At 35.7% G+C, this 72,089-nt stretch overlaps 2 protein-coding genes and 1 pseudogene across 2 annotated transcripts; 1 reads left to right on the top strand and 2 right to left on the bottom strand.

Moving 5' to 3' along the window:
- Nucleotides 1-19,940: 19,940 nt before the first annotated feature.
- On the bottom strand, nucleotides 19,941-20,600 carry LOC113278914. The gene has a single exon (XM_026527638.1). It carries the CDS (start codon nucleotides 20,598-20,600, stop codon nucleotides 19,941-19,943), a length of 660 nt encoding a protein of 219 aa, XP_026383423.1.
- A 33,880-nt stretch (nucleotides 20,601-54,480) lies between these two features.
- Nucleotides 54,481-55,624, top strand: LOC113281307 (ethylene-responsive transcription factor LEP-like). The gene has a single exon (XM_026530018.1). The coding sequence runs from the start codon at nucleotides 54,643-54,645 to the stop codon at nucleotides 55,537-55,539; it is 897 nt and encodes a 298-aa protein (XP_026385803.1). The 5' UTR covers nucleotides 54,481-54,642; the 3' UTR covers nucleotides 55,540-55,624.
- Nucleotides 55,520-61,400, bottom strand: LOC113281306 (annotated as a pseudogene).
- Nucleotides 61,401-72,089: the final 10,689 nt, after the last annotated feature.

Genomic DNA, 72,089 nt, shown 5'->3' with positions numbered 1-72,089 from the left:
ATTCAGGTCCGGAATTGTTGTTTGCTTACCTAGCATGCGAACGGATTTACCTGAGAAGGTCTGAAACTCTTGTTTGCGTACGTAGTATTCGAACGCGTTTACCTGAGTTAGGTCCGCAACAGTTGTTCGCGAACCGGGTTTGCGAACGACTTGTCTAGGCCAAGGTCCGGAGCTGCTGTTCGCGTACCTAGTTTGCGAACACAGTGGTGGAGTTCTAAAATAGGTTATGTATGATTCTCATAATCATGAACCAAAACATTTATGATTTAAGGAATGTAAATTAACTTTGCAAACTGTGTCCTAATGTTCATGAATTGATTCTTGTATAAGTACTTTGTACGATTACGAATCAAACCGATTTCGTTTCAATTTGTTCATATATATTTCTATGAGATAGTGAACAATTGAACAACTCCATTTGAAGCAAAATTAGATTCATTTGATTATCTATCATGATTTATTGATCTTCATTTTCATCTAGAAGTGTTAGATGAATACGGCTAAGACAAAAGGGTTCATATGGCTAACTTTGGTATCCATACCACAAAAGTCTGTGAACTCGTGAACCTGGAATGGTACGCATACCTAGTATAAATACCGAAAAAGAACTGTTGGTTTTGAAACCGGTGTGGTATCCATACCCGGTACGCAAACCGAAAAAGTTATATATGTTTCTGAACTTATATTTGTCTTAAGGGTACATGTACCATGAAAAATATAGTCACAAACAAGGTTGAGTACACGTACTTACCCTGTCAAATATTTTCAGATGCGCATAAAATTATTTCTGTGAGATAATTAGCATTTGAATAAATATCTAAGGACACTATACAAACATGATTAATGACATTATAACTTATGTTTGAGACTCAAACTTAAAGTCTTAAGTGTTTATGAAAATAATTAAGCTTATAGTTCAATTGGCTAGTTTCGGCTAACCGTTTATGAACAATGTCTTTGTACACGGTTCAGTTATGGTTCATCCTAACCAGAGTGTATTTATTGATATGTAAATCACATTTCAAAGATTAATCTAACGATTGATATTGTTTGCTTGGTTCCAAAACTATCTTAGCTTAAACCTAAAGCAACCTATACTCTGAAAGTCTATATAAGGAGAACCTCAAGCAACTTGGATCTTTGAATCCTGAAATTATCTTTATGTGTCCTAGTTGTAAACTAGATTCGTCCTATTCCTAAAATCCTTTTTAGGGTTTAGCGACTAAAAAGACTTCATAGGGATTCGTGAAGCCAGATCCAACTATCTTTTATCTTGATAATTCGTGTATCCTGATCTTGTTTGATTGTTGAGCTACTCACTCAAACAAGATATATAGAAATTGCAAAGTTCTCTTCGTTCCATACTTTGTGATTTCACAGGTTTAATATTTGTAAGGGGAATAATAATCAAGGATGCTTTTTGGAAAGCATAAGTCCGGATTTTGACGTTAGCTAAACTTTGTCTATTGCTATGAATTTCCAGTCTCACCTTAATCCACGATCAAAAAGGAATTACCATATAGAATAATATGTGGGAGACTGATTGGTTCAAAGTCTTCAATTGAGTAGAAGCAACTCTTAGGTTGTAAAGGACGTCAGCTAAGGGAATCAATTGTGCGGAGTCCTGCTGGATTCAAGAGGCGTAAGGAACGCGACTGTAACTGAATTGATGTGAGGTTTTAATTTGGTCCCAACTACATTCCAGTCTAAATTTAATTGGTAGTAGGCTAGTGTCTGTAGAGGCTTAACACAGTTTGGTGTTTAATCTGGATTAGGTCCAGGGGTTTTGTTAGAGCATGGCTCGGTTGAACCCACCAAGCGTTGGTATGTCAAGTTTGGTTGTCATATTTTAGCGAATCAAAACTCATGTTAATAGTCGTTTGATTATGTACTAGAGTCAACTTCGTACAGGTTAGCTTGAAAGTATTAGGATATGAGACACTACAAGTATTGCGAAGACCTGAAGATGTGAAGAAGCTAGGAGCTACAACGATAACAATCATCCTTCCACTTGAGGTTAGTGATATTTGACTTGAAATGTTTCATTCCCTAACATATATTTCAAGTCGTGCATATTGAAAACATAACTGCGAAGCATGTTTGAACTCTAGATAGACATAGTATTAAGGAATACAATACGAGGTTTATTGCTTAACCATTAAACTTTGTAGATAATACATCGCCATAATCATTTGAATGCTATCGTGATTATGTATGGGTATGAGGAGAGGATTTCATCCTAGGGAACAATGTTTACATGTGTTCTAAGGAAGTAAGTTCATAAACTTGTTTGTGGACCGAAAAGGAAATTGCCAGGTGTTATTGGTTTTGTTATTCATTACATATCTTATGAACAACCAATATGTGTGATAGAGTATAACCGCTCACAACTTGTTGTGTTCTTGGTAGAAGTATTCACAAAGGCCTAACTTATGTATTGGTATAACTTTTATTAGTAAAACCGATCTTAAGTAATCACATGTGATATGATCGGGTTTGTATGTCTGACAACTTTTGGGAAAGGGGAACCAATCCTAGTAAGGGGTGCAGTACATCAAGGGAAACCGATCCTTGTATGGGGTGCAGCAAGGTTGTTAGCAGAAAGGGGAACCGATCCTACGGACATGTGCAACACGTTTTTAGGAAAAGGGGAACCGATCCTATGGACATGTGCAACACATATAAGTTAGATACCATATACATGTGGGGAACCGATCCTAGTACCTAGTCAACTGAATTTTTGGTAAGCTAGTGTGACTATGCACAGTACTCACATGGAGGTAGAACCGAAACTTGTTTTGGTAGAACCGTTAAACCCATGATTGTGATTGAATGTTGGTTTGATCAATCACATAGTTCTTGAAAGTCAGATGAACCAATTCTAAACTTTTTTGGAAGTGTGTAAAATCGGTTTCAAGGTTGTAACTGTGAAAGAGAACTTACAAAGTAAAGATGTCGACAAACTTTGAACACGTGATATGAATGTTTCTTTCTATAATTGTTCAAAGATATTCCTTAATGGCTAAAAGAAGAGAATCCCAGGATCGAAACATAAGTAAGTTAAGAATCTTTTAATTAAGGTTATTAATTTCATTTTGTAGGGAAATTCCAGAATTAGTAATGTGCATTTACTAATTAGATTTTCCGAGATATTTCGATCGTTATTTTTGGACAGAGCATTTCCAGGAATTATGGAAACCGAATTTGTGCTTTAATGAATATCTTGAGAATGTTTTCGGTTTTGGAAATTCCTTGGTGTCAAAAATTCCTTGTCTATAACTACACGAAGTTTGCCTTTCTAGCAAACTAATCCTTCGTAACAATAGATTTAATCTTTTGTCGTTGTTACTGGTGTAGCTGCCTATTCGGAGAGGAGAGTAACCTAATTAGGCAAAATCTCTTACGACCGCTCAATTTAGAGTATTCTTTGGGATTTAGAAGCTTTAGCGCGACCTGTTGGTGGGAAACTAGATAATTGCGGTTTATCTTTGTTTTCGATTGATTTGATTGACTAAAGGTGGTTGAAATCTGATTGCACCGAGTTTGTTTGTTCTTGAGAATCTTCCCTTCTGATATAAGATTCGCTCAAACTAGTTCAGAGTTTCGACAGGGATCTCTAGACTGTTTTTAGTTCTAAAGACGATCTTGTGATAATTCATTGTTAACAGACTCCGTTCTGTGCGTGATTGATCACAAGAGATTCAAGTGATTGTGTGCAGGTTTTTATTGAAGATTTAAGAAGATTTGAAGACAAAGAATATATTGAAGATCTGACTTGGGTTTTATAATCTTTGGTGTGCACAATACTTGTTTCGGTAAAAGAGGATCCAATTAATAATTGGTTTATCCTTGTGGTAGATAGATTGATTAATTGTGTAGATCGGCATCAACACGTTTCTTCGGATTAAAGGTGTTGTTGGATTAATCTTAAACGATTACCTTTGGGTGATTTAACATAAGATAAATCTAAGGACCTGACGAAGGAGTTTATGTTAAGATAAACAGAAGATCCTTTGTCCAACTCATATCACTTGGTTGAATAGAGTTGATACCAAACAGATTTGTTGTTCCTTTACTGTTTGGAATACGAACCAAAGGAATTGTTTCAAGTACGTGACTTATTTATAAGTTGGAGACGTGGGAATACAAACGGAACTAAGTGAACTATATGGTTAGTTACTTGGTCTCAACTATACGAAATTAGGTGTAATTTTGTGTAGCGGATTAATCCTGAGAGTATTCAATTCTGGACAAGGTCCCGGGGTTTTTCTGCATTTGCGGTTTCCTCGTTAACAAAATCTTGTTGTTTCATTTACTTTTATTTTCCGCATTATAATTGTCTTATTATAATTAAAGTAAGTTACATAAATGTTAATTCTTATTTACTTGATAAGCAATCCAATTGTGTTTGGTTAAGTCCGAACCTTTGTATCAAGTAAACATACTTCGTTGTTGTATTGTCTCGATCTCGTATCCATAGATGATCACACGAAGTGTGAACCGAATAGTTGTATTGTCTCGACTCAGTCCATAGACAATCACTTTCGTAGAAAGGAATTATAGGTAGGAAAAGTTTTAGCTTGAGGTATATTTGGGTACCCTCGCCTTTCAGGTTTTCCGCATTTGTGTTTTCCTCAATAACAAAATTTCCGGTGTCTGTGCTATTTCTTTTTCCGCATTATATTGTTTATCTTTTTAATTGAAATATCACATGTTGTACGTGAATCAATTAAAGCAGATACATCCAATCCTTGTTTGTTGGATACGACTTGATTGATTCTTGGATATTGATATTTGGAATCGTCCAAGTACTCTCACACGTAGATCAGGTTCACGAACTTGTCTTTGTAAGCTTTATGATTGTAGGGGAAAGAGATATAACTCTAAATATTATTCCTTGATTGAGATTCATTAGTTGAACTCTCAGAATTGTATTTAAGTTTGTCCATGGAGGTTTCCTAAGAAAAAGTTGGTGGTGTATTTTGGTACCCACGCATTTTAAAAATATCACAAGATAAGCAATACGTATATGTAATCCGTGAAGATTAGGTATTACAAGTCATCTTCCAGAATAAAATTTAATAAATAAATTTTAAAGATGCAAGATGATAGTATTTGGAATAGATAATAAATACTACTCCAAAATCTAGTGTTCCTCCTTAAACAATAAGAATAAATTCATACAAGAACTAATAAAAAGATAAATAAAAGAGAGAAGACATTCAAAAAGCTGCCAATTAAACTTCATTGATCTCCCCATACCTTTCAAGAACAACATCTTAGAACGTGTCACTAAGAAGCTTCATACGTTTAACAGTAGAGAGGCCATGTTCGTGTGCTAATATTCCATTCGTTCGACTAATAATCCGAAAAAATTCCCTAGCTTCCTTTCATTCTATGATAAACTTCTTCTGGTTTCTGATCATGACCTTCAGTTTTTCAAGAACTTTAGTTTGAACATTTACGAGGTGATTCGATTGCAATTGGAGATTTACAATTTCAACCTTAGGATCATTGCAAGAGTTTCTTAGACCCTTTATTAATTTTGTATACCAGGAATTTTGTTCTTTCATCATAATCACTTTTTTTCTAAAGGAACCTTGCAATGAGCTTTCTTCTTTGACATCATCTTCATTAAGGATAATAGTTTCATTAAGTCTCTTAGAGATGCCCATTCTTCTGATGAACATAGTTGAAGATATTTGACAACTATATATATTGTTCATAGCTAAGAGTTAGGAGAAGATTAGGAAACCACTTACTTACTCGAAAAAAGCATCTACTAGGGTTGTCGTTCACATGAACTGATAGTTTTACATACCATACAAAGAATACTGCAATAGGGATTTAGAATGTAAGGCCCATGGCAAGATTAACTTAATGACTTTAAGGTATATCATTGCAAATGCATAGACTCCTTCAGAAATACACATATTCAGAATGTGATTTAACACTCACATCAAGTCATCCAAATTGATGTGAATCAACGAGTAATTTGACTCAAGTGGCATAAATAAAGACATTATCATAAAATATCATGATACAACGTGGCTCAACAACATAAATTCTTTGTTTGAAGTCTCTATCTAAAAGGAAAAATCCACTTCATGTATTAACAAGGAAAAACTTATTCATCACTTGAGAATTTGATTAACCGAATTATAATTACAGTTCTGATTTTCCTGTGCAATGCTCAAAGGTCTCAAGATACCTTTTAGGATGCACCTGTCAAAAACTAAGTAGTGACAGAGCGAGAATGAAACTCACCATTTGTATATAAAGTAGATACATCGAGATTTTGTAACTTATGATGTGAGTGATTCTTACCTTTTTCACTCCTTATTCTAGTACACTCTTTAGGAGGGGTTTTAATCCGTTCATCTTCTTTCAAGGAAGACTTGAACAATTTTTCCTGTCTTTTGGGCCTGTCAAGTTCAGATGACTGTTTGTTAGAATTTCTGAAAGAAGAAAGTCTTGGTCCTCGTGAGATCCGTTTCAGAGAGCAGAAGTTATCAGGACTTCGACTCCTAAACTTGGATTTTCTAGGTGAACTTTGTTTATCAGTAGGAAAAATATTGGAAATATCCTTGTTACTGAACATTTTACCATGAGAGTTTCTTGACTTATGAAATATTTGAGGAGAGAATTCTTGAATAATTTTTTTACAAGTTTTTCGGCTAATGATGCGACTAGGATTGATTGGAGATGTTGACAAACACTTTTACCTCCTTAATTGCAAAGAAAGCAACTTTTGGAGACTACTAATTTATTTTTTCCTATGAAAACAATCCAACATGAGATGACCCTTTTGCCGCAATAAGAACAAAGTTTCAAGGTATCAGGCGATATGCTTGAATCATGACCTAGATCAGATTCTGTCTTATATGTTGTTTTCCGATGTGAAGTTTTCCATCGTTTCTCAACTAGAACAAGAGTAACTTTTTCAACATTAGGCGTTGTTCTTGAATCAAGAACAATGTTACGCGTTGGGGAAGAATTACACTTTAAAGAAGTTGTTAGAGCACTGCTCGGTCAAACTCGCATGCATTGCTATCTCAAGCATGTTTGTCAATGTTAGTGATCAAAACTATAAGTCTTGATTTCTAGTCTCTTATAGCTAAGTCTCGGACTAGGATAGTAAGTGTAGTTGAGCTCAAGGACTTCATGGCCATTCATCATACAAGTAGAAGATCTACTCAAGGAACCGGTGGAACTTCTCGACAAAAAGGTATGTGGAGACTTGAACTTATTTGTCATTCAAAAGTCTATTTATTCTATCTCCTACTCTTTGAGACAAAAGTCGTATGCTATATATATAGACTAGATTATACACATATGGTATTTCGAGCCGAGTATACCTCGCCTATCTATATCTCGAAATATGTGTTGGTAAGCTTTTCGCTTCGAACAAGTTTATCTTTACCTAGTGACGAAAGTCATGATATGTTTCAATAACTTTGAAAATTGCTTTGACGAGAAATAGCGTAACAACTAAATAACGTCCTCTAAGAATGTTTCAATGATTGGAATGAGAGTTTAGATTACATAACCAATGGATTCCTTGAACGGAAGTTTTCTAACTTCGTTGATCAAGAGAACCGGAAGTATGGCAAGTGCCAAGTCCGCGAACTACCGAAGTTCTCAAACCCGAGAATTTCAGCTGGAGTTGACAAACTACTTGCGTGATCCAAGTCCGCGAACCGGAGAAGTTCTCATCCCGAGAATTTCTGCTGGAGTTTGTAAACTCTATCCTGTGTCTTAAGTCCGCGAACCTAGTCTGCGAACTTGAGAAGGTTATATATCTAAAGATGATTTCTGAACTTAATCTTGAAAGATTAAGGAATGTATTTGCAAACCGTGGCTATTAAAGTTCATGAACCGATTCAAGTGAATCAAATCATATTTGCTTCAATTGTGTCTTTTGTAGTTACATAAGATTTCCTTGCAATTGAACAACTCTCTTAACTAGTTCATTTGAGTCATTTGAACTGGTTATGGTGAAGAAGAACATGGTTAGTATGAAACGCTCATATGGTTAACCTCTTTGGGTAGACTATTGTTGAACCAACAATGTACACGTTTGGGTGCGGTTAACAAACCTAGAAGCGTACAGTCATTTGTGTATAACAAGCTAAGTTTTCGATCTAACGGTTGAGAAATATTATCTTTAATCTAAACTAGGTTTTCATCTAACGGTGAATATTGATTGCTTTGTAACTAAGGCAAAACCCTGATTTGAAAGGATATATAAGGGGACATCTAGCAACTCTGTAAAACTAATCCCCACACCTTACGTGTGATACTAGTTTGCGTGCTAGAGTCGATTCTCCATTAACCTTTGGTTTTCTTCTTCTAAAATCAGGTTAACGACTTAAAGACTTCATTGGGATTGTGAAGCCAGACCAATACTACTTTAATCGTAGTTGTGTGATCTGATCTTGCATCTTCTATCGTAATAGTACAATCATATTGATTGGCTTGAGATTGTTTGATTTCTCCGATAGGCAAGATATAAAAGGTAATCACAAACATCTTCGTCTCATTGTTTGTGATTCTGCAACATCTTTTTTCGCTACCATACGATTAAGATTGTTGTGAGGCAATTGATTAATCTAGGCTGTTCTTCGGGAATATAAGACCGGAATATCATTTGGTTCATGTTCGCCTTGATTATTATCAAAACACGGAACAAAAACTTTAGGGTTTTTCTGTGTGAGATAGATTGATCCTTTGATAGACTTGTCTGTGTGAGACAGATTTGTTTATTGTTAAAGCCTGCGATTTTGGGTCGTAGTAACTCTTAGTTGTGGGTGAGATCAGCTAAGGGAATCAAGTGCGCAGTATCCTGCTGGGATCAGAGGCGTAGGAGTACAACTATACCTTGGATCAGTGGGAGACTGATTGGGGTTCAACTATAGTCCAGTCCGAAGTTAGCTTGGAGTAGGCTAGTGTCTGTAGCGGCTTAATACAGTGTGTATTCAATATGGACTAGGTCTCGGGGTTTTTCTGCATCTGCGGTTTCCTCGTTAACAAAATTTCTGGTGTCTGTGTTATTTCATTTTCCGCATTATATTGTTTATCTTTATAATTGAGATAATACAGGTTGTGCGTTAAGATCATCAATTGGTATAAACCAACCTTTGGTTGTTTGATTGTCATTGATTGATTCTTGGACATTGGTCTTTGGTACCGTCCAAGTTATTCCTTGTATTTGATTAGTACTCGCAGTTTCTGTTTGAGGAAATCAAATCAAGAGAGAGATATACACTCGTCGATATACTTTTAATTGATTGAGTCTTGTTGATTCTCTTAAAAGTACATTCGAGTTAGTCCATACAGATTGCTAAGCGAAATATTGGGTGGTGTTGTTAGACCCCCGCTCTTTAGAAGTATTTTCCTCTCTTAAGGATTTACACTGCTCTTGAGATATGAGAAGATCGGATTCAACCTTAGATTTTAGTAAGTGAAGCTTATCCATCTCAGAGGCATGTGTCTCAATAATAGGTTTTTCTCAAGAAGTTGCTTTTCTGATAGTATTCTCAAGAATATCAACCTTTTATTTTCTAAGCTTTACTTCTTGAAAAGGTTTGTTGATATTTTCAGAAAAGGATTCAACAACTTCACAGAGCTCACATTCTTTATTAAGAGATTTATTGAGTTCAGATGCATACTGAGCATACTTCTCTTGAAGTTCTCTTATCTTAAAGGATTGATATTCAATGATCTTAGATGGGTCATCGAAGCTCTTAGTAAGATCCTTCTCTGATTTTGATTTTGTATCATTAAGAACTTCAGATAATATATCTTTAAAAACTAAAGATATATTCTTACCTCTGGATTCAGAAGAATCAACTAAGGAGTCTTCCTTTGAGGTAATTCCCAAGCACTTGGAATAATCAAAAACACTTGGTGCCATTATATAATACGTGCACATAGGTGTTAGAAAGTTTACAATCACATACTTATTAAGTCAAAAGGTGTCTGCCTATCCTAATATCAATTGAAAAGGAGAGGGTGCCAAGTACGCCACCAACTTTTTCATTCGGCAACCTGTATGGACAAAACCTAATACAATTACAAGTAGACCAACTTAATCATCCTTGACAATATGTATGTAGGCCTTATATATTTATCTCTTCTCAATCGGAACGAATAGACATAAGAGTCTGTGAACCTGATTGTTAATAAGAGTACTTGGACGATCTGAAAAATTAATATCCAAGATCAATCTAGTCGTATCCAGATAAGCAAACAGGAATTCTGGCAAGTAATAAACTTGTTATCAATCTTTGAAGATACAAATTTTACAAAAAACAAGTCTCGTAGTCGGTTATAAATATATGGACGTATCTACTAAGATTGAATATGCACTACTTGTGTAAATCCTATTATAAAGATAAACAATATAATTCAAAAAGGAAAAAATACAAGACACAAGAAGTTTTATTAACGAGGAAACCGCAACAGCAGAAAACCCTGGGACTTCGTCCATATTTGAACACCAAATTGTATTAAACTGGTACAGTCACTAGCATACTATCAGACTGGAATTTAGTTGAGACCGAATCTACCCTCCAAGCGATTCAGTTATAGTCGCGCTCCTTGCGTCTCTTGAACCTCGTAAGGCTCTATGCAATTGTTCACTTAGCTGACGTCATTTACAACCTAAGAGTTGCTTCGTGCTCAGTGAAGACTTTTGAAACCAATCTTCTTCTAGAAGATAAGCCTATTTGATTTCCCTTTAGATCAAAGATCAAAGCTTGTAAATCTGTTTGCAATATACAAAGCTAGCAAACTTTATAAATACAGAACACTTATACTCACTTAGATGTGAAGTCTGGATTCTTTACCACCTCTCAAGAACAATCTTCAACATTCCGATTAAGAATAGTTTTCATATATCTATCTTGAGGAATCACAAAGTCTGAGACGAAGAAAACTTGTGATAACTATCTATCTCGCCCGAAAGAGATTATGAGAACCTCGATAACAGAAAAGAAGGATCACGATAAACTCACTATAAAGGTAAAAGATACACGGACCTGGATTCACGAATCCCCAAATCAAAGTCTTTTAGTCGTACACCTAATAAAGTTTCACAGAAGAAACTTAGGTCAATATAGGACGACTCTAGATAATAACTAGGACGCAAAGTGTCAGGGATTGGATTTTTCAGTTCAAAAAGCATCTATGTTTATAGGTTTTCGAGACTGAGGGTTGCTTAGAATTCAATCTAAGTAACTTGAGAATCAAGCAAACAATTTATTTGTTTAGATAAAACTCTAATTTGGGTTTCAAGTAAGCATGGAGAATTGTTTTCAAAACATTTTAGAAGAATACACACAGTGGTCTGGTTACCGAACCGTGTATAATGACTGTTCTTAGGGCTGGCAACGGATAAATATCCGCCGGATATTGGCAATACCGATAAGGTTAAGGTTAAGGGTTATCGGATATCCGACATCCAATAATATCTGGTGGAATCCAAAAACTCCATATCGATAAGGTTAAGGATAAGGTATTGGATATCAGATATTATTCTGATAATTTCCGTTATCTACTCATGATACAAAAAACTTCCAATAATTTGGATAATTTCCGTTAATATTCAATAATTTCTGGAAATTTCCGTTAATTTCCGTTAATATTCGATAATTTCCGATATTTACTTAGGAGAGACGTAATCAAATGGCTAAAGAGTAAACCTAAAGAGTATTAGGTATCGAAAATTTCCGAATTTTTTTATGATATAGTTATACACTAACGGTATCGGATATTAACCTAACGGAAACTCCCTTAACCGGTACCGTTATGTTAATAGACGGATATCCGCTACGTTAAGGCTATCGGATATCGGATAACTGTTTTGTCGGACATTAACCTAAGGGAATCCGGATATTCTGAAACGGCTACCGGATATCGAATATCCATTGACAGCCCTAACTGTTCTTTTTGGAAAATATGCCTTACAAACAATAAGCAATTTGATTTTCATTCAAACATTCAAGAATTTAATTATGATACATATACACAAGTGTTTAAGTTATCAATGATATCTTAGAGCTGTTTAAGAGAGTCATAGCAATACTAAACCTATTTAAAAAATAAGTCTTTGAGCATCTGATAAATTCTTCTGGGACCGTTAGTGAAACGACTCGTGAACCGTAAGGCAATAGTACACGAGTCAGGACGCTAGGTTCGTGAACCAGGTTCTTCAACCCTACTCATCTCGAGAAATCAGATCCATTTATGACCCTGGTTCGCCAACTGTTAGCGTTTTATACCAACATGAAAAGTTCAGATCACCACGAATCGTGAATTGTCCCCAACTGAACTTGTGGTTTGCGAACTGGTTCGCCAACCTTCCTTGTATATCTGAAACTCATATATTTATGGTCTGGAAAGTGGTTCTCCAACCTACCCTGATCCGAAATATCAGAAGTTATGAATTTCTTTCTTTTGATGTTTAAGAAATTCCCAGATGATAAAATCATTTGCATGTGAAATTTTCAATTGATCCATAAATTAGTTCTTGAATGATAAATTGTTTTGAACTGATATTGTGAAGGACCTTTGAGCATCTTTGCTTGAATCATATTTCGGGTTTTTTAACAAGACAAGCTTGACTTAAAATTTCTTATTTGTAAATCTACTAGAAGTTATACAACATAGTCTCATAAGATAGAATGGTAAGATAGTAAGTAAAACAGAATGGCCTGGTATTCACATACCCGATCATACAGAAGATATTTAAATGTATTAGTCGATCTTCAGTCTTCGAGGGTGATGTTTGATACTCAAATACCAAATTCTAACCTGGTCCGAGAGTTTACTTAGTAGACTAGAAATCAAGATATAGTTTTGATCATTTAACATTGATAACTATCTTGAGATAGAAAAACTTGTGGGTGCAACCGACCATTGCTTTAATAATAATAACCAGTGTATCTCATGGGGATGTACTGGGAATTATTTAGGAAGCCTCAGTAAGTCGAGTAGGGGCCTAGAGTAGGGTGACCAGTGTATCTCGTGATGATGTACTATGAGTCAGTTCATGGTCTCAAACAGGAACAAGTCTTTCTTACAAGAGACGTAGATGTCTCTGCTCTTGGTCATAAGTCTGGCGGGGACATTTTTTTGCTTCTAAAAAACTTATGCGATCGACAGTACGCCGAGGCCGTATACTAGGGATCATGGCATCACATCCAGCTGCTTCTCGCGAAGACATGCTGAAACCATGACTATTCTGGTTCACAAGTCCGCTGGGGAAGTTTGTATGCTAGAAATTAGGGATATTATTTAATTCCTTGAGGACCAAGGGATTAGTTTCTCCCGCGGGAGTTGGATCTTATCCTATGGGACTGAGCTTGTCTTTTAGCACTAAGAACCAAACTTGTCTCCATGGCTCATTTTCGTGTTCAATTCTCTCTCACTTTCTAGTTTTTTAAATTTTGAAGCTTGTCTCACAATGATGACTTACGCCTTAAATGTGAAACTACCATTTTTTTTTCTAGTCTTGAAATAACAATTTTGCCTATTGCCTAAATTTCAACATTTACAATAGCTTACTCTCCATAAAAGTTATAGAGATGCCTAATTGATTCTACCTCACAAGAACAATCTAAACAAATCAAACAAGAATTTTGAATATCTATCTTTTAGAATCACAAAGTATGAGACCAAGAGAACTTTGTGATTTCTATCAAATTGTTCCTGATTTGAGATAACAAGACCCTCGAAGATCAATAAAAATAATATCCAGATACACAGACTATTAGGTAAAAACATAGTCATACCAGGATCCACGAATCCCTAAGTGAAGTCTTTAGGTCGTAACCTAATTATTTCTTTTAGAGGAACCCTAGGTTTTTTTAGGACGACTCTAGCAAGCAATTAGGGCTCAGAAATTCCAGTCATTAAGAAATCATGTTATATGAGTCTCTCTATTTATAGATTTTAAAGGATATAGGTGGCTTAGAATTCAAGCTAAGAAAACTTGAAATTCAAGCAAATATGCCTTTTGAACTTTCAAGCAAAAGTCTTGTTCATTAATATTCAAGACTTAAACCATGATTAACAAATACAAAATACTTTGGTAAACAAAGTTGTCTTAGAAGTTCTTATGAGAGTTGTAGCAACGCCAAACATATTTATGAAAATAGTATATGAGCATCTGCTTAGTTTTGTACTGAGTAGGTACGTATAAGGGTATGCATACCTATGTAGTAGTCTGTGAACTCAGGATCTTGGGGTACAAGTTTGCAACCTTAAGGCGTTTGCAAACTCAGACTTTAGGGTACGTGTACTGGGTATGTGTACATCCCTCCCATTCACGAGCTCAGATCCATGGGGTATGCGTACCTATCCCACTTTCAGAATTCAAACCACAAGGGTACGCATACTGGGTATGCGTATCTACTTTGTGTCCAGAATTCAGTATGTCCTGGAAACTCAACTCGAAACATTCCCAATCATCGTAAATAATAAATATCATTACTTGTACATTTTCCAAATGATAAACTTGAAACAAAAATAGTTCATGAACGATAAATTGTTCTTAATCAAGATTCTTAAGGGTCAATGAACATCCATTACTTAAATCATATTTTCGAGAGGTTTATCAAGACAAGCTTGACTCGAAATTTCTTATTTGCAATATTAAATCCATTAAAATTACACGATATAATTTCATAAGATAGAATGGTATATGCCGTGAGTATCCATGATGGTTCAGTCTACCTCTTTGTCGTTGAAGTTCTCCAATGTCTTTGTTTGATTTCCAGTCTTCAATCTTCAAGGGTTATTCACTGATATCTGATACTCAACTACGTTACTTTAATCCTAGTCCATGACTTGACTTTAGTAGATGAAAATCAAGATATAGTTTTGTGCATCTAACATTGACAAGGTATTGATGAAGAATGATAGTATAAATGTTGACGGAAAATGCGTCATTTTGGTTCAACTAGAGCATGGGTGCAAATGTGTTCCATAATGGACTGAATACTATTTGGGTGATGATGAGTGCAACTCAATTGCAGTTTGGATTTATTTTGTCTTCATTTGTCTTATGTTTATCTTATTTAAAAAAATAAAATAGTTGTAATGAAATCAAATTTCAGAAACAAAGTCATTCTTCGTTTCATTGCGTAGGATGTTTGTTTCTTTTATCTTATGTTTCTGTCTCTATATTATTATTGTTTACTTTTGTTTATTTTTTCTTTTCCATATATTTCGACAACTTTCGTATGATATTTCTACGGATATATTAGATGGTTTGTTATCCTTTACAAAGACTTTGCCCAACTATGTTGTCTATGAATGTGTTCAATAAAGAAATTAAAAACCTTTATACTTTTAAATTGTTCTAGTACTTCTCTAATCCCCCGGAGGAAGCAAATATTGCAATGCGTAGAATGATGTTAATTCGTATTGCGTAGGCCTAATTCCCAGTGTGTATGCTATCTTAATAGATTAAATCGATTAGTGCAATTTCTTGATACAATTTTTTTAATAAATATAGTTCAGCTATCAAAAAGAGTTTTTGACTACAAATAATTGTCTCGCAAAAAATAAAAATTGTCAAACCTGATATTTGTACCCCTCATACCAAAGGCCATGTTCTTAATTGGTAGCATGAACATATATTTTTTTCTTCTGATGTTAGTCGTGTTCTTCAGCTTCTCCTTGTGTTTTCTGGGAAAATAACATGTTCAAACTTATTTTTATAGCTCGGACAACATTGATGTTTTATTTCATACTAGATGATACTTGTAGCTTATTGAGCTACTAATAATATTTATAAGAAGTAACTTCATCGTAATCGCATCTTATTATTGTTGGTTTGAGAGCTTTATAACATGCCAAAAATGTGGATAATTTCAGTTAAATGAAAATAGACGAAATCTGGTCTTTATATCGATGTATGTTATTGTAGCGCAAATAATAAGGGGTAGTGAGGGTAAAGTAAGAAATAGATATATGGTAAAGGGATAGACTCAAGGATTAGGGCAAAATCTTCTTTTTATGTCCAAACCATTTGTCAAAGAGAAAGATGGTTGATAGTAGTCCTCTTTTGGACGGTTTTTATAGGCTTGTAGAAGCCCAAATGTCTACTGTGTTCTGTAAACCATGTTTTGACCTCTTGTGAGAGCCAATCTAACACCTATCATGTCAGCACAGCCCATTGGACCAGGTTGCCTGGAGATGGGATGATGTGGTTATGTTTTCCCTAAAATCTTGGGAATGCATGATACAGTCGGTTCTCCTCCGCAAAAATGGCTCTGTTTCAAATTTTCCTTTAGTTATGAAGAAGTTTAATAGTAGTAACTTTTCAACTATAAAACTGAGATCCCATCGCATTCTGTCTCTAAGCTTGTAAGATGTTTCTAAGGACCTTTGATCTATCCTTCTGCACTGTGTTGGACTCTCTTGCCACACAGTATTAAGGATTTGTGTTACAAAAGAGTGGCAGGGTCGAGCATAGTTGAGGATTTGCAATTTCTTATAAACAAAAGAAACTATATATTACGGAGTAGAAACAAAGCAAAGTGTCAATTTCGAAGCAAAAAAAACTCCCAAGTTTATGTTCATTCCACTACTTCACTTCCAAATTCTACTCGTAGAAAAGAATTTCTGCCCCATTTGTTTTCAATCTTACCAGAGGGGCGGCATGTTTTATTAGAGGGCGGTCATTACATGATCATTCAAGGTGTCTCTTAAAATGACAAATTAACCCTCATTATTGATAATCTAATTTAGTGATGATAATCAAGTTTAGTGTTAATGATTAATTTCACTTATATTAACTCAAAATCAAAACAAAATCAGATTTTTAGAGTTAAAAAGAAAAAAGTTTAGAGGAGAAGAAAAACTTTTGTGATATTTGTGAAACCCTAGATTTTAATTCACTCAACCAAAATGAGTGATTCCTGTGACCCGGTATACTTCTAAATTAGTTCCCATTAGCTTTTTCTCGCTCAAAATTATCTAAAGTACGTAACAAAATCAAAACTTTTAAATTTTCAGAAGAACTTACGGTTGCAATTTTGCTCGTGACCAACCGTAACTCTTAGTTACGGTTCGTAAGTTATCGAATACCAACCGTAACTGGTTAAATTTGGGGAAGATCCAATTGTAAAACCAGTTACGGTTGGTAATTAAATTTGGACAATAACCGTAATTAAATTACGGTTGGTAACTAATGAATCGAGACCAACCGTAACTACCCTACGGTTAGTGTGTCAACTTAACTTTTGAACCGTATATCATTATTTGACAAATTCTTAAGACACGGGATTATTTACGGTTGGTATGGTTGTTTGAGTAACAAACTATAACTCAATTACGATTGATAAATATGATGCAAATACAAACCGTAACTGAACATATTTCTCAAAACTAAGAACTTACGGTTGTTATTTGAGTTAAAACCAACCGTAACATCAACCCAATCTACAGTTACGATTTGTATTTGAGTTATTACCAACCGTAACTCACATGCAACCAGAAATTTCAATTTCAATTTTCATACAAAACCCTAATTTTTGATACAAAATTAACTTAAATCCAACACGATAAACTAAACCCTAACTGGGTTTTTCCAAACATTTTTCGAATCGTCGATTAATCGAAGACGATGAAATTTTCAGTTTTAATGGAGGTTACGGTTGATGGAGGAGAAGAGAAGATGAAGAAGATGATGAAAAAAACTGATTTGATTTTTTCTGATTCATTAAGTTTAAAAAAAATTGATTTAATTTTGGTTGATTTAAGATAAAAAGGATAATCTAGTCAATTTACATCCCCTTTAGGACATCCTCTAACCAACTAAAGGGACATCACTATCACAATGCCGCCACTCTAATAAATCATGCCCCGATAATGAGCTTGTTTGTTTTTGCGTATGGGATATGACAGTATGGAATGGAACCCACGTTTATGGATCAAGTAGAAATAGTCCGTAGTGGAGTATTATAATACAACAACCAAGCAATTGAAGTCAAGGTTCCTCGTTTTGCGGTCTTGGTTTTTTCCACAAAGTCTACAAATTATGTCTCGAGCCTCCACACTCTAAAATGGAAGACAAAAGGATATTTTCAACAAGAAAAAAAAGGAGAAAAAGATATGCATTGTGAGCTTTCCTGTGACGTGCATCCTTGTCTTGTATCTTAATCTGAATTATATATATAGGGCAAATTTAGAAAGTGACCAATTTTTAGACCCCTAATTAATAAACCGGCCAGTTTTTTGAGCTCTTATATTAACTAGCCAAACCGTTAAGTTTTCCACCCGGACTTACCAAAATGGTCAACAACATTGAATTAGTCAATTTTTGGGGCTTAAATTACTAATCTATCCTTCACTGTTCCCTCCTCCATTAAGCTCATCTTCTCTTTCTTTCTTGGATGTTCTTATTTCTTATAGTAAAACTCTACCCAACAGCAACAACGGCCATATCTTCTTCTCTGCTCCTCCAACTCGTTATTGATTATAACTCATCAGCCATGCTTGATGGCATCATACTTTAAATAACCCTTCCCTCACGATTGATTCATATGGTGATGAAGACAACCAATCGACTACGATGATGATGAGTAATGAAGACAATAAATATATCTCCATCGAATATATCCATGGTTTATATGGAGATTTCCTTTCATGTTGAGAGCTCACTTGTTCCTTTCAGTTGGTTTATAAGTAAGTACTATGTTTAATTAAGATTAGGGTTTTGACAGAATTTTAAAATTGTTGTATGTAAATCCTCTCAATTTGAGGTTGTGGAGTCTATTTAAATCACCTTGTTCATATTTTTATGAACATCAATCGATTAATGAAGGTTTGTAAATGTCAATTTAAAGATTTTCCTAGATTTTAGTTCTTAAAGTATTTGGGAATTTTATGGTATACCCATTTCTTTTGCAAATTCATGAAATGGGTATTTGTTATTTTACATGAATTCGCAATTCTTCATTTTCAATTCTTTGTTTTGGTTATAGTCATTTTTAAATTAGATATCGTAAACCTATATTTTCATGTCACACAGTAGCAGCAACAACATCAATTATTCCTGTCTTGTCTAGACGGTAAAACCAACCCACTCTCACTTGATTTGATCTTATGCTTTACTATTGGTTAATGGTAGTGAATGGTTTTAAATCAATGAACATTGAGTATTTGATTGTTTAGGAGATTGAGTTTGTGTTAGATATGGATTCAATGCAGGGAAGGAGATATGGAAATGTTTACAAATCAGTCACACGCCTATCCCTTGCTTACTATTTTCACACCCTCAACATGTTTGTAGAAATGTCTAAATGATGTTCTTCACCTGGTCTAAGTCACTGAGTCGAGTCGAGTCAGCCCATGAGAAGGCTGTTAATGTATTTTACTAGGTAGGATAACTGCCACTCTGCAGTTAACTTCTGTTACCCGTTTTTTGAAAAAAATGGGATGGAAAATGTCAAACTAGGCCACTTTATATAAGGCTCTTACTCTATATACCCCCGGAAATTATAACGATACCCCTTGATCTCTTTACCCCGCAACCTATCTTCCTACCCCATCTAACTGTCTAAAATTCTATACCCCCACGCAGAAAACTATTGTTCTTCTCTACCTTTCGTCCTAAATACCCGTAACTCATTATCACAGATTTTAAGAGAGAGATTTTTATGGTGCATTAACATTTGCATTCTTTCTTTCTTCATATTGGAAAGATAAATTCATAATTCAGTTCACCCTACAAACCCCAAAAATTAAGAAACTCAAAGGAACGTCAGAAATTTTTTGTAAAATGTAAACTAAAAGAAAGTGTTTCTGGTCTTTCAAAAAAAAAATGTTTTTGGAACGGCAGTCGTATCCTAAATCTAAACTAGATAAATTGATTGATAGAACAACAACAACAAATAGTAGAAACATAAGGTGTTGATTTACGATATTCATGGTTCATCAAGGTCAATCTCTTCTATAACCTGTACACCTTGTCCAAGCAGTTTTTGCTCGATATTCTCCCATCCCCGGTGCAGCATTTCCATGTGTGGAGTCCAAAGTAGCGCCTCCTCGGTGCATATAGAATTCCACCCATTGAGAACTGGTGGAAGGGGAGCACCAGGTTTCAATATTGCTTTGACAAAATGTTCATTGTCAAGATTAAGAATCGTCACAACTTTGAAATCTACTGGAGGGGGGGTCTTCAATGGTAACCATGTTGTACTTCGCATATTTGAATATGAGGAAAAAATACAGTTGAATGCAGAGGCAAAAATGTATCCCATGCCAGGCAAAACCATCCAGTACAATTGAGTTGCAAATGGCCTTCTATACCGGAGAGTTGTAAGTATCTTTGTATATTCTTCCACTCCGCCAATTATTGGTATGTACATCTCAGAATTCACTGTCAGTTCTCGCTCCATCTCAATCTTGACTGTCTTCCATCCATCATCAGCACTCAATCCCAACATTTCGGCACAAGCTCGAAACCCACAATGCCCATCTGGTGCAACATTTTCCAACCTCTCCACAACATCAGAAAGAATTTTTGGATTATGAAACGTAATCCCTTGAATCAGTTTTCTCAAGTACTCATCGTCGTACGACATATCTTGACTGTTGGTCTTGGTCGTTTTCGTGTACTTCCTTCGTTGTAAGAACAAAATAATAACGTTATGGACTACATACCAGGGGTTCATCAGGATATGCTTCAATCCCCAAACCTTCCAAACTTGATACCAACGATTTCATCGTTCATCCAAACTAATGCCCTAATTGTTTTCGGAGAGAAAATGATTTCGACAGTTTTTTGTGCTCATGATTTTAAGGAAGTTTTTGTTTTCTGGTTTACAGTTATGAAAATCTTCCCACGATATAGAAGTGAGGGGTATGTATATCAAAATTTCCGATTTCTTTTAATTATTCTTTAGTAGCCGAATTTTAACTATTTTTCTAACTGACATGGGGTACCACTAGTATTTCTAGGGGTATATAGAGGAAAGATTCGGAAAAAACGGCCACTTTGTTAATTACACTTCAAAAAGTTGGACACTTTATTAAAAAGCCCTTATATATACTAATACTATATTTGCGCATAGAACCGCACGTTTGAACGCGACACTAGGTTGAGTAGTTTGCAGAGTTTGATAAATTCCCGTAGAGGTGAATCATCAGAGTAAGTAAGAAAGAAGAAAAAGATATAAGCCTAGGTACTGCTGGCATATATATAAATATATCCAATAACATATTGAAGTACCAACATTTTTGAGTCCTGTGCGTGCACACACAGTGGTCGTTGAAGATAAAAGATATCAATGAGAGATATCCAGCTCTAGACACCATGCTAAAAAGTCTTGTAATTCTAGGTTACCTAATTAATAACTAAGAAGAAGAGTAAACTTGGTTTAAAGTGTGTCAAGTGGATTTCTCTAGCCTTTCGCAATTCCATTTCCGGCAGACAAATTTTCTAAGGGGCTGGCTGACTACTAGAGCTAGGTTTTGTATGTCGAATTTGGGACGGTGCGCCACATGGGGGTGGCCACTAATTCCACTTCCTAATTTTTTCTAGTCGCATGAAAAAACTTAGCGTTGCAGCTGTTCTTAATTGACGATCATGCATCCCCGAGCACAATGGCTCATTCGGAGGCATGTCATTTTTGGTGGTATGAATTTAGGCACTGCATGGCTACTTATTACTTACTTTTGTGGCAAATTATACGTCACATTATTTTTAGAGAGGAGGCATCAGCTGCCTCCACTTGCTAAGTAACTTTCTGAAATCTAGTTAAACCTATTCTCATTCGATAAACCAATATCCATATATGTTTTTATTCCTGCTCCCATTCGGTGAGTTTTTTTTTTTTATATTAACCTTCTTTGTCAAACATCCTGCTTTGCACTAGTGTGTGGCCTAGTCTATTTGACTGTATATTTTGCAGAACCCCTAAAGTCCTGAGACAGTAGACTGTAGACACCGAATCAAATCTCAGTCGATTTGTATACATTCCTGTCGAAAAAGGATACATGCATATTGGATTAATAATGTGTACAGTATATGTTCATTAGATTAGACATTCTTATCTCTCTCTTTCATTCTCTTTAACCAATTAGGACGGCACAGAAAGTATTATTAATCACTTCTATGGGACCTTAACTGAACTTTTCCCATTCACAAATTTCATAAGCTGAGTTTGAGAAGCTTATTGTTGTTAATAAATTTATTACTTGTTTTGTTGTATATGGGGACATTGTGGCTTAAATATAAGAAGGAAAATCTTTAGCTATATAGGCCACAATGGCAGCACATGCTTAAAGGAAATCTTTTGAAAGCATCATATATAACATAATTTAAATCAAGCAAAAAGGCAGTAGTAGGTTTCATGTTCTTAATTAGGTTTATTAGGTTTTTTTTTTTTTTTTTTTTTTAAGAGTAAGTGCAACAGGGGGTAATAAGTAAATTTGTGCATTGTCACCCACTGTTGGGCAAGCAAATTTGTGCATTGTCACCCGCTGTAGGGCAAGCAAACTGGTAAATTGAACGGACTTAATGTTAGAATACAGGTATCCAACTCAAAATGAATTGGTAATGAGTGGAGAGGCTCTTAAGGATTATAAACCGCAATATCTTAGATTTTCCAGACAGTGTGAGACTAATAATCTCAACACGCCTAACAGGTGGATGGACAATAAATTGGGTGACGTGGAATAAAGGCCTGGTCAAATGACTCGTCGCAAATAGCCTGCTCTGATACCATGTTAGAATACGAGCATCCAACTCAAAACCAATTGGCAATGAATGGAGAGGCCCTTAAGGATTATAAACCGCGGGATCTTAGATTTCCCAAACAATGTGGAACTAATAATCACAACACATAGGTTTGAATCCGAAGATTTGCTCATCCCGTCTCAAGTTGGAGCAATCAATTCAATTATAGCCGCTCATCCAAGTCTAGGATGAGGCTCGGCTCCAGTTGAGGCGATCGATCTAGGTAGGGTCGAAAATATCTAGTTCATCCAATGGCTGAAAGATCATCATCCATAAGTTCAATCTCTTTCGATTCCATACCAATTATGTTCGGAATAATGGCTCAACCGCATCTTAATATTGCAAAGCTTACCGTAGATGAAGATTTATCTCTTTGTAGAAACTTCATAGTATGTTATCCAACTAGAGGTGTGGAACGACGATAAAATGGTTTAGTGAATGTGCTTTATTGGAGGAGGATTTATGAAAACTTCTACATTGATATCGGCAACCAGAATAACTGTAATGTAGTTGTTTCATTATGTCGATTTGGAACTATAAGAGCGTTGTCAATCGATGTCGAATTAGGGATGAAACCAATGGTGAAGCTGCATTGCGACCTCGAGTGAAGATGAAAATGATCAAATTTTACTTATGAAAGCTCATTTTGCAATCCTTAAGGAGTTTTTATAACCTATATAATATTTTAAAAAGTATACATACAACTCGACAAGACGTTAATGGCGTTATTATAAATTTTAACTGAACACTTCTTAAATTTAATGTTACTTTTCTTTCTAAATAGATTGGTTCTTATTAAATTTAAAAAATTACATAATTAAGCTTAATTTCAATTGTAATTACAAAAATATTTAGGCTTCATTCATCTATATAATAAACATAATCATAACTATTCAACCACACTCCAGTTCCGGTGGTACATGGCCCCCTGTATCATACTCCCAAACCCTTGATATGATCTGCAGCTTGGGATCCTTTATTTTGATTTCCAAACCATTAATGTAATTCTCCATCTTGAGATCCTTCAGAAACAAATGATCTTCTATAATCTTGATAACCCTGAGGATTTTGTTGAATAGATTGACGATATTGATCAAATTTTTGCATTGGACGATAGGCTTGTTTTTGCGCAATGTTGGGTTGTGAGTCATGCATTATATCTTGGGATGATGGAGTTTCCATATGGATTGAAAAATTAGGACTGAATTTTACGCTCTCCCATTCTGCGTGTCTCTCATTGTACAAACGCTCAGTTTCCAAATATCTTAATTCCTTTTCATCAGTTGCTCAACCAATTATTTATAACTGTTCAGTGTTCCCGAATAAGAATTAGGCTGATCGAGACCTTATGAGACAATTAGAATGATCTGGCATTCCCCAGTGAGAGTAAAATAGTCTACCTCCAACCTCAGTTCTGGAAAATCATACTCAACCGATGAAGAAGAAGGTTTTATTGAAGCCTCCGATGAAAAAGAAGCTCTTGTTGAAGGATAAATGGTGAATGATTGATTGATAGGTGGTGGATGTGTTGGACAAAGCATTTATGATAATGCAGTACCCATTACGGAAAAATCCAGCCTATATATGTGTGAAACATCTCTACCAATTATCAATTTTGTAACCGATTTGAACCATTTGTCGTATTCTCCTTTGTCACAAGGGTGGATAATGTCACATACCTTCTCCTGACTTTTCTCTTCTGTCTTGTGTTTTCTGGTCCAAGATAGTGGATAATAACAGAGGCTTTTTTGGCTTTCTAACCGTACCAACAAACTTTGTAACATATCTTTGGCCAAAGTAAAAAACACTGATCTCCATGACATGATTATATAACACATGTCGCTGGAATGAAAAGTCTTTGATACTTTAGGTATCCTCATGGTTCATCTCCTCAAGCTTCTCAAGCAGCATCCACATAACAATATATTTATCTGTAATAATGTGTTGGTATCTCCACATATATATATTATTCACCTCCGTAGTGTCTTATTTTTTAACCCAATTGTTGTCTCATACCTTACTATGATTATAAACTATTATGTTGTAGTTTCTACGAGTTGGTGACCAACACGAAAAAATGCATACCACCAAAGATGAAAGTAAACATCATACAAATTAGTTACTTGCTGATTTTTTTCACGACTAAATAAAAAAATAAAAGATACGTATCTTCATATTTACCTCCACAATGCCCCATAAACCTGGATGCTTGAGAAACACAATGATACGAAATCGAGACAAATGTACAACTCGGCTAAGATAGTTGAACCTCAATTTTAAGTGGTAGCAACCTCTATATCTCGCAACGTCTCTAGCCATCCTACTTGAGCACTAGTATTTGAGGTGTGGAAAAAACATGCACCACGTAACCATAAATTAAATACCTTAACAACTTATGTATCCACTTCGGGGTCATTTGTATCTGGATTCAAGATCATTATTGTGTAATTTGTGGTACACAAATGCATTTAAACCGGAATTAGGAATTCCTCCACCTCTTAAGTTCTTGTGATTCACCTTGCTTGTTAGGCTAAACCACCCCGAGAGCTTATCTTTACATTTATCTTTATCCAACCAACCTTTTTGGTCAAATGAAACATCATCTCCCAAGCTACAAGGTATCCCAAGTAGGAAGAACAAATCTAATGATGTTATTCATGTAAAAACATTAACATTATTAATATAATTTATATTTTCATATTGATTTCATGTAAACCGTGAATCAAAATAGTTACATATTTCCGAAGTCTTCAAAATTAAACATGAGTGTAATGCACCAATGTTCCACATAAACAAAGCAATTTTTTTGGTGTTTCTTTGCATCAATATGGTAGACAGTAAACCAAGAAAATTTATGGATATTAACTTTAACACCCGGCGGTGGTTCCACATAAACTTTTTTAACTTCGTACCAACTACCTCTTAAGAGCTATCTAGCCCAATTTTTGTAGATAGATAACCTTGAGTTTGGCTAATTCTTGACCTAAAAGTGGATTGAAAATATTCTCTTAATCTGAATATGATTCTTTCTCGGTTGATCAGGCATATTGGGTTTATTATTTGGTGGTTTTTGATTTCTTTTTCGTCTTAGATATTGATATTGAGATTGAGATTAAGACATTTCTCTTGAGAAATTTAGAGAAATAAAGTAAGAATTAAAAGGAATTTTAGAGGAGAAAATTTATAGTAAATATCAAATTTGGTATGAGTTGAGTGTTTGAAGGAGGGTGTTATTTAAAGAGTTAAAAAAATTAATTGTTTTATGGTCATTGGGGGATAGTCGTCGTTGGAACTTGAACTTACCTTCCCATTTTTGGATGATCCATTCAAGTCTCTCTAAGAGATTCTTTTTCCTCATTGTGAGAAATCGAGTTTTCCCATCCACGTGGACCATCAAATTGACAATTTTTGTAAGTCCCACTGGACTTACCCTAATAAATTACGAGATGACGAGGGTACCGAGTACACCACAATCTTTCGATATCAACCTACACACCTTGTATAATCTTATCGAGACAATAATAACAAAAATATTATTTCAACAAAGTGTAATTTTTAATAGTCAGAGTTCATAACAAACTATGGGATTATTACCATGTTGATTAACGTACACGTATGATGACTTAAATATAACCATGAAAATAATTATAATGCGGAAATCAAAACAATCATACAAGACAACAAGATTTTTATAACGAGGGAAACTGCATGGCAGAAAAACCTAAGACCTAGTCCATATTTGAGTACTCTCATAATTAAGCAGTTACACAGATTGACTACCGCAACTTCGTATAGTTGATACCAAGTAAACACCCCTTCCTTACTCAGCTCCTTTAATATCCATGCACTTCAACTAACACGTGAATCTCAAGACAGGGTCCATATATTATCTTGATTTGTTTCATCGTTGTGAAGAATTCTTATCTCAACTCCTTTGGATCGTAATTTGAAACAACAAAGGTCTAAGGAAATTTGAGTAATTGAAACACTTATCGGTCACCCAAATCAATATTTATATCGGTAATAAAACAAAGTAAAGGATCTTCGATTTACATCAACAAACTCATTTGGTCTAAAGATCAAACCAAAAATAATAATTATCGAAATAACCAATCTTTATGAATAAGATCTATCCAAGCAGCTTAATGCAACTACATATTCTGTTGATATTCCTACAAGTCTTACGTTTACCAAGATAAACAGCTTGTGGACCCTAGAGAATCAATTTTTCAAGAAGTAACACAAAAATCAGAACCAAAAAGAAATAAACTTCAATCTTCAAACTAACCACTAAAAAAAACTTGAATCCGTTATTGATCGAAACATACAAAATGGAGTCCGTTGATGTTGATTGATGAACAATTATATCCACGGATCTAGAATCACTTAGATTTGTCTTAGTCGATCTTCAAACAAACTTGAGTGACCTTATATCAGAAGAGAAGGACCACAGAATAAAAAAGTTTGACCAATTGAACATAATTAGACCATTAATTGTTAGTCAAACAATAAACAAAGAAAACTAAAATAATAATACAATTTAGTTTCCCACCATCGGCACTACTAAAAGCTTCTTGATTCCAAATAAGACTTCTAACAAAGGCAGCGCAAGATGTTTCACCGAATTAGATTATTAATATTTCTAAACAAATTGGCTTCCCACACAATCAATCATGGGTGTGTATTCAAAGGATGGGTTTGCAAGAATATAAGACTCCTTATTCATAAATTTATGACAAAAGCTTGTTTGGAAATAATATTTACCAACTTCAAGAAATCTTAACATATAAAATATATATTTATTCCCGAAATTAGCTAATACTAGTTGTATTCCAACTCATAAACCAATTTTTTTTTATAGAATGACAGATAAAATTAGCTAGAAGACATCCTCTGACTCTGTGGACAGAAGTCTATATTTCTATGAGATAATGAACAATTGAACAACTCTATTTGTAACACAATGAGATTCATTTGATTATCTATCATGATTGATTGATCTTCATTTTTGATCTAGAAGTGTTAGATGAATACGTCTAAGACAAAAGTGTTCATATGGATAACTTCGGTTAATTGTTATTGAGCTAACTCAGTATACATGTTTAGTTACGGTAACCCATATATAAATATAAGTATATTTCTTTTGTGTGTAACAAGCTAAGACAATCTAACGGTGGAGGCAGAATTAGCTAGAATCTTAAACCAGGAGTTCATCTAATGGTGAATATTGAATGGTTTTTTACTAATCTATCTTAGCTTTGATTGTAAGGAACCCTGATTTGAAAGACTATATAAGGGAGAACTCTAGCAACTGGAAAACCTAATCTCGACACTTTTTTGTGTCCTAGTTGCAAACTAGAGTTGATTCTCTTTTAACCTAGGTTTTCCAAAACCATTATTAGGATAACGACTTGAAGAATTTATTTGGGATTCGTGAAGCCAGATCCAACTATTTTCTCTATAGTTGCGTATTCTGATCTTACTTGTGCTATCGTATTGAGTTTTATCTTCTCTTAGATTTACTCGAGATTTATCTCCGATATGTAAGATATAAAAAGTAATCACAACAGTTCTTCGTCTCAGGCTCTTGTGATTCCTCAATAACTTCTTCTATTAATCAGTTAGGTTATTCTGAGGTGACTAATATTTCTAGGATGCTCTTCGGGATTATAAGTGATGTGATTTTTAATTATTGTTGTAGTAATAGGTTCGTTGATACTTGTGAAAGAAATAGATTTTAGACTTAATTTTAAAACTATAAATGTAGCAAACTCAAAAACAAGAAGTGTTGTAAAAGTTATGGAGGAGACTGGGGCTATGGATTCCACTATTTACCAATATCAAAATGATTTAAATTCTCTAATTATAATCATGCAAATCATGCATTCTAATTGATTCTAAATATTGCAAAAGTTGATTTTTCAGAAATAACAATTGTAGATCGAAAGTATGGGACATCAAAACCTAGGCTAAGCATGCTCCATCAAATTGAAATAACAATTGCTTAACAAAAACCATTTTATCTGTTTATTTATCAAGGCAAATAATCGTATAATAATTGCTTAACTTAAATAAAATAGAGATTACCACTTTTCATTGGTGAAATAGCTTCCTCCTTCGCCTCAGAGGATGGATTTATCTCATCATTGTGTAAACTTGCTCAAAATATCGATTCATGCTCAAAAATTGTTTACAAAGATGATATGGAGAGAAAATGATCAGGTGTTTGCAACGTTATAATTGTTGCAAAACACTGTTGCAAAGAACGATATCTAATATGTGCCACTGTCACTGTAGCATGAACGACTGTTTCCAGGCGTCTTATGTTCTTCGTTCCTTCTTCTTCAGCAGCAATGGCAGTTCTCTGGAACTCGATTTTTTTTAGCTCTGTAGTGTTCTAAACTCTCCCAAACTCTCTGTGTCCCCTTCCTGACTCCCGTAGACCCTTTATATATCAAATAAAGACCGGAATCACGCTCAATTACTCCAAGAAATCCTTTCATCACTCGGCAGTAAAGAAAATATTCTTGGGAATATTTTCTTACCTTTTTAATCTCCTCCATGTGTGATTTGCTTCTAGCACACTCCCTACATGTTCCATAAGAGGTTGAACATGCTTAGGACTCGAGTGGTACACATACAAACACGGAGAAGAATAACGAAATCCCGTGTATTTCTCCTCCCGTAACCGTGTTGCTCTGATTTCTTCTCATCGAATATCTAGCCAAATTTAACCGAAAATATCAACCACTCCACGCCTGTTAAGACCAGTCAAGTCATCTCATGCAATTCCAGCTATTGAGTCACGCTAAATCAATACAAAATATCGAACCAAAAATCTTCCAGGTGACTGCAACAAACTCCAGCCAAAACTGAAATTTTGAAATGAAGAGGAAGGGTCCCCCTTATCCTCGTCTGGGTTCCCTTTAGCAGCTGAACTGGGGTTCCCTTAGTAATTCAGTGGGTGCCTTTAGCACTTTTGGGGGGGTGCCCTGAACACTTTTTCTAGGGGTGTTTCCAACACATTTCTGAGGCTCCTTTAACACTCCTCCGGGGTCCTTTAGTAATTTTCACCGGGGGTACAAATAGCACTTTTCAAGCAACTTTTTCCGCACAAGTGTATTTCTCCAAAAACACCTATACAAACATAAAAACACCATAATAAGTACAAAATCGAGTACCAACAATATAGAAAATTGAGGACAACTTAGACACAAAAATGTGTCTATCAATAAGACCAAATTATTAGTTGGTTCCTGTTCACCTTGATCTTTGCATCAAAAGACGGAACAAACAGAATAAAGGATAGAAACATTTGTGGGAGACAAATTTGTTTATAAGTCTTCGACTTTGGGTCGTAACAACTCTTAGTTGTGGGTGAGATCAGCTAAGGGAATCAAGTGCGTAGAATCCGGCGTGGTTCTAGAGGCGTAAGGAACGCGACTGTACCTTAATCCGTGTGTGACTTGGTTAGGACTCAACTACATTCCAGTACGAAGTTAACTTGTAGTAGGCTATAGTCTGTAGCGGCTTAATATAGTGTGGTTTCAAATTTGGACTAGGTCCCGGGGTTTTTCTGCATTTGTGGTTTCCTCGTTAACAAAATTTCTGGTGTGTGTGTTATTTATTTTCCGCATTATATTTGTTTATATAATTGAAATATCACAGGTAGTGCGTAGTTCAATCAGTTGATAAGTCCGACTTGGATTGTTGGATAAAACTTGATTGACACTTGGGCATTGGTCTTTGGTACCGTCCAAGTTATTTCTCATATTAATCAGGCTTGCAGATTTCTATCTGTTTGATTTTCTGATTGTATTGAGAAAGAGATAAAAACTCTTTGGCATAATTCTTGATTGAGTCTTGCTTTTAAGTTGGTGCTCTCAGAATTAAATTGGAGTTTAGTTCATACAGATTTCCGAATAAATTATTGGGTGTGGTTGTTATACCCCCGCCTTTTCAATTGGTATCAGAGCAGGCAAACACGGTAAGACCTCATAAATCTGTGTTTGTAGCAATCTGACTCTATGGACAGAAGTGCTATCTCTAACAAACGCATGACCAGGAATAAAAATTCTGTTTATATGGAATCTATTAAAGAGAAAGACTTGTCAGACTCAATTATAGATTGTTAGAGCATAGCTCGGTTGAACCCACCAAGCATTGGTATGCCAAGTTTGGTTGTCATATTTTAGTGAACCAAAACTCATTTAAAGAGTCGCTTGATTATTTACTAGAGTCAAGTTCTTATAGATTAGATATAAAGTTACTAGGATATGAGACTTACAAGTATTACGTGAAGACTTGAAGAATGTGAAGAAGTAAAGAGCTACAACAACGACATCATCCTTCCTCTTGAGGTTATTAATATTGGACTTGAACAGTTTCATTCCTAACGTATCTTTCAAGTCACGCATATTGAAAACATAACTGCGAAGCTGTGAATGATTATACTCTAGTTAGACATAGTATTAAGGAATTACAATACGAAGTATAACGTCTATCTTTTGAACTTCGTATATAAGACATTGACATAATCGTATGAATGCTATTGTGATTATGTATGGGTATGGCTGAAGATTTCTTCCTAGGAAGCAATGCTTTACATTCGTTTAAAGGAAGTACAATTCATAAACTTGTTTTATGAATCGAAGGGGAAATCGCTAGGCTTATTGGTATTGTTATTCATTGCAAATATTTGGATTACCAATATGTGTGTTTAGTATAACCGCTCATAACTTGTTTATGTATCTTGGTAAAACTATTCACAAGGCCTTACTTTTGTATTGGTATGACTTTTATTAGTAAAACCGATCTTAAGTAATCACCTGAGATGGTATGATCGATTTAGTGTAATTGGTATGACCAACTCTAGACATTGGGTAAGCATCCTAGTAGGAGGTGTAACCGATTACATGTAAGAGGGAATCGATCCTTGTAAAAGGTGCAACAAGTTTTTAGTAATTAGGGAACCGATCATATGACTTGTGCAACCGAATACAAGTTAGATATCAAAAATAAGTGGTAATCGATCCTAGTACCTAGTCAACCAATTTTTGGAAAGCTAGTGTGACTTATCCTAGTACCACATGGAGGTAGAACCGAAACTTGTTTTGGTAGAACCGTGAAACCCATTAATGGTGATTTGATAGGATAAGAAATCACATAGTTCTTGGAAATTCCTTGGTGTCCAAACTTCCTGGGTCCATAAATATTGAAGTTTGCATTTCGAGCAAACTAATTCTCAGAGCCAGCAAAACTACCTAGTTGTGTTGTTACTGAAAAAGCGGGGGGTCTAACAACACCATCCAATATTTTGCTTAGCACTGTGTATGGACTAACTCTGAAATACTTTGCTAGAGAATCAACTAGACAGTCAGACTCAATCTAGATAAAAATATCTCAAGGAGTTAATATCTATCTCTTGTTTGATATTACTCAAGCTAATAGAAATCAGCGAGTCCTAATCAAAACACAAGGAATACTTGGACGGTACCAAAGATCAATGTCCAAGGATCAATCAATATCAATCAACAACCAAAGGTTGGATTTTCCAATTGATGACCACGAACGCACAACCTGTATTATTTCAATTATATAAAATATAATGCGGAAAAGAAATAACACATACACCAGAAATTTTGTTAACGAGGAAACCGCAAATGTAGAAAAGCCCCGGTACCTAGTCCATATTGAATACACACTGTATTAAGCCGCTACAGACACTATCCTACTCCAAGCTAACTTCGGACTGGACTATAGTTGAACCCCAATCAATCTCCCACCGATCCAAGGTACAGTTGTACTCCTACGCCTCTGATCCCAGCAGGATACTGCGCACTTGATTCCCTTAGCTGATCTCACCCACAACCAAGAGTTGTTGCAACCCAAAATCACAAACTTGATAATAAACAAATTTGTCTCACACAGAAAAGAATATCAAAGGATAAATCTGTCTCCCACAGATAAACACTAGGTTTTGCTCCGTCTTAAGATATAAAATCAAGGTGAACAGGAACCAATTGATAATCCGGTCTTATATTCCCGAAGAACAGCCTAGATGAATCAATCACCTCTCTACAACCCTTCTTGACTACACAAGCGGTTTGTCGAGGAATCACAAACAGTGAGACGAAGATGTTTGTGACTTCTTTATCTTTCCTATCGGAGAACTCTCACGATCTCAAGCCAATCAATCTATTGTACTCGTACGATAGAAGATGCGAGATCAGATCACACAACTACGATAAAAGTAGTATCGGTCTGGCTTCACAATCCCAATGAAGTCTTTAAGTCGTTAACCTGGTTTTAGAGAAGAAAACCAAAGGTTAAAGGAGAATCGACTCTAGCGAGTGCACTAGTATCACACGGACGTGTGGGGATTAGTTTTGCTCAAAGATAGATGTCTCCTTTATATATCCATCAAATCAGGGTTTTGCCTTAGTTACAAAGCAATCCTTATTCACCGTTAGATGAAAACCTGATTCAGATTCAAGCTAATATTTCTCAACCGTTAGATCGAAAACTTAGCTTGTCACACACACTTGGGTAGACGTTTACTGGGTTTGTGAAAACCATGCCCAAACGTGTACGTGTATGTTGGTTGAACATAGCAACCCAAAAGGTAAACCATATGAGCATTTCATATTAACCTTTTTCTTCTTCACCATAACTAGTTAAAGTGACTCAAATGAACTAGTTAAAGAGTTTTTCAATTGCTATGAGATCTTATGTAACTACACAAGACACAATTGAAACAAAGATGATTCGATTCGATTGAATTGGCTCATGAACATTACAGCCACGGTTTGCATAAACCATTCCTTAGTAATTTAATGTTTCATGTTCAGAGCACATCTTTAGATCATAACTTCTTAAGTTCACAAACAAGTTCGCGGACTTAAGTAAACCGGTTGAGTTTTCCAAACTCAGCAGAAATTCTCGGAAAGAGAACTTCCGCCAGTTCGCGGACTGGGTTCGCGGACTTAGCACACAAACGAGTTTTGGAAAATCCAGCAGAAATTCTCGGTCGAGAACTTCCGACAGTTCGCGGACTGAGTCTGAGGACTCGGTTCGCGGACTTGGAAAGCCAATTCCACAATCCTTCTGATTTCTGTTGATCAACAAAGTTCGAAAACTTCGGTTCAAGGAATACATGGTTATGTAATCTAAACTCTCATTTCAATCATTGAGACATTCTCAGAGGACGCTATGTATCCGTTATTCACATACCGATTCACGCCAGAGAAATTCTCAAAGTGATTGAAACTTTTAATGACTTTCGCACTAGGTGAAAATAAACTTGATCAAAGCGAAACGCGTTACCAACACATGATTTCGAGAAAAAGATAAGCAATTAATGCTCAGCTCGAAATGTCAAATGTGTATGATCTAGTCTATATAGCATACGACTTTTGTCTCATAAGAAGTAGGAGATATGATAGATATACTTTTGAGTGATAGATAAGTTCAAGTCTCCACATACCTTTTTGTTGATGAAGTTCCACGGTTCATTGTATAGATCTTCTTCGTTGTATGATGAATCGCCATGAAGTCCTTGAGCTCAACTACACTTTTATATCCTAGTCTGAGACTTAGCTATGTAGGCTAGAAATCAAGACTCATAGTTTTGATCACTAACATCGACAAACATGCTTGAGATAACAACGCATGCGAGGTCGACCGAGCTATGCTCTAACAATCTCCCCCTTTGTCAATTTTAGTGACAAAACTATTAATACATATGGAATACAAAAAAAGATAAACTTTAGTGGCTCCTATTCCATAGTCTAATCTTCAACGTTTCCTGAAATCTTCGTCCTTCCAAGTACTCAAACGATCTCAAAGGTTGTAAGTTTAACATCACCGTTGTTGAAGATCCGTAGATATAACAATGACAGAAATCGAGATTCTCGATCATCATTATACAGTTGCCATAGTTTTATTATGTAACATAAAAGTCCAATTGTATCACGACATTAACAATAACACTACGGTGATATGTATCACTCCCCCTTAGTCAATACTCCATCTCGATCATGGAAACCACAGTTTTCATAGTATTATTATGTAACATCAAAGTCCAATTGTATCACGACTTTAACGATAATACTACGGTGATATGTATCACTCCCCCTTAGTCAATACTCCATATCGATCATGGAAACCACTCCCCCTTACACAATGATCCGAAAACCATATGTATTTGTAGTGTGAACTACATTATTTCTCCCCCTTTTGTCAATAAAATTTGCAAAGGTACAAGAACGGGATCATAATGAAATTTCCACAAGAGACATTTCATAGACTAAAAGAAAAATACATACCAACTTAATTTAGATGCAATCATAAAACCGAAGTTAAATGCATTCATCAAGGAGTTTTAAGATACAAGATAACCCCTATAAAATTCCACAGCCGCGCACCCCGCAAGATATTACCATTAAGCACAAGTTCAAAAGAACTCTCCCCCGTTTGATGTCATTCCCGAAAGAACAACAAGAGCGACCTTAATTTCGAAAGAAAAGAATGATTTTTTAAATGGACAGCAAAAACCATAGGAATGATTTTCTATATCCAAAGCTCAACCAAATTAATCACAAGTAAACCCATGATTAATTCAATTGGAATATGCAACTAATTCAAACCACAAAAGTGATCAATTTAATTGAAAGTGCTCAACATAAGTAAACTTACGGAGCTACGACTAAGTTAATCATGCGGAGATGACTAACTTAATCGTTCACATACTCAACATAAGGAAAACCTTACGGAATATACGACTACATTAACCAATAAAACATGATTAGTATAGCCGTTCATATACTCAACACAAGGATTTGTGGAATATATGAAAACTCAACTAGACTAATTACAAGAGAACTTATAATTAATCTAATTGGAAAACAAACAACTAAACTAATCACAAAAGTAATCAATTTAATTGTCAAAAGGGTTTGCTCGACAAAATAATACTTTCGGAGCAATTAACTAAATAATCAACCAAGATGATTAATTTAGTTCATAATGCTCGACATATAGCATCTTATGGGACAACCAACAAGCCAATAAGAAAAATCGACTTAGTTGTATCGTGCTCAACATAAGACACACGATGGAGACTTCACAGTAATACATAACAAGATGGATCAATGAATATCAATACCGTGGATAACATACAAGGATCTATTCTATTTTCCATCACAACGATATAATAGACTTTATCCTTGTCAAACAAAAGATTTTATCCTATTTTCCATCAAATACATGACTGCATAGGCATAACTTTTGTATTTGTCAAAAGTTCATTCGTCCTTTCATCAATACGAATACTATTTCATGAACGACTTTACTTTTGACCGCAATATGGGACCTTCAAGTTCACGGATGCAAACAATACATATCCCATAATCGAATTGCAATATCACAAAATCATAAAGATCAATACTGCAATAACATCATCCTCCAAATATTTTTAGAATTTAAAAACCAATAAACCTAAAAAAATAACATAAGAAGATGAAAACAAAAATAGTTATGTGTAGTCACAATCATCGCTATTCAAAGCAGTAGTTATTCTTCCAACTAATCCAAAAAGAAGACATACTAGGTATCTAAGATAGATGACAAGCTTAAACGGATTCCGGTGTATCCTCAACAACGAACATGAATACGGGAGGTTCAGGATCCTCACGAGACATGAAATCAATGAGCTTGTGATCTACAGCCTTATCAGCATCAACAGAGAGATGATTCTCTTTTCGAAGATCCTTGATTTGAGATTTTATGAGACCAAGGTCAGACACAACCTTTTCCAACTCAGTTTTCACCTTATCAAGACCTTTAAGAGTATCAAAAAGCTGTAGTTTTGCTTCCCCAAAGTACTTAAGAAAGTCATGAATAACTTCAGCAGAGATCATATCATCATTTTCAGCATCTTCATGAGTATATGCAAAGAAGCATGAGGCATTGGGATGATCTTCATCTACAAGAGTTCTCTTCTTCTTGGAATCAACCTCAACACCTTTGTCAAGGAATCCTTTTCCAAAACCACCATAGCAAGAAGAGGAGGAAGACATTCTCAAAAATCCAAAACTACCCGGAGTACACGTACGTGACTTGTAACCCTAAGAGGTTGGATATTTATCCTTGGGGAAAGCAATTTAGGGTTTCAAATAAACTGTTGACTAGGGCCATAACGAAATTCGTTCGAGAACAATGAATACCCAAGAAATAAAGTCCTTCAAACAATTTGAAAACAGGACCTAAAAACAAGTTTTAAGACAGTTATGCAACAACTTCTTTTGACTTAATCAATACTTGATCTTAGCGGATCTGTCAACATAAGTTTATCTATGGACGATAAGAAAACAGCTTAACTTAACAGATGCAAGAAACAAGTATACATGTTTTTAACACAACTTACTCAGCAGGATTTTATATGAGTAAGCTCTCGAACCTTGTGATTAATTAGCACAAGTACGAGCCACAGGCTCATTACGAGGTTTATGTCTTTGGTTAAGTTTGTCTTTCCTCTTAGTCTTAGAGAGGGATCCTGTTTGACATGAGAAATTATCATAAAATTTACTGTCATCAAAATAAGAGACATAGTTAGAGTTCTTACCAGAAGTGTCTTGACATGAGGAAGAAGATAATCTGTTGACAAGCTATTTGTACCTTACAATTATCTCTTTAATATCTTTTCTTATCTTATCAATCTTCATATCTTCTGGAATGGCTTTCTCAACAGGAATAATGTTGCTTTTAGAGACAATGCATTGAACTTCCTTTGGACGATGTTTATTAAGACGTCTATTCTTCCCTTGAACATTGGAGGAACTCACTGTACTGACTTTCCTGGTTGCATACACAGGATAGGTACGAAAACCAATTGGTTCAATCATACGAATGTCAGTCACACCTTTGAGAATCAAATCTAGGGTGTGTTGAAGTTGAACTAAGGAGTCTTTATTCAACTTGGAGTTTCTATTTTGTTTAACAGAACACTTGGTCTCACAAAAAAGACATACCTTTTGATCTTAAGAATGATTGGAGGATGTAGTCTTAATGTCATCGTCATAGGAGTTGTTTCTTTTACAGAATGTCCCAAATTCATGATTGGAGGAAACATTAGAAACATCTGTATTGACTTCTGAGTATAAAGCATCAGAAGTTCTTGGTACATTAGACTGCTTTGACTATCCTTGAATGGAGAGTTTATTCAAGCGGCGTTCAATATCCAAGGCATCCTTTTCGAGGCTGGCCTCAAGAGACAAGCATGAAGACTGATCTTCAGCGTTGCCATGGACTTTGCAATCTTTAACAATACCAAAAAGAACATTGACATGGTGTTTCATTCTACCAGCTTGAATTCCAACAAGATTTAGAATCAATTTACTCTCTTCAGCTGTATCCCATTCATTAGAGGAGAAGGTCTCTTTCGAAGGGTAATCATGAACACCCATGCCATTGTTTGTTTGTCTTGTCGAACCACAAGGTTTTTCTATATTCGAGATTGAACTATTCTCTTTAATAGATTTAGACGAGAGAGAATCTTTATTACTGGTGACGAGTTTATCAGAGATAGTACTCTTGTCCATAGAGTCGGATCACTACAAACACAGACTTGTTAGGTCTTAACGTGTTTTCCTGATCTGATACCAATTGAAAAAGCGGGGGTCTAACAACACCACCCAATATTTCGCTTAGCAATCTGTATGGACTAACTTCAAAATAATTTGCTAGAGAATCAACTAGACAGTCAGACTCAATCTAGATAAAAGTACTTCCTCCAGTTCGCGGACTGAGTTCGCGGACTTGGCTCACGCCACCACGCCGGTTCTCTTGATCAACAAAGTTCGCAAACTTCGGTTCAAGGAATAAGGACTTATACATATATGTGTTTCCACAACAATGCTTATATTCTCCAACAGTTATATAACATAAACTCTCATTTCAATCATTGAAACATTCTTAGAGGACGTTGATATTCTATAGTTGTTATTCACAAACTATTTTTCGTCAAAGTAAGCAATTTTCAAAGTGATTGAAACTTGTCATGACTTTCGTCACTAGGTAAATATGAACTTGGTTAATGCGAAAGCTTACCAACACATATTTCGAGAAATAGATAGGCGAGATAAACTCGGCTCGAAATAGCAAATGTTTATAATCTAAGTTTAAATAGCAAAACGACTTTTGTCTCAAGATAGGAGATAAATAGACTTTTGAGTGATAGATAAGTTCAAGTCTACACATATCTTTTAGTCGATGAAGATCCACGGGTTCCTTGAGTAGTCCTTCGTCTTGTATGATGATTTCCATGGAGTTCTTGAGCTCAACTACACTTTCTATCCTAGTCCAAGACCTTAGCTATAGTAGACTAGAAATCAATACTTATAGTTTTGATCACTAACATTGACAAACATGCTTGAGATAGCAACGCATGCGAGTTCGACCGAGCAATGCTCTAACACTTATCCTTGATATTTGGAAATTCGTGTTACTCTGCTGCGAGTGAACACAAATTGTCATGTCATATCAACATTAAGGGTTCAGCCGAGGAACATAGCATAGAAAGCATTCAAAGAAACTTATATTAAGTGAATATAGGCAAGGCGCCGAAATTTACAGAAAATGGGATGGTTGCTACATGCGCCAGTCTAGATAAATTTCATAAGAAAGTATTGAGTTCCTCAATAAATATGTCAGCGGAGAGGTTAACACTCATGGCTCCGTTTTCTTACAGAGTGACGACACATCAGATGTAAGGTTTTACAAATTTAGCCCTAAGCTAAAAACCACCATCAACACTTATGACTCTGACTAATGATGTTGTTGTAATTTCTTCTGATAATGAGGAAACAAAAAGTCCTTGCTCGACTTTTACAGAATGTGATAAAACCAGTTTAGTCACATCTTAAACATATCAAGATGATGGTAGTTTGCCTAAGTACATCAAGTCAGAAGAGGATGAGAAACCATCTTCTACATCTACTGATGATCATTCGAAATCTTTTCCAAAAGAAACTTTGAACCGATTCCGTGAACGTGATCTTAAGGAAATACAACTTTAATTCACTTGACAGGAAAGTTATACTTCTTCAAAATATGGTGGTAAAAATATTGAAAGAAGTTTCTTGTCTTAAAAAACTGAAAGACCATTCCTCAGTAGAAAGACAGAATATACCATTACCCGATAAGATCAACTCAAGAGAATCAGAAGAAAGAGTTTATAATCGCTTCTGGAAAAAGGTTCATCCTCACTTATATCGAAACAATTCTTGTTTTGATGAAGAACGGTTCTAGAAGAAAGGGAAAGAGAGAATCTCTGCCAAATGAAAGAATCAGGAATTTCCAATAATTGTTTCAGACAATCACACTGATGTGCATTATAAGGAAATCCTTAGAATGATAAAACCTTATGAAAATCTCATTGATAGAGTTAAGAGAGATTTATCTATCCCTGAAAATTCTCACATCAGTACATCTTCTCCGCATGATCATATATCTCTAGAGTTAGAAAAGATCATTATCCTGGGAGTAAATATTTTGGGCAGAAATTCTCAAAGAGAAACATGAACTATGTTTCTGATACTCGTTGTAAGCTAGAAAAAGCTTACCCCGATACAACCTAGTTGTATCAAAATTTTGCACTCTCATCCTACTTTGTGCTCTTAATTACGGATGAGAAAAACACAATAAAACGATAACACATTTTTTTGTGTTTGATTATCATAAAAATTTGTGACATTTTATGGATGACTGCGAATACATGTCTGTCTAAAAATTGCTCATGTTTAACATGGTCTTCCAAAATAGGTTTTTAGAATTTTCGAATTTTAATAAACCTTCCAGCATGAGAAGTCCGGACATAGGAAATTGAATATATTCTTTAATATTTTCGGAATTTCCTGATATTTTCGGTCCAAGAGTTGTCTCTTTTAAAAGAGAAACTATCTCTTGCTTGTATTCTAAAACCCTGATCAATCCCTATTTAAATAACCGAGAATTCCTCCAATAACTCGCAGTGTCACAAAGGCTAATAAGGAGGAAGCTCAAAAGGTTAAAGATTGTCAAGGAATCAATACAGAGAGGAAGAAGAAAAATATATCAAAAATCATGTCTGATTATGATTCTGATAGCTCCGTTGGATCACAATATGAGTCATGTATGTCTGTTGGCTTACAATTTACAAGATCCAACCAAAACCAAGTAGATTCGTTCTGATAGTATGATTGACTATATCCAAGGTTTTGAAGAACTAAGAACCAACCTCATAATAACGGTTCGAAATCAAGATTGGATCAAAAATAAGATTGAGGAAACAAAAGATGATCTTGCTGATATGAAGGTTCAAGTTGAAAAACTTGAAAAACAGGAAGTGGTTGCAGACAAGTCTCTTGAGACATGCTTCAAAAGTTTGAACACTCAAGAAACCTCAATGAACAACAAGAGCACCACTAGAGATTAAGTTATATGTTGTAATACTTAATCCAGGAAAATAGACATCAGTTTTTGATTTCTTTCAATAATTGTATAAGGTCTATTATGAATAAAACTATTTTATTTATGAATAAAATTATTAGTTTATAATTTTTCTTGTGATAGTTTTCGATTACATAGCGTTATTTTATTGCTATGTATGTTTTTGGGATGTTTGATTTCGGTTTTCATGACCTTAATATTCGATCTCATATGGTGCGGACCCTTATTGGTTTGGGTGACTTTTTGGTTTAGCAGGATTAAGTTCTATCCCATATTGGTAGGCTTTATCAAAGGATCATAAGGGGTTTTGATTAAAACTAATATGTGAAAAAGTCACAATATGTTGAATCATTTGGTTTATCATAAAAGCATATGTGTTTTGGGGTTTCAACTTTTGCATCGCATTAGTTAAAACCGGTTTTCAACCTTTCTCTGGTAAAGGTTGGTCCTTGTTGTTGTTCTTTTGTCTTGCAAGAGGATGACAACACAACAGGGAGAGTTCTATCTTGAACTGGCGCTTAATGACATATCTTAAGGGGAGAAGAGGATACGGAACTTTAGGTACCGAATTTGTTAGTTAATCGTTTTCCTGTTTAAGAAAAGCCTGATTTTATTGCATATATTTATTGCTTTTGCTTGATAAAATTTCGGTATAATTGATGTGTATTCCATTATTTGTGTATGGATGTGTGTGTGATTCAATTGTTCCCGGTTAAGAAAAACTATTGTTATCTTGCTTTATTGTTTGGTATCAATTGTTTTGGCTTACAAAATTTTGGTGCAAGTGCGGTATTATAATGTCTATGTTTGTTTCAATTGCTTCCGGTTGAGGTAAATAATTATGCAAGTTGATTTATTTGATTTTATGAATTTTTTATGGCTTAACGAAAAGGTTTTCGGGATGAATTGTTTAGTCCAATTCGATTCCGGATAAGAGAAACTAAGTTAATTCTTATCTTAATTAGACTTATCAAAGTGGAGATTCGGTTATTTAAGTCTAATCGAATACGTTGAAAAGAAATGCTAGTTAACTAACCTAGTACATGTCTTGTTTAAAAGTGAAAGGTCTAAGTTATTGTTCCAATAATTAGAACCTTATGAGAAAAATAGAGTTAATTCTGATCTTAATTTGGTCTTATCAAACAAGCGATTGTATTTGTACAATCGGTTTAGCAAAAGAACTAAGGTACTTAGTCGATTTTTGATTTGCCAAACTATTAGGGAAAATTGCTTGGGACAATTTTTTACTTGGTAACATATCAAAACAAAATTACTTTGTAGTTTCTATTTTGATATTGGTTATCTAAAATGGTGTGTGGAACCCTCGTGCTTAACTCTTATAGGTTTTGCAAGTCTTTTGAGATTTGTAAGATCCTTTCGGTTTGTCATTATTTGCTCGTGCCTTTGTCATTTTTTGACAAAAAGGGGGAGAAATATATGGAGTAAACAAGTGATTTGGTATCACTAAGGAAAGGAAAATTGTAGTTGAACCCGAATCAATTTCACACTGATTCAAGGTACAGTTGCGTTCAGAACACTCAACTACAAAGAAAATAGTTGGGTCTGGCTGAAAAGATGAGGGTACCCAAATATACCTCAATCTAAAACTTTTCCACCTATAAGTCCTTTTCCGAAAGTGATTATTTATGGACTTGGTCGAGACAGTATAACTAATTGGTTCGTATTTCATGTGATCGTCTATGGATACGAGATCGAGACAATACGACAACAAGATAACTTGTGTGATCGACTATGGATACAAGATCGAGACAATACAACAACGAGGTATGTTTACTTGATAATAGGTTCGGACTTAACCAAACTCTAGGCATTGACGTTTGCGTGTGGATGGGGAAAAACGGTTTGCTGGTTTTTCAGGGAATTGAAAAGACGAGCGTGTTGTCGAGACTCCACAACCGAGCAAACTGCTGAACCTCACACAGATGCACTGCAAAGGGAGTGCTTATATTCGAGAGATCAATCTAGGACACTGGCCTAAACCAAGTCAATGGCCGTTCCAGAGTCAATACTGTCGCAAAGAGGGAGATGGGATGATCGGTAGGAGGGAAGCTGAGAATTGTGTGGGATCAATGATGATCAAGGATTGTGGATGTGTTGAAGGTTTCTGCAAATTGATGAACTGCTGAAGTTGAGTTCTATGAATAAGTTCTAATCGATTTGTTGACGAATGATGATCCTTATCTGTTGTCCTCGATTTGGACTTATTTATATTGCAAGAATGATGAACCACTGATCCCTGTAAGTGTGACGGTTTCTTGAGTGAAAGAGTGGGAAAGTGGAAGATCGTGGTGAAACCAGTTCCACATCGTGCGGAGACTTGGTTAACCGTCCACCCAGTACTTTGCTAACTCCTTCAACCGTTGTACGACTTACTCACATTCTCATCATGGATGAATCCACGTGTCGTAGGCTGCCAGACCAAAATCCTAATTGATATCCCCCCATGTGACGTGATTGAAGTCTCACGAATCGTGAAGTATGCATGACAGACGTGTATTTGATTAGTCACGTTGACTGATTAAACAATGAGTCTAGGTTTTGTTGAATTGAGCATGAATGACGAATTGCTCAGTAGAATAATCGAGTAACTGAATTACTGGATATTGATGGTTGGATCAATTTGAGAAATTGAGAAAGCATTGCGAATTACTGAATATTGATAGTTGGGCGATTGAGCAAGTATTGCTCAATTCGACGAATTACTGAATATTGATAGTTGGATCAATATTCGAGCAATTGAGTATTGCTCGATTCGACGAATTACTGAATATTGATATTTGGATCAATATTCGAGAAATTGAGCAAGTATTGCTCGACTCAAGGAATTACTGATAAATTACTGAATATTGATAGTGAATCAGTATTCGAGCAACTGAGCAAGTATTGCTCAATTCGACGAATTATTTATTTATTGGTGATTTGATCCAATAAAATATTAATTAAAATATTGGTAGATTACTGAATATTATATAATTAATCTGCATGTTGCTTGATGGATCAACATAAATTAATTTAGTGTTTGAACTTGCTCAGAATAGTGATTTATTGAGCGTTTGTTCGAAAACCCTAATTTTTGATCAATTGCTCATTAGTCGATGAATTGCTGAAAATAGGTCATGAGCGAAGGAGGGACCGATCACATGAGACTATGGACGTCCATGTGATTCCCAATTGCTCGAGTGAGCGTATACCAAGGTCCTGAGTTGGCCAGATGATGAAGGAATGACGATTAAATGCCAGTTTCATCATTTATTGAAATAGTGCTGGATTGAGCATTAGGTGATAAAACCTAATTATAGAAAAGTGAGGGACCGACCAAGGTGGCATGAGACCGGCCCTTGGTGGTCGTGGGACCGTTGATGGGTGTTTTCACAAACTCTGAGTTGGTTGTGAAGAGTTTGGACCCAATATGAGCGATTGCGCAAATTAGGTCAAAAGTGTGAAAACGTGTGGGACCGGCTTTGTGCAAGCCCTAAGGATGACCTTGGTCGGTCAAGAAGGCATGCACATGTTGCCATGATATCCGTGTTTCCGTACTGAGAGTTTCAGTATTTTCTGATGAGCGTTCGAGCAATATTTTGGACTTTCAGAAGAGTTCGATTTTTGACTGAAATCCTCGATTTTGCTCGAATGAGCAAGTATGCTCGTCTGATCAATATTTTGTGAATATTAAAATAATAATATTTTAATATATTTTCGTGAGTAGCCTAGTCGGTCATGTGACCATGTTGACTTTTGGCTTTTTCGTGGTTTGCGCAATATTTGAGAAAATATGGAGAAACCATGATTTTTGCTGAAATAGGGGAGTTTCACAAGATGAGAAAAATAAGAATTTATGAAAGATTAGGGACTTCAAGGTGTGGGACCGTCCAAGGCTGGCCGGCCAGCTAAGTTGCCGGTCCCGCAACACCTTTCCCTATTTTGTATTATTATTTTTTGTGAAACTACACAAACATGGAGAAGCCATGAAAATATGGAGAAATCACGAGTTTTGCTCAAACAAGGAAAGTTGCTGGAATGGAGGAGTCTTCATGAGTTCATGAAAACAACAAAAATAAGGAAAAATAATGGAGGAAGCATGGGACCGGCCACGGCTAGGGCACGACCGTCCGGTGGGCCCGGCCCATGGGCGCTTCTCCATTATTTTAATGTTATTATTTTCTCTCTCCTATTTCATGTGGGATTACTCATTTTTCCATATTTTGGATGCGCGTTCGCGCATTTGGGCGCTCGTTCGTGCATCATTGTCGAGTACACTCGCACCATTTTATGGGGCTTACTCAGTGGTAGTCCAGATGCCCGATTGTTGAGTATTTATTACTAATTTATGAAATTCAGTGGAGAATGATTCATGAAACTGAGTAATAAAAGTTAGTAGTTTTTATTATCAATTCATAGGATCAGTCGTGGATTCGACCATGAATTCGGAATAATAAAACGCGTATTACTATTCCATGGGATCGTGGATTCAACCACAGAATCGGATTAATGAAAGTGGTTATTACCATCCCATGAGATCAGTCGTGGATTCGATCATGAAATCGGAGTAACGAGATTATCTATTACCATCCCTTGAGATCATCCATGGATTCGATCATGAAATCGGAGTAATGAGATAAAATATATTATTTTCTAGGAATTCAGTGGTGAATGTCACGGTAGAATTAATCTATTGCAGAAGAGATATTAGCCAGTTAAAGCGTCACATCCGTTCTGAAAGGTGCATAGTCAGAAAACAGCGAGTGTTGTCGAAGTCCTGAAGACGTTATTGCTCTCAATCTTACGGAGAACCGTCTGGGTTTATACACTCCCTCTACATAGTCAGGGAACAGTGAGTGTCACCGACATCCTGAAGGCGTTATTGCTCTCAATCTTACGGAGAACCGCCCAATCGTTCTTTTATGTAGAGGGGGGTCTCTCTCATGTAGTCAGGGAACAGTGAGTATCACTGACGTCCTGAAGGCATTATTGCTCTCAATCTACGGAGAACCGCCCAATTATGTTATTCTACATAGAGGGCACGACGAAATGCCAGGGATCGAACGCTAAGCTAGTGGAGGCTTTTCGAAAGACATATTCATCGTGGCTTCGTAAAATATGAATCGTTGCATGCTTGAAAGCCCTGTCAGAAAACATGCAGTGTCATGATTTTACGGTTTTGCCCTTTGTTGAAAATCCACCATCTACATTGTGCGATTTACTTTAAATTATAATAAACACAATTATAATTGCGGAAAATAAAATTAAATGACACAGCAAGATTTTGTTAACGAGGAAATCGCAAATGCAGAAAAACCCCGGGACCTAGTCCATAATTGAATACTCTCAGCATTAAGCCGCTATACAAATTCAAACAAACTTCGTATAGTTGAGACCAAGCAACTAAACATTTAGTTCACCTAGTTCCCTCAGTATTCCTGTGCCTCCAACTTGTTAATAAGTCACGCACTTGGAACAATTCCTTTGGTTCGTATTCCAAACAGTAAAGGAACAACAAATATGTTCGGTAACAACTCTTTTCAAACAATTAACTAACAAGATTGTACCTCAAATTCCGCATCCTCTTTTCCCCTTAAGATATCTCATTAAGCGCAAGTTCACTTAGAACTCTCCCCCATTAAGGTTGTCATCCTCCCGCCAAAACAAAAGAACAACAACAAAGAGCAACCTTTGCCAGAGAAAGGTTGAAAACCGGTTTTAGCTATGCGATGCAAAAGTTGAAACCTGAAACACATATGCTTTTATGCTAAACCAAAAGATTCAACATATTGTGACTTTTTCACATATTGTTTCTACAGGAACCCCTCCCGATCCTTTGATAAGGCCTACCAACATGGGCTAGAAATTAATCCTGCTAAATCAAAAAGTCACCCAAACCATAAGGGTTCACACATTATGAGATCGAATATCAAGGTAATAAAACTGAAATCAAACATCCGATAAACATACATAGCAATAAAATAAAGCATTCAAGCACAGGCTATGTTATCAAAAACTATCACAAGAAATATTATAAAATAATAATTTTATTCGTAATAATAAGATAGTTTTATTCATAATAGACTTTACACTTATTGAAAGAAATCAAACATTGAAGTCTATTTTTCTGGATTAAGTATTACAACATATAACTTAATATTTAGAAGTGCTCTCATTATTCACCGAAGATTCTTCAGTGTTCTGAAATTTGAGTCTTCTCTTTTCTTTCAGATGATATAGTCTCTTTTTCAAGAGATTTACTTTCACGATCAACTTTAAGAGTTTTGACTCAGGCAGCTTTTCATTCAAAACTGTAGCTTCCATAAGTTCACGAGCAACTTCAGAATCTCCCATTAGCATAAGCATGAGTTCAAAATAAATATGATTTTGTTTATGTTCTTTTAAGAAATAGCATTTGAGCTCAACTTGAAAGTTTTCAAATTTTCGAAGTTGGGATTCAACATCAATAGTATTTTCACACATCTCTAGCTGCAGAGAAAACATAGAGGGAAGTATCAGTCCTATAGATGGTTTATATAATAAGTCAAACTTGGTTTCGAAGATTGAAATACCTAATCAAGGTATATTATTTGTGAAAATATACACTTTCGGAAACAACATAAGACTTTTTTCCGAACCAGTATGATCTAGATAATCTGAAAAAAAAAAAAAAAAAAAAAAAAAAAAAAAAAAAAAAAAAAAAACTTTCCCAAATTTTCTCATGGACTTTCCAAAGATTGAAAGTATTTTTCTAAGAATAGAAAAGGTATTACAAGCATAGAAAACCCTTTAGTTATTCATGAGTATAATATTATACTTCCTTCAAATTCTCATGCTCCTTTTTAGAACTTCCCTTTTATTTGAATTGAGCACATCTAGGGAAATTTCGAATGCCAACATCAGTTGTTGGAGTGAGCTTGTGATAGCTCAGTATTTGTGGAACATGGTCCAGTATGATATTTTCGAATATCCTCCCTTTTTAGTCTGGGCACTAGACATTCATAGTCATATTTGTCTAAGATTACAACATGATTGTTTTTCTTAGAATCTGTTTTAGATGAATTCCTTTTGGATGCCTTTTTGGATTTTGGTATCCACTTGTGGGTGGACTTTGAATGAAGATTCCTCATTTCTAGCGACATTGCATCTTTCCACTTTGAAACATCAGATCTCATATCCCCATTGATAAAGGTATTACTCTTTTCTATTATTTTTCCTTTTAGGGATGTTCCTTTTGGGATATGATTTTGAATTCATGTGATAATTCGTTTGTCTCATAGGACAATGACGATCTGAGAGGTTTTTGAAACAGTTCAATTCTTTAGAAACAAATTCTAAAGTGTTTTGCATCTTTCGAATTTTACAATCCCTTTGCATATGACCTTTATCTCTACAATAATAACAATGCTTATTGAAAGGAGTAAGGTTTTTAGTTTTACCTTTATGAGACGTTTGGTTAATATGTTGATCCTTAGTTGGAGATTTCCTCTGGTTGATTTTGAATGTGTTTTCTGTCAGAATGTCATTTCAGCACTTTGGTAACTCATTTGTACGACCTTGTTCAGATGGATCTTCTGGAGTGGGAGGGCAAACAGCCTTTACGAATTTTACTTCCTTGTTGATTATCGAAGTATCAAGTCTATCATATCCTAATCCACGTTTGTCTCCATGACTTCTTCATGCATCCAACATGGAAGACAGGTTGATTGTGCTATCATTGAGTCTTCTTAACCTTGCAACTTCTTCTTCGACTCAAGAAACATATGGTCAGCGACGGAGCTAGAAGTTTTGATGGGGTGGGACAATATTAGTATTAGTTGGATACTCCCAAATTGATTAACCATTTTGACAACAAAACTTTTACAACACTTATTTTTGTTGCACAAAAGTTGTAATGCTTATATTGTCACACACGTCTCTAATTAGAAACTAGTGTGAAAAAAATTTAGTAACATTTATATATGTTCCAAATTACCTATTAATTAAAAAAATAAAAAAATTGGGTGGGGCCAGGGATCCACCCACCTCACTAATGGCACCATCCCTACTCAGAATTATCTCCTGAATGCAATCAATGTATGTTCTGGGAAGACTAATTTTTAAATATATTTATTTGGTCGAAGAATTGGTTCAAGCCATGAAGATAAAGGGTGCAAGATGGGTCATCTTGCTTTTAAGATGGATATGTAGAAAGCTCTCAACAGGTTAGAATGGGTGTTTTTAGTAGAAGTGTTTAAATTTTTTGGTTTTAATGGTAAGTTTTTCCAGTTAATCCATCAATGCATCAGCACAACTCAAATTGAAATCATGCTTAACGGCTCGCCGACTAAATCTTTCAATCCAACAAGGGAAATACGACAAGGGAATCCTCTATCCCCATATTTATTCATCATTACCATGAACTTTTTTCAAGATTTTTAAACCACTGTGAGTGTACAAAATATCTGACATGTATGAAAATTTCTAAATCTGCACCTAAGATCAATCACCTGCTATTCTCTAACGATTGTTTGCTTTTCTGCAAAGCAAAGCTTACTCAAAACAATAAACTTCTTGAAGTTATTGAACAATTAAGTGATTGCTCAGGACAGTTAATAAATTTTGATAAATCTGTAGTTTACTTCAACAAAAACGTGAATCCTTCATCTTGTCAAGACATAAGTGGTATCGTGCAGGTTATACAACTAAATATTAGTGAGGAAACATACTTACGATTTCATTTCTTTGTCGGCAGAAACATGAAAAATCCTTTTTCCTCACTAATTTACAAGATGGCCAGTAGACTTACAAGATGACGTTGTGTCAACATGTCCGAGGAAGCAAGATCAATCATGGTGAAAAACGTACATGACCAGCTTCAAATTGCCAGATACTACCATCTCTAAAATGAATTCTACACAACAAGCTTATTGCAGGAATAATAAATCTAATAGAGGTAAAAATTTCATCTCTTGGAGGAATGTGAATAAGCATAACGAATAAGGTGGATTATGCTTCAAAGATCTTCACACTTTCAATCAAGAATTGATAGCAAAATCATCCTGGAAGCTTGCAACAGATGATTCTTCTGTATGTTTTAAGTTTTTACAAGCTAATTACTTCCCAGATGGTAAACTCTTCAATCTCCGCAAGAAAAGTAACACAACCTGGTCTTGGAGATCAATTTCTTCAGAACTGGAACTTCATAAAGAAATACAGTTGTTGGGGTGTGGAAGATGGTATGAAATTTTTTGATTTGGAAACATCGTTGGATTCCAGAATTAAATGAACTACTGGTACAAAAAAAGTGTCACCAATCATCAGAAATATGTTTACTTTCATCAACTTTTATTGGGAAACACTAGTACCCGGGATGTTAATCTCATATTCAATCTCTTTGATTCTTCAATATAGCAAGTTTCATTCTTAATATTTATATGCATGGAAACTATGGGGATAAGCTAATATGGATTTTATAGAGGAATCGTAGGTTCATGGTAAAGTCTGCGTATAAGAAGATGTTTGGAGAAGTTCATCTTCATAATTCAGTAGGAAGCAGAATGCAATGGATATTCAAGAGGCTTTGGAAGTTTCTCAATATAGCAAGAGTTAATCACTTCCTATGAAATGCATCAAAAACACTCTGCCTACAAGGGATAAACTGGTTAACATGATTCAATAGATGGATTTAGCATTCCCTTTCTGTTCACAGGTTCAAGAAACTCCAACTCATATTATCATAGAGTGTGCAGTGTCTAAAGCTGTCTGGTTTACTATTTTGGGTCTACAGTTTAACAACATTCAATCACTAGGGAATTGGATATATGAGTGATTTGACAATCTGAAAACAAGACTGATTTCACAAGAGGGCTTGAGCAGAATTGCAATTATAACATGGACTATATGGTCTTCCAAATGTGAAAAGGTTTTTTAGAGAACTAACATCTCTCATGTAGAGTGGTTTCTATATGCAGAAAACATATATCTGAAACAAGAATCCAGTATAAAATGGAGTAGGATTCTGGAGACACGTTAAAACGGAGAAAATATTTGTTGGTCACCTCCTCCAAATGGACCTTTTCTATTAATTCTGATGGTAGCTATTTTGATAATGCTAAATTTAGTGGCATTGAACTAATCCTTCGTGATCATACAGGGAGATACAGGAGCTCAAAATGCATCTGCTTAGTAGAAGCAGTTAACGCGTAGCAGGCGGGATGCAAAGGTTTATGGGAAGCGGTAAGATGGGCTAAGAACCTGGGAGTAGAAGCTAGTAGTAGATGCAGTCAATAACGACACTTTCAACGTCGATTGAAGAATCCATAATTTGATTCTTGATATCAAAAATATTTCTAAAAATTTTACATCATGGTATTGTGTTTATGTGCAATAAGGTTGTGGATATTCTATCTAAATTTGCTAGAGTAGATAGAGTAAGCAGAGTTTGGTCCAATTCTCCTCCTACTATTATGAGTATGCAATTATTAGAGGACGCATCCCATGTAAACTCTTTATTTACTTAGCAATACTTTTTTAATTTCAAAAATAAATAAATAATAGCATGTCATACTAAAAAGTGAACACCAATCTGTAGTTCCATTTTGTAGAATAAATTGATAAATCGTAATTCATTCTAAAGAACTCGTGATCGAATAGTAATTCATTTTATAGAATTACCTCTGAAAATGGTAGTTCATTTTAATAGCTTATTTTGTAGAATGAACTTGTAAATGGTGGTGGTTCAATCTTAATAAACTTGTAATATAATTTTTTTTTTAAATGAACTCATAAATTGTAGTTCGTTCTCAAAACTCCTAGCACGGTTTACTCTATAAAATGAACTCATCAATGGTATTTCATTCTACCAGTTCATTTGTTCAATTAACTCGTAAATAATAGTTAATTTTAAATAGACTCGTAATACAATTTATTTATAAGAAACTCGTAAATAGTAGTTCATTTTGTAAAGCAGTTTATATTATAAAGTGAACTCGTATAGTAGTTCATTTTATGGTTGATTTTAAGCTAAATTATATCATGTAAATTAAAGATTCGAAAAATAGTAAAAGTTACTCGTTATATAGATTTCGTAGAGAGCTTTCCAAATATAGAATATTCGTTAAATCATGATTTGCAGTTCGATAAATATTTAACTTTTTAACTTTTTTTTTCTTTATTTTTAAGGAAAAAAAAAAGAAAGTATAAGAGAGAAATAGTAGTTCAGAAACTTTTCTAAACGCATAACGACGTCATCTGGAATCATAATATTGCTTTAAAATCAAATAACAATTCCTGTATTTCATGTACGCTGGAATATAAGCATAAATAAACCGTTAGGGAGTAAAACGGGACCTACTTATGGTTTACCAAATCAAAACATAGTTTCTTATATTAAGACTAAATGATGAATGAACAATTTAGGGATATTTTAACGTTCATGCGGATATGATTTCTCAATGCGCCGATAGTTTAAATCGACATAATTTTTTAAAATTTTCCAGTACCGACATGAACAGTAAAAATATAGGCTCGTTGATAATGGCATCCCAAATTGCTCATTCTAAACGATAGTTTCTGAAATAATAAAAATCCGCGTATCAAAAACCAGAAGTCATGGGGAGAAACAACAAATGAGGAAACTTTGGAGGAGAATCATTGACTAAGACTGCATTCAACTAGTGGTGTGTGAGGTAGTGAGGAGAAAACATGTCACAATAATTGCACACAAAACCAGGATGTGGTTGGAGTTAGAAACAACATAAAACAATTTAGCTAGTAATGTGTTAACTTTCACAATAATAATCCAAAATATATTCCACCGGGACATGGGTTTGTTTTAACGAGCTCGAGGTATAAGGGCGTCCAACCTTGCGTTTTCCAATGTGGATCAAGATGAATATATGCTGCATGAAGGGATGAATTACTATGGAAACATTCCCCAAATTTGGCCTCTTCTTGTCTGGTCTGGATGTTATAAAATGAGAATGTAGGAGGAAGGTCATGGAATGATCGATCATAGCAAACTGCCCAGATTATCGACATGCAATCGGAGTTAAAACGTTTAATGTTTTCCTTTCTCTTTTGTTTCCAATTGATGGAAAGTTTTAGCTAAATTTGAAAAGGCAGTAAAGTTGGTATGCACTCTTTAATATAATTGATAGATGATGATGAATTTGGGGTTATGTTGGGAGCACATGGCTGACCTAGTTATATATGCATAAACTAATGGATTAAAAGGCGTAGCTTATTGTTTATATGATGAGTTAGGTCCGAGTAACATGATCTAATTCTAACCCCCTTTAATCTTACAATAGATTAATCATGCTTAATTTGTTTTTAACTTTTTTTTATGCATGGTTCAAACTTCAAACCCACCGTATGTTTTTTCCCTGCTCCTGTTTTGTTTTCATACTTTCAGACATGATTATTTCGTTTACATTAAAGCATAGATTCACACGATAATGATCGGTAGACAGAAGACTTAAAATTAACTTGATGAATCTCGGGGTTGAATGATGGTCTTACGCAACCATTTGGCTGAGATTTTGACATAGGATGGATTTAGAAGTGATAATAGCTTTGTGCGAATAGATTCGCTTATCACAATTATCATACTTCAACACCGTATCATCTTTTTTAAAGAGTTAATAGCAGATTATTAGATACTCCGACATTGAGTACGTTTAAGGGGGATGCATATGCCAACTCCGATAAATCAATCAAACAAATGTAAACTCCTTAATAATTAATCATAAAAATATACTCTCTATGTTCCTTAACCTAATTATATTTCAATTAAGCAACAACCCCGGCCACAGTCCAAAATAATAGGGGGTATAATTCTTCTTTCAATTGGCTCTCCAAATACTAAAATGAACGAACCGAAAAGTGTACACGCACGCCCATACAAAGTGTTTTTCTTTATTAAAGATTTTAATAATAAACGCTCTCTTAAAGTGAATAAACATAATTAAGCCCCGATACCAAGTATACTCATCGGACGGATTAATTAAGCCTGAGCTTAACCATAATCACATGTAAGGGAACATTTGGACGACTATGTACGACAACGGATTAACGCATAAATCATATTAATAATCACAGTATATCCGACTGCAGAACATGCTAATCATCTTCATTAACGTTCCACTTATCTAGAAACAACATTTCCAATCTAACCTTAACCCTTTTTAAATCACACTAATTGATTCTCACTCATCAAAGGATACAAGAGGATATTATAGAGATGTCATGGGCATTCTGGGTAAAAGTGCATACTTAGGCAGCAAAGTTTCTCTCTTATTTAAACACCAAACATTCAGCAAAGAAAATACCCATTTCCTACTCTTTATTATCATTGTCTCCTTGACTCAGTTCAGCTATTGAGAGTATACTGAAACTCATTACTGCTTTCTCTTCTCATGGATTTTCTCAAGTCGAAAACGAAATCGTCGTCTTCGTCGCAAGAAAAGAAGACCAAGAAAAAACAACAAACGACAACAGCCCAGCAACAAGAAGCAGGAAGTGGAGGAAAGTTTCTTGGAGTAAGAAGGCGGCCATGGGGAAGGTATGCAGCAGAAATTAGAGACCCGTCAACTAAAGAGAGGCATTGGCTTGGAACGTTTGATACTGCAGAGGAAGCTGCCTTGGCCTACGATAGAGCTGCTCGGTCCATGAGAGGTTCTCGAGCTCGAACCAATTTCGTATATTCCGACATGCCACCTGGCTCTTCTGTCACTTCTATCATTTCCCCTGATGATCAAACAGCAGTCAATGCTGATATCAACAAACCTTCTAAATCTCTCTATCAAATTCCACCATCCCAACAACAGAAAGATGACTCCAATTCGCATGCTGAAGGCAGCAATTTGTGCAACTTTTCCGGTGGATATTCTGCTGGAGATTCATGGATTTCGGCGTCATCTTCCTCTCAGCAACAACAGCCAATGACTGCTACTACAGTTGATTGTGGTGGTAGTTTTGGGTCGTCTTATAACTCCTCTAATCAGTACTACTACGACGGAACAGACCTTCCTCCTTTGCCAACCTCTGACATTTCAGGTTCTTTTGGTTGTACAAACAATTCTTCTGCTTACGATATGGCTCAGGGGATTTGGTCATCTGACACCAGTTATAATTTTGGGTATCCAGAACAGACTACAAGTGGATTTGAAACGGTGTCAAGTGGGTCTTGTTTGGGTTTTGACACCGGGGAGTACGTGCATAGCCCGATGTTTGGCAGAATGCCATCTGTTTCAGATGCATTCCCAGGAGTCGCCGATGGTTTTGAATTGGGTTCTTCAGCTTACTTCTTTTAAAAAGATTGTATCCCTTTTCTCTTTTTTTGGGGGGGTCAGTGTTTTCTCTATGGGTCACGGTTGATGATGATGTGTTTATAATCTTGCCTGGAATCAGATCAATCGATCAGTTTGAGTTTCTATCGAATCAGGAATATATTTCATATTTTTCACTATTACCCTGTTTTTACTGTCGTTGACAACGTTACTTTTTACAGTAGCCCAGAAATTCAAAATTTACAGAAGTAACCAGGAACAACCCAAAAGAGATAAATTATGGCTTCTATACAAAAGGAAACATACCTCAGATAGTCTGAGGTGTTATTCGACTGCTTAGATTCCAACAGTGAATTAGAAGTAGCAGCAGCAGCAGTTGTAATGGGAGCAGAGATATCACTGTCACTCTCACCCTGAAGACTGCTCGAAACAAGAGAGTCGTTTACTATGGCAACATTATCGAAGTCCAGCTTTGTGTTGACCTTGCTGGGAAAGACAAAATTGAAAACAAAGCGATCATATTCACCATATATTATGCACTTACAAAACTTGAAAGTTATCCAGCTTTAGATAGAATGGTTTACCCATTTAAGTGGTTATTTATAGCAGTTAAGTCTTTGGAAGGGCTTTGATAAGCACGAGTGCTTTCTCCAACACATGCATAGTAGCTTTTAGATGGTAGCGTGATCAATGCATCCACCTGTATACAAAAGTCATTCACAAAATGAGGACTACACGATTGTCAGGTTTGGGCAAGATTATAAATACCCTTTTACCAGACTTCAACTAATTTTCCCTTAAAAAGAACTAAATTTCATTGTCATTTCTTCCTAGGCGAAGCACATTAGTTTTCCTTCATTCAAGATTTTTCTGACTTGTGATTCTCAAAATATCTGCATCAACGAAATTGGTCTTCATCGTTAACTAGCCTCCTTACGAGATAGCATATATTGGATGAAGTTTAATGAAACATTCTACATTCTACAAAAGAAATTGGTTTACAACTTTACAAGTTCATAACAACACCAAAACAGCTCAGATGCTTTTATAGAACTGAGGTCAAGTCTGTGTGCAGAAAATTGACCATCTTAAATCAATGAAATAAATGAGAAGCCACGAGAGCTTATATAAACTATTGCAAGATAACAAAAGTATGAGTGTACCTTGGATGATCGCAAGGGAGAGACGTAGACATTATGTGCTGGAGATAATTTCTTTGGAGATAAATCAGGGAGACTTGGAAATGGCGGTGGCCTAGGTGATCCAGGGCATTTGCCAGTTCCTTCGAAAAATAAAAAACTGCATCAACTTTCCTTCACCAGGGAACACAATTACACAAACACTGATGGAGGAATTATAAACTGGCAAAGAACCGACAGCGCATACCATCAATGTTATGGTTTGGTTCTGGGAGCTGCTTGGCTTTAGAAGTTGCACTGGCAGAATGGACTGCCACCAGCAGTGACTTTACAGATGGAACAAAAATTTCATTGTAGAAGGAAATAATATCAACATGCTCTTGACCTGTTTTCTGTACTCAGATCAAACACAAAATTAGAGTTTCTAGAAAAATAGGCAAAAGCAAAAATTCCAAGGGAAGTACGTAGGATAGATACCCCATTTTGGTGTGAAGATGACCAGTCAATAAATACATGTCGGAAAATTTGAGGTTCATATTGTGGTTGCTTTCTGTATGCGTGAATGATTTCCTTAAATGTCAAGCTTAACTGAGAAATCTGAAAGCCGAGCAGGAGACCTTAGTAAGGGAAAATAAGAATATATGATGAAAGATAAGCCTTAAGATTAGAATGTTCATGGTCATACCTTTGCAACTCCATAAAAGCAGCAAAGGATGATCTGGTCAATATGCCGACGGAAAAACAGTTCAGTCCGCCTACTAAGGATTTGTTGTGGGAAACACTGAACGGTCTCTCTTATCTGCTGAGACAGTTGGAGACTTTTAACCAACCCATTGATTCTTACAGCAGCTAATTTAACAATCTGAACACGCCCATGAGAAACAGTTATGTACAATCTAACAAATGAAGTATATGCCCAACCTGATCTGAGGAAAAGTGGATCTAAGTTAGCTGCCAAGAGGCAAACACAGGCATAAAAGAAGAAGAAAAATGAAAGAAAGGGAGATCCCGATACTACAACCAGTAATACTGTTTACAAGCAATACCTTGTTAAAGAAAACATTGATCGCCATTTCAGCACATGCTACACCCCCTCCTAGATTTGGGTGGGTTGGGCTGCAAATATGCCCACACAGGACGCATATCATGATTTATATATAAACAAAGGTTGCAGCAAAGTTAGATATGCTAAGAGTAGACGACTACAAGATGCACGAGGTATCAAAGAGATACACTTCCAATACCTGGCAAAAGCAGATTGTAAATGAAGTGGCGATAAATTTGATTTGGGACTCTTGAAGGCCAATTTAGGATCCTTTACTGGTGACGTAGATAGATTGAGGTGATCACCACATATTCTCTTGGGAGATTGGATATGTCTGCTCTGACCTGAAATAATTTGACTTAGCAGAAGGTTGGAATAAATTCAATATTTGGCTGAAAACCCATACAGAAGTTCTTGGATTCTTCTAAACGTGTTCACAAACAAATATTTAGTTAGAAAAAAAATTCAACTATGACCGGGCTCGGGAATCTTTTCCAATTTAATGGCCTATAATACTGCAGGAACAGCTTGCAAGAATCTACTGCGAATTAATTTAATAATCTTTACCTTGTGATATATCATGCTTGTGCAAAAAAGATAGGGGTGGCAAGCCTCTGCAGGAAATGTTATTATGTGCGGCAACTGTATCCAGTGATGGGATAGGATCAGCTAATAATCCAAAATAGTTTACTTCCGAAGAAAATGCAGGCCTTGCAACAATCAAAGAGTTGTACAGTGAGGATCCCTTTTCGCATACTATACTCTCAAGAAGCCTTTCTTCCAAAGAGTTTAGATGACGCCTCAACTCTCGGGGAAGGGTTTCTTCATTTCTAACGAAACTTTCTATCACCTTGCTCAAATCGAAAGCAGTGATGCCAGTTCGCTCCAAGACTGCAGGAAACAACATTATTACAGTCTTGTGGGTAGCTAAAACCAATTCTGCTGAACAAGCAAGCATGCACCGATGGAACCTCTCATTTGTTAATAGAGAGCTCAAATTGCTGACATGCAATATTTGAGCTTCCACCCTACACATAGCTTCCAACACCCTGTAGTATAACTTGAGAGCTTCCACTCTTCTCTCCTCAGCCCATACACTGTCCATCATGTTTGCACTCTGTGTATTATCAGAAGTGTTCCCTGGAAATATAGCCCTCAATATTATATCGGCCCTACGAATAACATGATTAAACACCTCCCTGCCAGCTGAAGAAAGAATCTGCAGAGGGTTCTGAAGGAAGTGGAGAAATAACAGTTCGGAGCCATTTAGCAGTTGCCATTGCTGTGCTTACGGGAGTTGCAGCTACCCCCACGTTACCAAGAAAATTACAATTTATTGGCGATGCAGTAGGAGGGGATAATGGGCTGGCAGCCGTCTTTGCAGGAGAGGCTGTTGCATCGAACTTGCGCTGCACAAATGAAAATCCACAATCAGTTGAAACAAAAGGATAAATATTATTAGGAAACCGCGGGTATTCATAATTTAGCTTCGACAACCTACCTTGGCCCCAGAAATATTAACTGAACCCCCAGACAGACCTCCTGAACCAAGTAAGTTTTCCTCGTCGTTAACAAACACTCTCTCATCCAGTTCACCCTTGTTACGTAATGCATCATCATAGTCCTTCTCTAAGGTATCTAAACTTGTGCATAAAGATGATGAATCCTCCATTAAATTTTCAAAATAGGTCAATCCATCTGCATTTTGATTTATAATAACATGAGTGGAAATAGTTTACAAGGTTAACCCTTAAGCAATAGATTCGATAAGAAGGATGAAAAGGGGAATAAGAAATGTCGAACTAACCTGTGTCAATACCTTCTAGATGTTTTGTTTTACACTACGATAGCAAACAGGGTTTCTTTTTTAGGATTTGGACAATTAAATTATTGGTTTTGTCCATTGTTTTCCTCAACTCATCTTCCGACGTGTCATACTTGTTGCAAAGAGACCCATAAGATCCATGCCCTTGTTGCCTCTTCTGACTGAAAGGACAATCAAAGCAACATCACCAAGTTACAGACTACATGCACAATTCAAAGACCAGAACCAGACTAGTTTCAAGACAGTTCTATACCAAACAGTTTTGAGTCATGGATAGAGAAGTTTCTGGGGCATGGGGGAACATGTAGAATCATAATAGCCTGTCAGAAATTTCAAAACTTATTACGCACACAAGGATCTTTTTTCTTTTCATGACAGCTAAAAATCTGAAAACTTGTAAAATTCAAGAATTCATAAAACTCATAACAAATAAGTGCAGGTGATGTACTGAAAAGTATAATGATTATCCGTTTAACTAACCAATATCGAAACCAACCCATTTGTGCAAGCCACCAGGTCCTTAAAGCGGCTGAATGCATGAACACGCAGTGCCAAAAAGAGCAACCATCCAAACCGTTGGTATTTTGACATATTTCCCTTAATGCTGGCACTTATATTCTTTTTATCCCCATCGGCAGAACTTGACAAAAAGAACTCCCCATAAACACGTTTGTAATACCTACATACCAGGAGAAACAAGTCGGTCAACCGAGGAATTAACTTCAAAATTTGCCAGTTTTCAAAGCAATAAAACAGGCACGTCAACTGCTAGTTTTTCGGTAAGCAAAAAAAATGAAAATTGCTTAGCTTTTCAAGGATATCCCATGACACGAAATAGTTGAAAATGAACTAATTGATTCCTATAGAATGTATAACAAGATATGCATTGCCTTTTGAGCAGACGAACAAATTGTAGCAATGCAAGCCTAGCTGGTCAAACTGGCCATAAGCACAAGACATTACACAATAACACTCACTTGCTTAGAAGGCTCAAGTGCACAAAATTCGTTTGCAATTCTTTTGCCTAGTTCCAAACAAACAAAACCCATTATAAATAACATCTCCAAATATCTCAAAAGCAACATTTCCACAAACATAAAACATCTTGTTCAGAATACAACACTACCTCGAGTTTCTTCTCCCAATGTTCACCATACAATTTCTCCAAAACTGAACCAGCCCTCAAATTAAACTGTGGCATCTCTTTAAAAAATTCCACAGTCCTGTGAAAGCATTAAAATAACCCTAATCCAAAATTCCCAGCACAATAATTCAAAAAAAAGAGAGTAATAGCAGTAGTAGAAAATACGTTAACTTAGTCGCCCTCAATATCTGACACAAACTCACTCCATTTGCATTCCCACTGTATCCTTCACTCAATCTTCTTACCCAGTACAAGATAAACGCAAACCAAAACATTTCCAATTCCTCTCCCTAGTCCAAAGAAATCAATCAAATCTCTTCAAACTTTGGATAATCAATTAAAAAATGTATACTAACGAGAAATTGAAAGATGAATGTACCTCTCCACCTCCAATAGATGAAGAAGTATCCGGTAATAAATGATTTTTCCTTATCTCCTTGAGTAAATCCATAGATTGTGCATAAAAAATTTCATCAAACGATGGTAATGACTGGAAAATAAAATCAGAGAATTAAAATCAGAAAAAATATGAAAAAATGCAAAAGAACCCTAAACGGAAGTGTAAATCTGTACCTTGCAGAGTTGAAGGAATCGAACTTCTAACGGAGTTAGATCTTCCATCCTTACTCAAACCCTGAGAATCTCTCTCGCTCAGTCACTAGTTCAGATCGAAGTCGCTCAGTGTCTGACGTTACAGCTGGTGCCTCTTTTTTTGTTTTTTCTCGGAACTCCGTTATAAATGGCGCGGGAAAAGACTCATATGGTGTAGAATAGTGTGCTACCGTAATTGGATTAGGAGCTAATACATCGGACAAGATTATCCATTAGAGGTTGTATTTAATTCATGCATTTATTGGTTAGTTTTGGTGTGAAATGTTTCTTCCTTTTTTTAAGCATGAATTACGTTAACTTATACAGTACAGTCATTTCATGAATTACCTTAGATTGTGTGGTTCCAGGTTATTTTAGAGATTTCTCGATTGATTGTCGTCTGCAGCATGATTTGTCGGACCACCCATTGCCTGGTTTCCTTCACGTAGTTGTTGTGTTGGATAATACATCGTGGAACTCGAAAGCCAGGGGTCCCAATAAAAGGAGGTGAATTTTATTGTCTTCCCAAAACAAAAGAGAACAAATTTTAAGCAAGTATTTAAGCAATTAAAATACGATCAAGTTAAGTCTAATATTTTTTTTTAGGGAACTCCTCATGGTTAATTAATGACCTTGCCCATCTTTTTATTTCAGCGGATATTCGGCGTTATCTAACAAATTATGTCCCTTAATCATGTGCCTTCCTCACCACTTTTAAGGTAATGGCATTCTTGGTGAGGATGCATTTTTAACAAATTAAGTTGTGTTGGGTGAAAATTATTTTGTTCACCATGGGTGATTGAACCAGCATCAATGGATTTTTCACGATGAGTAGATTTTGACTTGCTTTATTTCTTCTTCCTTATATTTTTCTTTTTTATTTTGGATTGTTGTGGGAGATCTATTTCTTTTGCTACATGGACATTTTTTGGTATTCATTGTGGAGTGGTTTTTGCAACAATTGATATTTTCTTTCATCTCTTAGATTTCTTGTGAAAAAATTAGATCGATTGTCGTTTTGCAAGTCGATGTTTTTCTAGTTTGGACTCGGGAGCATCAATTTTGTCTTCGCATTGGATAGTAGATTTTTGTAGAGCATGTATAGGAAAATCTTGGTTTATTACTGCTATAATTCTTTTGCATAACAATTAGACATGTACAACCTGAATAATCAAGACGATTTTAGGGGAATCACATTCCCTCGTGTAATAATTTTTTAATTGCTTTTATAATATATGCATGCTTCAAGGAAAAAAAAATCAAGACGACTTGTCTAATTATTCAAAGTGAACTTATCTACCTCTTTTAACATCCAAGTTGGTGTGTTTTGAATCTTATTGGATTTCTCATTCCTTTTACGGAATCTGGAGTTTTTTTCCAGGTGACATGTATTTTCACAGTAAAAGTAGTGTCTAGTGACATAAGGAATGTGATGCTTATTGTTACCTAGAGGTGGATGTGCTTGCTTTGGAGCTTAATCGAATTTTCTATCTCTATCATTGACTTAAGGTGAAGGTATTTCAATTGATATCAGTGAATGCATTGGTTGAGAAGAATCTGTAGCCTTGACAAATTTTACCTCCTTGCTAGAGCTAGGAGCATTTATTCCTTTATAGCCCAATCCTTGTGTATCACGATGAGTTTTATATGCTCCAAACATTGAGTTTAATTTGCTCGAGCTATTGTAGAACTTCAAGTCCCTTTTTGGACTCAAATTCTCTTCCTTTAACCTTTTGATCTTTCCAAGAGTATTGACTAGATCATTCTTGGATGATTCATCTTGAATTTTGAGATCTTTATGTTTATCAAATAACTAGTTCATTTTAATCTTTTTCTAATTATATAATTATGCTTGAAGTTTCTTTTATCAATCACGACCTTCAGAGATATGCTCTTTGGGACCTCGTATTTGATTAACATGATTTCTTGCACCACTAGAATCAAGTTCTTTTTGCAAGCCATTAACTTTCACACAAAGTCTATCACATTGAACCGCTCTTTACAGAATAAGAACGTTCTAGTCTTCTAATGTTTCTGGTAGCATTGATTGACAATTTTATCAGCAATTGAATCTTCATGGTACACTTCTTCATTGGAGTTGGAGTTACATGCATGTTAGAGTTTCCCGCAACATAAATAGCTTTGTGCAGGTCTCAAAGACATGTTCGTGAGGCATATCATCAAGAGGCACTCAGAGCTTTGCCTCTAGTGTAATTATTAAAATTTGGACATCCATTACCCATACGACTAAGTCCTTTACAGTTAAAGCACTAAAGAATATGTCCATCATCCTTTTCTTGAATAGTTTTAATCTAAGGAGGAACACGGTCATTTAGTCTCAAACTGAGTGTTCAGGGGATTTTCTACTTTGATGTTTTACTCGTTAACAAAATTTGATGTCTTTCTTTGCTCTTATTTCCAAAATTTTGAAATATATTTGTTAGAGCATTGCTCGGTAAAACTCACAAGTGTTGCCATCTCAAGCTTGTTGTCAAATTTGGTTGATCAAAACTATATTTTAATTTCTAGTTTACCGATAGAAGTTTGTAGTTGAGTCTCAAACTTCACGATGTTCACCATTTGAAGAAGAAGATCTACTGAAAACTTTGGAGGAACTTCGACGATAAAAGGTATGTGAAATAAAACTTATCTATCACTCAGATGTCTATTATATTATATCTACTAATGAGACTAAGTCGTATGACTATATAGAATTTAAATAATATACACATTGAAATTTCGAGTCGAGTATATCTCGTTAATATATTTCTCAAAATATGAGTTTAAGGCTTAGAATGTTTCCTTCATGTATTTGACAACTTTAGTTAAGAACAATTCATTTGTTGGAAACTAGATATTAAGTCAAGTTGATCATGTGAAAGTTACCTTGAAAATTTTATATGATATGTGTAAGACAATCATTTAATGTTACCTCGGGATGTTTCGTATTGATCAAATAATCATTTGAAAATTACTTGAAGCTAGTGGTATGTGTAAGATTACCGTTTTCGTTTTTCTAAGGATATTTCAAATCGAAGATTCTACATCAGTTTTAGTGAAAGATCTCACATCTGAATTTTCTGACTACGAAATTTCACGGATTTGTTCATGTATTAAGATAAACTTCCATTCACTCTTTCATTCAAGAGACGGGTTAATGTGATTATGAGACCATATGTCATGCTACATATGTGTGACTACTTCCATACTCGTATATATATTTCTCCACTCTTTCATGACCACCCATCACCTCTTGTTGATGTCATGAAAAGTGCTCGACTTTCCACTCATGATCCACCTATAGCATAGCTCACACATGATTGGTCGAAATATATACTTCCATGTAGGCCTCACATGCACGTCCTAATACACACACTTAATTGCTTGGATGGCCATACATCCTCTTTTCCACTCCTCATGATCACTTTTCACAAATCATGGTGTTGGAATCACTAAGTAACTACCACGTTCCACATCACTGGTTCATTCCAATTGTGACACAACTTACTCTCACAACCTATTGACTTCATCATTCAAGTAAGAGGAGGTCACGCAGGTAAACCCTAGCCATGTAGATAAGCCTTAGTCATGCAAGTAAGCCTAGTCATGCAGATAAACCTAGTCATGTAAGTCACATTAACAACCAAGTATTATTTTCTACCAAAATACTCGAGACATCAACAAAGTCACAAATGGGGGGATGTTCATTAGGGTATTGGTCTGGCGGTCTACGACAATGTGGTGTGCAATGCGTCCATTATGTGAAAGTGTCAGGAAAGGCGGGAAGTTAACAAAAGTAGAGGAGTAGTGGATGTGAAACCGTCCAGCCGTCCCTTCATGATAGGGACATGGTTTCATCACTTTCACGATCTCCACCTTCTTACTCCTCCACAACTTCCACTTCTTAGGAGATCAGGGTGTACAAGAATGATTACACATAAATAAGTTTTTTGATCTATTTCGAAAAGGGTAATCATCATCATTAACACAAGTATCCAGAATACACATAACACATTGGTTACAACCTTCAAGCAGTTCTACTTTCTGATACACGTTCATACACCTTCACCTCTCACAGAGTCTACCACTCTGATCTCAACACTTCCTTTGCTTTCCTCCCTGAGACCAACCCTTCTCCTTCCTTTGTGACCCAAGCAAGACTGGAATGGCCATTTAGGCCAGGATTGTACAGATTGATCTCTCGAATCTAAAGTACTCCTATGTAGTACATTTGTTTAGGGTTTAGACTCGTTTCTCATCAACTTACCTCATTTTACCATTTTCGGCAGATCAGTTTTTACCGTAATACACAAAGAAACAAGGCATTGTAGGTTTTCACTCTATATCCACCAACCTTACAAACTTAACTAAAGGACCAAGCACTTTTGAAGAAATAAAATTATCTTCCCAAAATGTATTACTTGTGACAATTTTGAGAACATTCATTCTAACATCTTCCCTTGCAAACCTAAATTTCACCCCCTAATCATGTACAAACATCATTTGCAAAGGAGTTTTATGCTTGTGGGGGATTTTAAATGTGTAATATTGAGTTGTAAATCTAGTTTTTGTATACCTATGCAACTCTTTAATAATTTGACGTTTCTTTCCATCTTTTGAGCCATCAGACATGACAAAACATCCAAATATTTCTTATGTACCCTATATGTATCAACAAAGTTATTCATTTCTTCTAATTGTTCTTTAAAAGATTAGTAAGAATCTGATGGTAAGATGGCGCGGGTATAGCTTTCCCATAATCACCAATCGCAAAGATCATCTCTTTGAAACTTGGGCAACAAACGATATTAAAAGTTATGGAACTCTCGGTTATCCAAGATGAATTTTTCCATGCATTTATCTTCAACATCTCTTTAACCGCACTTCCTATTTCAAGATTGGCTTGCTGCGTTTTCTGCACTTGTGAACTGCCATTACACATATTAGCATCATTTCCAACTTCATGTACTTCTAAACCAGTATCACCGTCAAAGTTTTCATCTGAGTTAACACGCTCATATATGGAATCAATAATATCCTTATGAGCTCTTTTGGTGTTCTTTATAGAGTCTGCTTGTCTAATCTTCTTTATGATTTTAATTGTTTCTTGTGCACATGTATTCCCTGTTTATTGCTAGCTAATATTTGGTTGCCATCCATGAGAGATTTTCAGTATATTAAATAGTTGGAATCTTTTACAAAAGATAAAATTGGTATTTATTGCATATTTTCGGATTTGGAAATTCCTTGATGTTCAAATTGCCTTAGTCATTATAAATAATGAAGTGTGTTCTTCTTACAAACTTATCCCTTGGACATATTAAACTGATCATTTGTATGGAAATCTCACTAAAGTATTCATGTAATACTTATTCGAAAGAAGAGTATCCTAATTAGGTGAAATCTCTTATATGTGCTTCATAAGTCTTCCGAGGGATCCAAAAAGCACTAGTTGAAAAAGCGGGGGTCTAACAACCTCACCCAATATTTCGACTAGCAATCTATATGGACTAACTCCAATATACTTTCTAGAGAATCAACTAGACAGTCAGAAAAAATCAAGATAAAATTATATTAAAGAGTTAATATCTCAATCTCTCGATTTGATCTTTACTCAAGCAAATGGAAATCTGCGAGCCTTTAACATATACTAGAGAGATAAACTTGTATAGTACCAAAGACCAATATCCAAGTGTCAATCAATTTAAATCAACAACCAAAGGTTGGATATTCTAATTGTTTGATCTTAACGCACAACCTGTGATACTTCAATTATATTACAAAATATTATGCGAAATAGAAATAACACAGACACCAGAAATTTTGTTAACGAGGAAACCGCAAATGCAGAAAAACCCCGGGACTTAGTCCAGATTGAACACCACACTGTATTAAGACGCTACAGACACTAGCCTACTACAAACTAACTTCGGTCTGGACTGTAGTTAAACCCTAATCAATATCACACCGATTCAAGGTACAATTGCGCTCCTTACGTCTCTGATCCCAGTAGGATACTACGCACTTGATTCCCTTAGCTGATCTCACCCACAACCAAGAGTTGCTACGACCCAAAGTCGAAGACTTTAATAAACAAATTTGTATCACACATAAAAGTCTATGATAGGTAAATCTGTCTCCAATAGATAGACCTAAGAGTTTTTGTTCCGTCTTTTGATAAATCAAGGTGAACATGAACTAATTGATAATCCGGACTTATATTCCCGAAGAACATCCTAGTTTTATCAATTACCTCACAACAATCTTAATTGTATGGTAGCGAAACAAGATGTTGCGGAATCACAAACGATGAGACGAAGATGTTTGTGATTTATTTTTATCTTGACCTATCCGAGATATAATGTCAAGTCAATTATTCAGTTGAACTCGTACGATAGAAAATAGAAAGATCAGATCGCTCAACTACAAGAGAAGTAGTTTCGTCTGGCTTCACAATCCCAATGAAGTCTTTCAGTCGTTAACCTACAGGGTCTCGGGAAGAAACCTAAGGTTAAAGGAGAATTGACTCTAGCAAACTAACTAGTATCACAGAGGAGGTGTGGGGATCATTTTTTCCAGTTGCTAGAAGTCTCCTTTATATAGTTTTCAAATCAGGGTTTGCAATCTAGGTTACCTTGGTAACAAAGCATTCAATATTCACCGTTAGATGAAAAACCTGATTTCCCAAAGCTAATATCTTTCAACCGTTAGATCGAAACTTAGCTTGTCATACACAAATGAAATGTGTTTCATTTAGGTTTGAGTAACCGTACCTAAACGTGTACACTTGGTTGGTTCACAAATAGTTAACCGAAGTTAGCCATATGAGTACTTTCATATCAACCATATTCATCTTTCTCATAACTAGTTCAAATGACTCATAAGAACTAGTTGATAGAGTTGTTCAATTGCTTAGGTCTTTATTCATAGACACAATTGAAACAAAATCGGTTTGATTCACTTGAATCAATTCATGAATAATATAGCCATGGTTTGCAAAGATTGCATTCCTTATTGATTTATTGCTTTAAGTTCATGAACTTCCGATTTGAGAAATAACCAGATTGGGTACGGGTACGTTACCTTAGATACCGGAATTGAGTTTGGAAACTCAACAGAAATTTTCGGTTCAAAAACTTCCGTGAGTACGCGTACGGGTACGCATACCTAAGGTGACTGGTTTTCCAGTTTGTAAACTACAAACTCCGGCAGAAGTTTTTGGTCGGAAAACTTCCGGCAGTACGCATACCCAACCTGTCTCCTTTACCAATGTCGCATGCACAAGTGCACACAATTGGTTTCCGGCTCATGGATTTATACCCTAATGTGCGAACACACTATATATTCTTATATCCATAGTTGGTTACATAATCTCAACTCTACATTTCAATCATTGAAACATTCTTCTATAATGTTATAACAATCGTTATTCACGACTATCGTCATTAAAGCTATTTTCAAGATTGAAACGTCATCATGACTTTCGTCACGGATAAAGATGAAAAGTGGTTAAAGCAAAAGTTTACCAACACATATTTCGAGAAAAAGATAGGCGAGTAAACTCGGCTCGAAAAAGCAAATGTGTATGTATGAAAACTATCATACTTATACGACTTTGTCTCAAGAGTAGGAGATAGAGAGATAGACTTTTGAGTGATAGATAGGTTCAAGTATCCACATACCTTTTAGTCGGATGAAGTTCCACTAGTTCCTCGAGTAGTTCTTCGTCTTCGTAAGATAATCTTCATGGAGTCTGGAGCTCAACTACACTAATATGTCCTAAACCGAGACTTAGCTATAAGTAGTCTGGAAATCAAGACATATAGTTTTGACAACTAAACTTGACAAACATGCTTGAGATAGCAACGCATGCGAGTTCGACCGAGCAGTTCTCTAACAATCTTCCCGTTTTTCAATTCTAGTGGCAAAACTATCAATACATATGGATTACAAAATAAATAAAACTTTGTAGCTTCTCGTCCACATGCTTGATATCCTTGGTGCTTCAACATTACTCGAAAACTTCATCTTTTCCAAGTACTCCCATGATTCCATAGATGTTCAATTCAGCATCATAGTTGTTGAAGATCTGTAGCCATAACAATGAGAAAACAAAAGCTCTCGATCATTGTTATACAGTGTCATAGTATTATTACACAGTATCAAAGTTCTTATATCACAACTTTGACAACAATACTACGGTGATATGTATCACTCTCCCTTAGTCAATACTTTCATCTCAATATGAAAACCACTCCCCCTTACCTAAGACCAATATCCAAGTGTCAATCAATTTAAATCAACAACCAAAGGTTGGATATTCTAATTGATTTATCTTAACGCACAACCTGTGATATTTCAAAATATAATACGAAATAGAAATAACACAGACACCAGAAATTTTGTTAACGAGGCACCCGCAAATGCAGAAAAACCCCGGGACCTAAGGTTTTCAATGATTGCATTCCTTATTGATTTATTGTTTAAGTTCATGATATTCCGATTTGAGAAATATAACCAGCTTGGGTACGCGTACGGGTACGTGTACCACAGCTACCGGATTTGAGTTTAGAAACTCAGCAAAAAATTTCAGTTCGAAAACTTCTGTGAGTACGCGTACGGGTATGCGTACCTAAGGTGACTGATTTAACAGTTTGCAGACTTACAAACTCAGCAGAAATTTTCGAACAACCTGTCTCCTTCACCAATACCGTATGCACACATATGCGCACACTTGGTTTCCGGCACATGGATTTATACACTAATGTGCGAACACACTATATATGCTTATATCCATAGTTGGTTACGTAATCTCAACTCTACATTTTAATCACTGAAACATTCTTCTATAATGTTATCACAGTCGGTATTCACAACTATCGTCATCAAATCTATTTTCAAGATTGAAATATCATCATGACTTTCGTCACGGGTTAAGAAGAAAAGTGGTTAAAGCGAAAGCTTACCAACACATATTTCGAGAAAAAGATAGGCGAGTAAACTCGGCTCGAAATAGCAAATGTGTATGTATGAAAACAATCATACTTATACGATTTTGTCTCAAGAATAGGTGATAGAGTAGACTTTTGAGTGATAGATAAGTTCGAGTCTCCACATACCTTTTAGTCGGATGAGGTTCCACTGGTTCCTTGAGTAGTTATTCGTCTTCGTAAGATGATCTCCATAGAGACTGGAGCTCAACTACACTAAACTGTCCTAAACCGAGACTTAGCTATAAGTAGTCTAGAAATCAAGACATGTAGTTTTGAAAACTAAACTTGACAAACATGCTTGAGATGGCAACGCATGCGAGTTCGACCGAGCAATGCTCTAACAATTTGTATAAGCTAGAGTCGATTCTCCTTTAACCTTAGGTGTCTACCGAGACCCTGCAGGTTAACGACTTGAAGACTTCATTGGGATTGTGAAGCCAGACCGATATTACTTTCTTGTAGTTGTGTGATCTGATCTTGTTGTTTCTATCGTATTGAATACAATCGTAACGATTGGATTGAGATTGATATCTCCAATATGAAAGATATAAAAGTAATCACAGATATCTTTGTCTCATCATTTGTGATTCCACAATATCTTCTTTCGTCGCGTCGATTAAGATTATTGTGAGGTGGTTGATAATACTAGGTTGTTCTTTGGGAACATAAATATGGTTTATCAATTGGTTCTTGTTCACCTTGATCTATCAAAAGACGAAGTAAAACTCGTAGGTATTTCTGTGGGAGACAGACTTATCTATTACTGTAGACTTTTCTGTGTGATACAAATTTGTTTATTAAAGTCTTCGACTTTGGGTCGTAGCAACTCTTAGTTGTGGGTGAGATCAACTAAGGGAATCAAGTGCGCAGTATCCTGCTGGGATCAGAGACGTAAGGAGCGCAACTGTACCTTGGATCAGTGTGAGATTGATTGGGGTTCAACTACAGTCCAGACCGAAGTTAATTTGTAGTAGGCTAGTGTCTGTGGCGGCTTAATACACCGTGTGTTCAATCTGGACTAGGTCCCGGGGTTTTTCTGCATTTGCGATTTCCTCATTAACAAAACTTATGGTGTCTGTGTTATTTCTTTCCATATTATATTGTTTATCTTTATAATTGAAATATCACAGGTTGTGCGTTTGAATCAATCAATTGGGAAATCCGACCTTTGGTTGTTGATTGAAATTGATTGATCCTTGAATATTGGTCTTTGGTATTGTTCAAGTGATTTCTCTTGTATTCAATTAGATTCGCAGATTTCTATTTGCTTAAGTAAGAATTGAATCGAGAAAGAGAGATATAACTCTTTGATATACTTTATTAAGATTGAGTCTAGTTAATTCTCTTCAAAGTATATTGGAGTTAGTCCATACATATTCCTAATCGAAATATTGGGTGTGGTTGTTGTACCCCCGCTTTTTCAATTGGTATCAGAGCAGGCAAACACGTTTAAAGACCTTATAAGTCTGTGTTTGCAGCGATCTGACTCTATGGACAGGAACTCTGTCTCCATAAACGTACCACCAGTCTTCGATGGCTCAAACTACTTATGGTGGAAAATTGCTATGCGTGCTTTTCTTCAATCTCGTGATTTTCAAACATGGGTACGTGTTGTATCTATACCGAAGGATATACGTAGATATAGTCCAGAAGAAATTCTTGCTGCAAAGCATAATTCTGACGGCTTAAATACTATCATAATGCCATTACCCCAGACCTTCAGCACCATGTGACTATGTGCACAAAGTCTAAGGAAGCCTGGGATACCTTAGAAACCGTATTTGAAGGATATACCAATGAGAAAGAAGTTAGGCTTCAAAACCTTAGTTCTGATTGG

This window comes from Papaver somniferum, chromosome 5, assembly GCF_003573695.1.
Source record: "Papaver somniferum cultivar HN1 chromosome 5, ASM357369v1, whole genome shotgun sequence".
Classification (NCBI taxonomy): Eukaryota; Viridiplantae; Streptophyta; class Magnoliopsida; order Ranunculales; family Papaveraceae; genus Papaver; species Papaver somniferum.
Note: the sequence above shows the minus strand (reverse complement) of the source record. Positions and strands in the feature narration are given on the sequence as shown.

Bases quoted from the DNA above. Each gene is read 5' to 3' on its own strand.
- LOC113281307 (XM_026530018.1), top strand. From the start codon at position 54,643: ATGGATTTTCTCAAGTCGAAAACGAAATCGTCGTCTTCGTCGCAAGAA.
- LOC113278914 (XM_026527638.1), bottom strand. From the start codon at position 20,600: ATGTCGTACGACGATGAGTACTTGAGAAAACTGATTCAAGGGATTACG.